Here is a 72,089-nt window from a genome sequence, read left to right on the forward strand (position 1 = left end):
ATGTTTGCCAATTTTACACGCATGACATAATAAACTAGGATCCTGTTTATTACAAAAAATAGACTTTCTAGAAGCTAGTAACTTAAGAGTTTGTTGACTGGGATGACCAAGACATTGATGCCACAAGGATAAGCCTACATTGAGAAAAGATCGAGTGGTTGGTTTGGTGATAGGATAAAGATCACCGTACTATCACATCGAAGGATGATTTGTTTGGTGAGAAAGTCCTTCACAGAAAAACCAAATTCATCATATTCAGTAGAACGTTTATTATCACGAGTAAAAGTACGCACATAAATGAGATTTTTTTATAATTTGAGGAGTAATAAGAATATTTTTAAAACTAACGTGCGAAATGGGTTGAGACCAAGAGTGAAATGACCAAATTTTGACACCGGAATGTGAGATCCGTCCCCGACTAAAAGCAATAAATTAGAATTTGTGCAATTATTGCTAAAAGACTTAAGAGTACCTGAGTTGGCATGAAGGTGTGCGGTTGCCCTAGTATCCATGTACAAATCCGCATTCCTCCGTGTCTTGAAGACTCATAGTGTTAAATGCTTGAGGAAGGGTGGTGGGCTTCGATTGATGCAGAAATTGAAATATTCCAAATTATTAGGTTGTTGAGAATAAGCAACAAATGCTTGTTGTTGGTCCATTTTGGAATTGGGCCATCTTTTTTGCTAAGAAGAATCTACACTGTGAGGAGTTAAAGTGGGCCAGGGCGACGATTAGGCTGACGTATAGGGCAGCAACCCACATTGTTGTTGTTGTAAATTGAATGACGTCGGTTGCCATGGAGCTCCCCAATTTTGCTGATAAGGTGCGTCAGTGCCCCCTTCTCCACCTTTGTCACTCCGTTGTTGATTCCGACCACCACCATAACGTCCACCTTGGCCACCACCGCGTGAAGTCCGACCACCCCCACAATTGCCAAAGCGATCACCAAAAAAGTTTCCACGAGAATTTTGATTTTGATTTTGGTGTTCAACATTAAGAACGGTTGGAGAAGATGCATTATCAGAATGAGAAGCATAAACGAGACAAAATTGTTCCTTTTACATGGAGCGTTCTTCAAGTAGGCATATATCTTATCTCAAGAAAAGTCGGGAATAGTTTTTTATGTCAGATTATGGTCATGATGTGAGCATACTTTTGAGACAAGGCATTGATGACATAGATGACCATATTTCGTTCAGGAATCGGGGCTCCAATATTGGGAAGGAGATCCAAGATACTTTTGATTCTTGTGCAGTATTCCATAATAGTTGAGTCACCAATGACAATATTTCGCAATCCCTCATCAAGTTCAATTGCTTTTGACTATTTATTTTCATGAAACAAAGCTTGAATAATTGCTCATACCTCCGCTGTAGTAGTGTCCGTTTTGATGATAGATTGAAGAACCTGTTGAGATAACGTTCCGTAAAAGCCATTGTTTCCCACTCGAGATCCATAATGACTGAGGGAACCACTTCAAGGTGATTGAAAACTTAGCCAACACAATGAGTTTTGAATAACTATTTCCACGCATCATAAATCAGGCGGTCCAAGTCGAGAATGACAAGAACATATGATTTGATGTTGGTAATGCCATAGATCTTGTCGTTGGGTTTCATATTAGATGAACCTTCTTGAGAACATGTCATGGTGAGTTATTGAAGAGAAGAAGAAGAAGACAACAGTAAAGGGAGAAGATGAGGAACAAAGATGGCGAGAAAACACATTGCAACAAGGAGAACACGGCTAGGGTTAAAGACTGTGGCCTGATACCATGTTACAAACCAATATTTTCCCTCAAACGTGGCATCAATCTTTTCATTCAATATATAACAATCGTACAATATAATGGGCTATAACTATAATGGGCTAAACTAATATTCCATCCGTCCCAATATTATTGTCCACAGACAAAAAACACACAGATTAAGAAAAACATTAATTACCACTAACTTTATATAATAAAATGACAGTTTTGTCCTTACTTTGCATTTAATGTTCAATTAAATGCTTAGTTGGTTAAGTAACAATGACAAGGTATTTTGTTAAAAATGTTATTTATTTTTAGAAGTTGTGACAACCCGAAATTTCTAGCTTGTATAAACGTTCAAATCTATCAAAGTTAGACTCGTGTTGCTATCTTTTAGCACTGTTTAGGGCCTATTCTGAGTATTCTGAGACTAGTGCATCAAAGGAATTAGTGTTTGGATTTGTCAGTTAAAGTTCCAAACCATCTAGCAAACCGTAAACCTCCTCAAAAGGAGTTTACGGTCAGGAAATTTAGAGCTTACGGTCATGGTGACCGTAAACTCCCTCCTATATATATTTCATGATCATTTTTGATCATTTCTTCCATTTCAAGCCTAGAATTCCGATTTTCTCTCAAGTATCAAAAGATTTTTGCTTCCAAATCTTCAAACAAGTAAGTGATTCCTTTATTTGGGTGTTAATCTTTCCTATATCCGTGATTCACTCTTGATTCATCCATGGATTTCATATTTTGAGTCTAGATCTTCAAGATCCTCAAGAACATCAAGAACCACTTAGTGTTTTGGACCGAAAACACACTCCTTTGCCTCCAAATCGTGAGTACCTTCCTCCTATACTTGTATCTAGTTAGGATTCTTGTTTATGGACTTGTAAACATTCATTTTTCATGAACAAAAGGTGTTTACGGTCTACGTGTATCTCCTTAGACCGTAAACCCTTATTAAGGGTGCAAATGAGACCTTAAACCCTCCTAAAGCCTAGAATGGAACTTAGAACCCTTCGAAATGCTTGGAAATCATCCTATGCACAAAAGAGTGTGAGTTTACGGTGGTAAACTCACCAGACCGTAAACCCTATGACCATAAGGTCATTGGACCGTAAACCATAGGACCGTGAACATATAGGACCGTGAACCATTTTGACCATAAACTCTTATGGTCATGCCATTTGGACCGTAAACTCTTTAGGGTGGCCATACACCCTAAGTGTGCAATCTTATGTGATTGTATCCCTTCAATCTAAGAGTTTGCTAGTCTATTAGGGTGTTATCCCTTATAATTAGTTGTTTATACACTAATCAAATACACATACATGTCATTATATGTTTATTAGGATCTTTGTGTGCTCAAGGTTTCACCTGACACTCTACATCTTTTTTCCAAACATACTTCCGTATCACTCACTAGAGGTGCGTTCATACCCCTTAATCTACATTTTAAATGATTTTAAATGCTTTTAGGGGGGGGGGGGGGAATACAAGTTGAAAAATTATAGTTATTATATCAATCAAATGTGATTAATAACTATCAAACAAACGGATTTGCTATACTTTTAAGTGTTTTATCAAACTGGTTCTTATATGCCAAACTGCTTTTAAATCCTTTTATAAAATGACATCAAGTCATCAATATTTTTTATTAAACTCTTCAAAATGTTTTACAAAACTTCTTTTTAAACTTATATATTGTCAAAACCATGTCTAATGCATATATAGTTATATAAGTAAGGTTTGAAGGACTTAGGACTGATAACTTACTTTATTTCATGTTCCTCGTTTGGTTGTGGACTTAGAGTACCCTGTTGTTTGTCCGAGTGTCGTTTGATACTTAGTTATATATTATGTATATATGTATAAGACATAAAAGCTTTTATCTCAGTTCAATACACTCAGTTATACAAACAGCTCTACTAGTAAACTATAATATGTATAGTTTAGGAAGATACTACTCATTACTTCTAGTACAATGAAACATACAAAGATTCAGTTCATACATGAGTCAATACTTACTATATGAGAAACAGAACAAACTTACTATATGAGAAATAGAACAAACCTACTATATGAGAAATAAAACGAATATACTATATGAGAAACAGAACAAACATACTATAACGAGAAACATATAGAGAATACTATAATGAAAAACAATACATATTATACATTATACAAGAGAACATACTATGATGAGAAACAAAGAGAACATACTACATACTAGACAAAGAGAACATACATTACACTAGTACATACAATACATATACAAGAATACTATAACATAAATGTGAACCACTGTTTCGGGGCATGACATCACTGCCATGGCTCGTATTGTATCTAGAGTCTCCTGGAGGGAGAGCGTGAATTTGTGTATAGATCTATATTGGATTGACTATCCTACACCTTGTTGTTCGCTACAGTGGGACTTGCAAGTCTACGGGTGCCAAATGTCATTTCTTCTGATGTCTTTCATCGTCGTGTTTTTAGTCGATAGTATGGTGCATTCATATCACATTATACCTTAAATAACAATTGGTTTAAGGTAGTTAGTACAACAGTAGTTACTATAATACAACACTACAGTACTTTATTATTTCCCCATTGCATTCACATTGTGATCTTCTCACATAAACAGTAATGTAAAAACTATATTTTTGGTTAATAATAGTCACACTTGGGAAAATACACACTCTTACAAGAAACAAACATACAGAGCATTTGATGCCTTGGTAGAAGGCTACGTTTTGTAGAAAATATATGATTTTCTAGGATATACAAACATTTACAAACTTATACATCAAACACTTACAAACATTTTCATACAAACGATGACACTAAAATGCTTATGAACTCACCAACTTTAAAGCTGATCAACTCTTTCAAAATAACTTGTATTCTTAGGTCATCAGTAGACAGGTGCCGATGCCAGGTTTTGAGAAGATGGAGCTCGTTCAAGACTCATCTCTTATTTTGATTTACATTTTTGGTGTCTTATAAACTTCACAGAACACACTTGTATTAATTATATTATTAATGCAATGGATGATGTTGTTGCTTGTTTAATACTACGCTTTGTTGTGATATTGTACATGATGTCCCCCACCCCCGAACGTTTCCGCCGTTCCGGTTTTGGGGTGTGACAGAAGTGGACTATTATTTTGGAACAAACCAGAAAGGAAATATGGACTATAATTTTGGGAATGAGGGAGTAATACAAATACAACACAATATATCCTAATAATAAATACACAGCTAACATGTTCCATTATGAAATGCGACATTCTTGAATTATTTTTTGGTTTTTTACCAACTTTTTTTTTTAAATATCATGATTTATGTTCGAAACGTCCATTTTGTAAGTGTTTAATATCAACGTTTTCAATAAAATGTCTGATTTTATGCACTGATATAGCATTACTATATTTGTTTAAACTTTTGTTAAATCTAAGGTAAATTTTTTTTTATTCCGAAGTCTTTTTTTCCTGAAATTTTAGTCTGGAATCTCGAATGTCGTTCTATAATCAATTAAAAAAAGTATTTTTTTTGTCCGGAATGTCAATTTCAAACAAAGTGATTATTTTTGTAATTTTTTTTGATTATTTAGTTAAATTAACATTAAAAAATAATTAGATTACTCAATTTCTTTAAACTATTTATAAAAATAACAATATTCCATATAGATGTCATGGCAGCACTATGTGGCAAACTCTTTTGACCAAAGTGTACCATGTGGCCAACCAGGTCACATGTGTTCTATATCAAAAAATATCAATTTGATAGGTAAGTTGATATAAAGAAAAATCGATGACCATTCCTAAACTTTGATGTGCTACAATATCATTTTTTTTAAATATTTATATATTAATAGGTAAAAGTTAAAAAAGATAATAGTTATTATTTATAACTTTGACTGGTTAATGGTGAGAGAGCTGCAATATCACCATCTATTTTTTTAAGCCCATTTTCTATACAGTTCACCTTAGTCACCTTTGTGGGTTTTTGGGTTTTATGAATGAGAGAATTCATGAAATAATCAAAATTGAGGGGGTGTTTTAAGCACTTAACCAAGAAAATTTGAGTTTTGAAAAATGACCACGAGATCCGCAAAGGAGCTCTACAGATCGCTTTAAACCTTTGAGAAACGATGAATAATACCGAGAAATTGACGTGACATCACTAAAAGATAAATGATATGGTGGGTATCATGGTTCCATAGAGGTGGCTCTGCGGATCCATTTAACTCTCTGCGGAAGTTTAAATTCTCTGAGGAAATGATAGTTGCTCCTCTCCGACAGATCTGCAGAGCCGTCTCTGCGGATCCCTGCAACACCTCTGCGGAATTGTTGATTTCTCTGCGGATTCCACCATATTTTTTTTGTCTTTTAGTGATGTCACGTCAATTCCTCGGTATTATTCATCGTTCCTTAAAGGTTTAAAACGATTCGTAGAGCTCCCTCTGCGTATCTCCTGATCATTTTCTAAAACTCAAAATTCCTTGGTTAAATGCTTAAAACACCCCCTCAATTTTGGTTATTTCATGAATTTTCTATTTATGAATTTGGATCCAAGTGTGGATTGAAAGGGGGTGGGTTTCGAGTAAAAGGTGTGCTGGTGGGTAGCCCTATTGAAAAATAAAAAGTAAATAAATAATATTAGTAAAAGATAAAAAAAAGACATATATTTGCCATTTTACTGAGAGTGAGGTAAAACGCCTAAGGTATCGTTTGTTTTTTGGAAACGGAAATGTCTGAAGTTTACGGACCACCTCTGCAACCCTCTGTAGTAGAAGAGGGAGGACAAACGGTTGCAGCATGTAATAAAAAGTTTGTTTGGTTTTTAACATTTGCAGATTGCTGCAATAAGTTAAAGTAAGGTGTGAAGAGGTTTGAATCAGAGGGTCAAGTGTTGTGCCACGCAGCACACGCGCAACAGTTTTTAAGTCAGAAGTCTTCTGAAAAACAAACAGCTGCGAATGACCAAGTGTTGCGTATGTGTTGCGCGACACAACAATAAGTGGTTAGAAGAGTTATTTTAGAAAAAACAAACACCACCTAAAAGTGATAGGAGCAAAAAAAAATTGTAATTTACCAGTGTTTTAAAATCGGTTCGAACCGGCCGGTTGAACTGGTCGGACCGGGAACCGGAGGTGAAGGCGGTTCGATTTGGACCGATTTTATAATGATTTCCTGACCGGATTGAACCGGTCGGTTTTGGTAAAAAACCGGTTCAACCGGCCGAACTGAACCGGATATTTTTGGATTTTTGTATTTGTTTTGAGCTTCTTTGTTTGATATTGACTTTTATAATGATTGTTTTTATATATTGCATTCTATTTATGTTTGTAATACTAAAAAAATGACAAGTTTTGTAATCACTGTATGCAAGATAATTAAAAACATATCAAAATATAGAACCGGTTTGACCATCCGGTTGAACCGGTTAAACCGGTTGAACCGGAAAACGTCACCCGACCGGTTCAATTAAAAAACTGGTTTTTAAAACATTGTAATTTAGTCTATAATTAATAACTACAATAATAGAAAGAGATGAATGTATCAACAAATACTGAAGTGGCATGTGTAAGAAAACAGTAACCGGAACTTGGTTGACCTTCATTGTTTTGCATGTCGAAAATAAAATAAATATTCTAGCAAGAAATTAGAAAAACAACAAATTACAAAGTTGTTATATTACTATACTATATTAATAGACATGGTCACTAGTAAAAGTATATTTGTTTTAAAATTTTGCAACACTATTTTTTATAGTTTGATAATTTTAGTCCATATTTTATATGTTTCAAGATTTGCCACAATACTTTGTATAGTTTGACGTCCCTAACATGTTGTAATTAGAGATTGACCAATGTCTTTTAATATTTGTCACTTTAAGTCCCGTTATTTTGTATGTTTCAACATCCACAATATTTTCTATAGTTTGACAATTTTAATTCCCGGTATGTTGTAATTAGAAATTGACCACATATCTATTAATATTTGTCACTTTAAGTCCATTTGACCATTTTGACATTCTTTTTGTCCTTTTTTTTCGTCTTATTACTTATATTTCATTACGAATTTGCCACACATGTTTTAATATTTCTCATTTAAGTCCATTTGACCAATTTTACCTTCATTTTGTCATTTTTCCGTCTATCGATTTGTGCTTCTGTTTTGGGCTTCGTTTTGTCATCTTTTTCTCATCGTCATCCTTTGTGAATAAAACAAAACGCATCTCATTGCCACAGAGATGACCCGTGGTTCACCACGGGCTCACCCACTAGTATTATATTAATAGACATGGTCACTAGTAATATTATATTTTATATGTTTTAAAATTTTGCCACAATACTTTTTATACATATTTTATATGTTTCAAGATTTTGTCACAATACTTTGTATAATTTGACAATTTAGTCTCTAATATGTTGTAATTAGAGATTGACCCATGTCTTTTAATATTTTCCACTTTAAGTTCCATTATTTTGTATGTTTCAACATTTGCCACGATATTTTCTATAGTTTGACAATTTTAATCTCTGGTATGTTGTAATTAGAAATTGGCTTCATATCTATTAATATTTGTAACTTTAAGTCACTTTGGCCTTATTTTTGTCCATTTTTTCGTCTTACTACTTATATTTCATTACGAATTTGGCACATGTGTTTTAATATTTCTCACTTTCAGTCCCTTTGACCATTTTTATCTTCATTTTGTCCATTTTTCATTTATCGATTTGTGCTTCTGTTTTGGGCATCATTTTGTCATCTTTTTCTCATCGGCATCATTTCTGAATAAAACAAAACACATCTCATTACCACAAAGATGACCTGTGAATAAAACAAAATGCATCTCATTGGCACAAAGGTGACTCGTGGTTTACCAGAGGCTCACCCACTAGTTTGGATTATATAACTACCGATCCCAAAGTATTTTACATCTTTTACCGCATATTAAAAATCCAAAAAAAAAATTAGAAACTATAATTCCACACGATCCAAAATGTCGTGATGACCATTGCAATCCGCATCAGACATCTTTTTATTAGACTGCGGCAACGAGCTCCTTTCAGCTTATTATTATTATTATTATTATTATTATTATTATTATTATTATTATTATTATTATTATTATTATTATTATTTGTCTTATTACTGTTATGATTGAATTGGATTTTGAATGAACAATTACAGCATTAATACGAATTATGTAGTTGACTATATATTTGAAGCAAATGCTTTGATGTATCAGATTGCACGTAGTTTCACGCATCAATATAAATGTTTCTGGTCATACAAGTTATTCGTATCTATTCATTTTATCTAATTTTAGAATTAGATGGTCAAATTATTGTCAGGGGCGGACGCAAGATTACACAGTAGAGATTGTACGGGAAAGACAGGGTTACACAATAATAGAAAAAATAAAAATATTGAAAAATTTCGAAATTTTTTTCATTGCAGCCGGAAAATCAGAAGTTGTCGGTGCCACCCGACTCCCTAAATCGGTCCCTGATTATTGTACTTGACTCTTTTGGTCATTGTTCATATTACAAGCAACTATTTTATAAATGCATGTTGTTAAAACTTCACTTTCTCATCGCTTGTCCACAAGTATCAATATACATTTTTAATTATAACAATTATCATTTTGTAAGTAACATTAGGTTATCTGCATTTGTGTAATTCTACTTTTTCTTTACGAAAGCCACACATATTATTTTCTTTAAATTTACCTTTTACATTTGTATCCTCTATTTTAGTTTGATTGGTCCAAAATTTGAACTCGACTCATATATAAACTTATGGTCCCAACTCCCAAGCAAACAAGATTAGGGAGGAAGACTTGAAATATAACGATGTGGAGGTTGAGAATCGGGCAAGGGGACAAAGATGATCCGTATTTATTCAGCACAAATAATTTCGTAGGAAGACAAATATGGGAGTTTGATGAAAACTATGTTGCGACTCCCGAAGAGTTGGAACAGGTTAAGCAAGCTCGTTGTTTTTTCTTCAACAACCGTCACAAGCAAAAACCATGCGGAGATTATCTTTGGCGCTTTCAGGTACTATGATGTTACACAGAAAAAAAAAATTAAAAAGTATTTACAGTTTTACATATTGTGATTTAAGGGTTTTTTATGACATGATTTTAACATATATTTCTGAATTCATTTCTTATTTGTGACCGTGAAATAATTAATATAATTATATAATATGATTAGACAGAAGCTATAGATGGGGTGATTTTAACAAGACTTCAAGTTTATAGCACTATGTTTTTAACAGCTTTGTAGCAATAACGAGTTCGATGTTTTGTTAAAATCGGTCCTTGATCTGTTACACATGGTACGGCATGAATCATGATAACACTCATGTGTTCATAGGGTGTCTATATATACACACACAGTGTTAATTTAACAACATAAAAATATACAAATACAAAACCATAAATATATACCTAATTAATTAACAAAATTTTAAATATTTAGTGATTATAATTTGAGAATTAAGCATCTCCTATATTATATATACTTGTCCTAAATTCAAATCACACAAACCACCTAAATTCAAATCCAACGAAATTCAACATTTGGCTGATCCACAAAGTATTGATATAGGATTATTATCTTCATGGTAGTTTTTTTAGAGTTCAAAATTGCTTCTTATGATTGAATATCACTGAATTGTTTTTTGATTCAATAGTAAAAAGTTACCACATTTTAACCCATTTTTTAATAATGTTTCTTTTTATTTCCTTATATTATTTAACCTTTTTATTATTTTTTAACTATTTGTTATATTTCATTTTAAATTCACTATTAACTGCTAAATCATAATGATGGTACATATTTTTATAATTATAAACATAATAACTTTATCATGTTTTTTAGATAAAATTTCACAAATGATCTTTATGATTTTGATTTTGTCATCGAAACAATCATTATGAAACATTTTTTTTGCATTAGTGGTCCATTTGGACATCCATCATAAAACACTTGCATTTCACTGGTCCTTATGATAGATGTTCGTTAAATGAATCCGTTAAGTCGAGAAAATTTTAGATAAGGATAATTTCTGATATTTTGTGAAGCTTCTTCAATGGACCATTTGTGAATAAAGATAATTTGTGAAATTCAAAATAAGTCTATTGAATCTTGTATTAATTATCATAAATCAAATAAAAAGTCAAAGAAACTAAAACATAGAAAAAATAATATTTATAATAAAAAAATAAAACTTACTAATTTTAATCGTAACGCAAATATATTTTATTTAATATATAAATATTTTTTGTGTCTAAACATTATCTAAAATATTCAAACTATAATACATCATTAAAAAAATTCGTTTTTATTATTTTTTATCTAAAAAAAATTGAAGTATAAAAACATCATTTTATCTATTTCTAATTTACGTGATATTATTTTCGAGATTTATCTTTATTTTTCTTAAACAAATATATTTATTTAAAAAAAATATGATATGTTATTATTTTAAAAACACAAACCTTTTAAACATATAACATATTTTTATTTTCTTTTAAAAAAATGAATTGAATGAAATTAATGTCATATTATTCATATGGTTAATTATTTTAGTATATGTAGTAGTATCATAGTTAAAAAAAAAGGATAAAGTAAATATTAAATATTTTATTATTTTATTATTAACTGACAAAAGTTTTTTTATTTTTTTGTTTTTTAATTTTTTTTAGTTTTCCTTTGAAAAATTCATGTATTTATTAAGGAATATATATTCAAATTTTGATAAAATAAAATAATATTTTTTAAATTAAATATCAAAAGTTTATATCGAACCAATATAAAATTTACCATATTTATATTTTGAAACTAAAATCGAAACATATTTTTACCTTTTGACTCAAAACCAAATACTTATATTTTTAAAATAAAATAGCATCATACTATTATTTTTATAATAATATATTTTTTTTTATAATAACACATCCTATTTTTTTTTTGATAAAAATAAGTATATTTGTATAAGAAAAATAAAGATAAATCTCGAAATATAATATCACATAAAAATTAAAAATAGATAAAATGATATTTTTACACTTCAACACTTTTAGATAAAAAATAAAAATGAAAATATTTAATGATGTATTGTAATTTAAATATTTATATAAAGTTTAGACAACAAAAATTAATTATATATTAAATAAAATATATTTGCACTATGATTAAAATTAGTAAGTATATGTTTTTATTTATATTTTATGTGTTCTAGGTTTTTTTTGCCATATTTGATTTATGATAATCAATACAAGGTTTAATCAACTTATTTTAAATTTCACAAATGGTGCTTAGGCAAAATTTTACAAATGTTCTTTAGTCAAAGTTTCAAAAGCTGTAGAAATAGTCATTATGGAAAATTCTTTAAACTTAACAAATACATCTAATGGACATCTTTTATAGCGACCAATGGAATGCAATTTTTTCCAAAAGAACCATTCATGCAAAAAAAGATTTCACAAGGACTGTTTTAGGGACAAAATCAAAACCATAATGACTATTTGTGAAATTTTGTCTTTTTCTTATTTAAAAAAGGACTTGATATTATAATATATTGTTTTAATTTTATGTATTTTAATATATTGTTTTTATTTAATAATAATATGAAATATTGTTTATTTTTATAAATATTATATATGTTAATATGAAAAAATTAGATGAGGCGTTTTGATAAAATATTTCATTAGATAGGGTAAATTAGTTAATTTAATTAAAAAAATATTTAATGATTAGAGATGAATTAATTTAATAATACTGTTGTTTAATACAATTAGTGAAAATATAATTTATAAAAAAACTATACAAGAGATCTATTACTATAGTTGCTCCCATAAAAATATTGAATAAGGTTATTTTATTATGTTGTTATATGTGTAATGGCATAGCATATACACACATATTTACATGCATGTGTGTATATGTGTATGTGTGTGTATTTAAATAAAATAGATAAATATAATTAGCATATACACACATATTTACATGCATGTGTGTATATGTGTATGTGTGTGTATTTAAATAAAATAGATAAATATAATGAGAACGTGAAAATATTATTTTTATATTATTATTCTGCTATGAATTTTCTATATGTGTAGTATTGTAGTAATTTTAATATAAATATTAAAATATGATTATTCATATATTCATTTTTATATTATTATTCTACTATAAATTTATGTATGTATAGTATTATAGTAAATTACAATGTTAATATTAACGTATGATTATATATATATATATATATATATATATATATATATATATATATATATATATATATATATTACATGTTAGACCTAGAAATTTGATACACCACGTGATTGACATGATACGAGTTTTTCATATATATGTTTTAAAATTTTGTTTTTCGTGTCTATTTGTGTCGATATGAATTCTAAATTTATATTTTTTTTTGTCTTTACACATGTCAAACACGAATTTACATGTTTAAACACGTACAAGAGACGAATTAAATTTGTATGACATGCGACACGATATACATGAGATGTGACATGTATACGCACGAATTTAAAGCATGTTTTCCTAGCTTAAAAATGTTATTAGACAATGCATGTATAAATTCTTTTAAATGTGTGTTTTCGTATAACATAGTTAAAAACATGTGGATTCATGTCCTATCACGTGTCACATAGATTAATTACGTATCATTTTTGTGTTTAATAACAAAAACATTTTATAATTCTTGTCATGTAAATTCATGTTTCACATGTATACACGACACAGAAGTAAGAATCGTCAGGTCTATATTTAGGTATTTCTAATTGATATTTTAAAATATAACTTAACATTATAGATTGTAAACAAGTTTTATAAACATATATAATATTGTTAACTCACCGATCATGATGGACAATTTAGTAATTTTAAACTTTAGTGGGGTCGTGTACCAGTGCTACTAAACGGACAATTTGGTTATAAACACATGCAACCTAAATAACTCATTAACTTGTATAATATGCAACTTTAGTCTTGTTTGGTAGCGTTTCTATGTTTGTTGATTGCTTGTTTACGTTTAATAATAAAACCAAAATCTTGTTACAGTTTAATAGGATTCAACTCCCTATTCAACTTTCTATTCAACTCCCATTGAAGATGACCTAATGTCATATCATAATGTATAAGTAGATCTTTCATTTTATTTGTTTATTCAAACTTTATTTTTCATGTAAAATCATAAACCTAAAGCAAAAGAATTTTATCTTTTACAATGGCTAAAAAATCTTGAATAAAATATAAATTTGGTCCATGTGGTTTGTAAAAAAAAAAAAAAAAAAAACACAAAACACAAAAAAAACAAAACCTAAAAAGCAAAAAAAAAAAAAAAAAATCTAGATAGGGTACAAAACTATCACCCCACCATTCTCTCTCTCTCTCTCTCTCTCTCTCTCTCTCTCTCTCTCTTGTTTCTTACATGACCCCATCCAGTATACCCTCCAAGCACCACCACCCAATTCATCTTCTTCAGTCTTTAACAATCTTCTAACTTACACACATAAAGACATGAACTTGTAGGAACTGCCGTTCTCAGTGCAGACACTTGCAAACATTTGCAAATTAACAACCTGAAAATCAAGCACGCATACATTGAGAAAAAGATAAAAAAAAGACAACTACAATCACAATGAAAATTTGAAACTCCAACACACACACACACAACCAAAATGAAAATCAAACAACAAAAATCGAATTTTAATTCCTATCAACATTCCTCTAAATATGTTTAAAATCAACTAATATTTGAAAAACCACGTTTAAAATCAAGTATAAAGAACAAGGGACATGAATCTCAATTAACTTTAAAACTAATTTACAAAATCTATTTACAATCTTTAAATGAAAACATAAATGGATTACACTTTAACACCATAAATTTGATTATCCAAAACAAAATAAATGATTATCCTTCAACACTATTGAGTCATCTTCCTATGGATGCAAAAAATACCTCAAAGTATGTTTGTAGGAATTTGGTGAGAGAGGAAGTTGAAACTTTCATGTGTATTGGCAAAATAAAGCTTCCAATTGATGCCTTAACCAATCGAGTCGGTCTTATGTAGAAGCTCATAATCCTACATGAAAGGGAAAAACTCACCCTCTAAAACCGATCAAGTATTTTCTAGATAGAAGTTGAAAGGGCGGAATGGTCGTGAGAGAGAGATAGAGAGAGAGAGAGAGAGGTAGAGAGAGAGAGAGAGAGTAGGTGTATTTATCAAAATCTAAATAGCATATTTATCATTATTATCTTAATTTTCAAAATATTGTATTTATCAAAATCTAATTATTATATTCAAGAAAAATTATAATAAAAAAATTGCCATATTGCCCATAAATATAACTTTAACCCCTAAATATCCCTGATAATGTATATGCAAAATAGTTACAAAAAATTCATGGTTTTGCTTTCATATAGCCCAAGATGTATCGGGAAGAGTTTCAGGTCAAAGTCGAAAGGGTCAAAAGTTTACCTTAGAACTCAAACGCAAGTAATATATCAACTTCATGATAGCAATTTAACACCTAAATATACCAACCTTCTTATCATGTATATGCAGAACAATCATAATTCGTGGGTTTGCATTTTCTGTAGCCCAAAATGTATTAGGAGTGCGACGTCAAAGTCATAATGGTCAAAATTCACCTCGAACTTAAACTCTAGTAATATATCACCTTTCTGGTAACACTTTAGTCCTTACACATCCCAACCTTCTTATCACGTATATGCAGAATAGTCAAAAATAATTCATGGATTTACATTTTTTGTATCCCAAGATGCATCAGGAGTGCAGAGTCAAAGTCAAAATGGTCAAAATTCACATTTAAACTCAAACTCCAGTAATATACTTGTTGGGTTTTGTACGCATGAATACACTCTAACAATGCAGCGGAAACAATAAAAATTCACCTAAGTATACATGCACCATAGGATCTAGGTTTACTAATTATAGCAGCTTACTTTATTAAATTGTAAATCTAATAAGAAAGACGAAATTACTAAACTCTTGTGCAACTTAATATTGATCTTTTTGACCCATTCTTGAAGCTTCATAATCAATCCAACCATGTTTCTTGGATGAGAGGACCCAAAGTAGAGTCACTCTAATGGAATCACACTTAATAACTCCAAAGAGAGAACCAATAGAAAAGATAAGAGATGGTCAAATTTCTACAAACCCTAGGAAGGGTTAAGAAATTCATCCCATAGAGAGATATAGAAGAAATTAACAAAAATTCAAGACAAGGTGCAAGGAGGAATGAAACCCCTAACATCCTATATATAGCCTTAAATCCCTTTCCAAGTTTATCTCTATCCCATGTGGGATAGAGATATAATTTGAAATATTCTCTCATCTAATATGGGATGTAGAATTTCAAATTCTTTCCTTATTCCTCAAGGATTCCAAAATATTCCAATTAGTCAATCTTTTAAATGATTAGTATTCAACCCCTTTGAATTAATTAGTTCATAATTATTTCCAAAATAGTTTTAGATTAATTTATTAAATATAACAAATTAATAAACTTATTTTCTCCTTATGTCTATTTCTTTTAATTCGTCATTTTTGTCTTGAATACAACCTAAAAGACCTTGTAATTATTTAGAAATATTACCAATAGTTAATGACTTTAGACACTATTTCCAATAATATCACCTACCTAATAGTATTCACTACTCACTGTGAAAAAAATAATAAAGAAAATAAGTTAAAAAGTGTGATATGAAGTCAAATTTACCAACTAAAAACTTACCTAGGATTAGTGGTTATTTGAGCATCAACAAGTTTATATAGGAAGAAAACCAAGAAACAAAAGCTTAATATCCCCATAATTAAGAAATGAAAAAGTCTTGCTTCATGTTTATATATTGTAAAGATGAGTAAAATGTTTAATGATCAAAGTACAAATGTGAGAAACATAAAAGTCGAGACTACAAAATTAGGTATGATATGAAAACAACAAGTGGTAAACACATGGAAATTAAGGAGTGTGAACCTTTTTTTTGAATCTTGAAATATAAAACTAAGTAAAGGGTAATTGAAGACAAATCGACAAAAAAGATAGCTTAGGGTAATATGGTCAAGTGTACATAGTAATTGTTTTTTCTTTAATAGGTATGATATGAAAACACCAAGTGGGAAACACATGGGGATTAAGGAATGTGAAACTTTTGTTTGAATCCTAAAATATAAAATTAGGTAAAGGGTAATTGAAGACAAATTGACAAAAAAGATAAGGGTATGGTCAATCTATTTTATTTTATTTTTTTATAATGATTCTAAAATATAAAGTTGATTATAAATTATTATTTTTTAAAATAAAATTGGACAAATATGATATTTTAAAAGTTACAAAAGATAAATATGATTTTAGATTTTAAATTAAACAAATATGATATTACGAACCTTAACAAGGCATATATGAAATTCACCTAATCATCCTTCTTATAAAATAAAATACTTTATAATATTTTCTTATATACTTTGTTATTGACTAAATATATGTAATACTTATAAAAATAAATAGTAATTAACATTAATATGAAAAATCAATTTATTATGATATCAAAATTTTAATAAATACTATTAAATCTAAAATAAAAAAAATTAAATTTTCAAAGTTAAATATAAATAGGGGTTAAACTCAAAATTATCTATTTAATATCTATTTGACATTCCATTATCGTTTTGTTCACTACATTATGAGCGTGTTTGACAAAAATAGCTGGTAGTGTTTTGTTAAATGCTACATGAAGTAACATTTGGATTTAGAACGTTTTGTTTAAAGTAACGTTAGAAGCTTGTAGTGCCAAACAAGACTTTCTGTTTAAAACGGAGCGTTTTGTCAAACACTAGAAGTTAGAAGCTTTCAAACGCTCCCAAACGCTCAATGTCAAACACGTCCTATATGTCATCTAGACATGATTCAACTATTCAATTCTATCATGCATGATTTTAGTAGAGGAGACCGCATTTTGGAAATTGGATGCATGACCCCATTTAAAAGTGGGTCCCAACTCAATCTTTAGGCAAAAAATGATTTTTTTTTTAAAGTATATAATTGGTCCTTATTTAATTATTTTTGGCACCTATATATATATACTAAAGGAGCCCATAAAAACTTAAAATTCAGAACTTTAATATATGATGGACACTTGTTTGTTGTTGTTGTTATGATGGTTTCGGATCCACCATTGATTGCATTATGGATGTTATAAGGACAAAATGAGTTCACAAAGTTTCAAAATTTTGAATTCGTAAGCTTTACTTGAAGTAATTAATGTTCTAAAACTAAACTGTATGATGATTGTTTATTTGTCTAATTTCAAATATAGTTTTTGAGGGAGAAAAACTTCAAACAAACGATACCACGAGAGATAGTTGTGGAGGAGAACGAGATAAGTTATGGCATTGTAACCAATACATTAAAAAGGTCCGTTCGTTACTGGGCAGCTCTACAAGCAAGCGACGGCCACTGGCCATCGGCAAACAACGGCTGCCATTATTTTATGCCACCCATCGTTAGTAATAATTTCTGTTTCCGCATTACGTTTTGCTATTTGGATGCATTCTTATATTAATCGATATTTTGTTTTTGTAGATCATGTGTTTGTATATAACAGGCCATCTTGATACATTCTTCTTAGCAGAAGATCGAAAAGAAATCCTACGGTATATATATTATCACCAGGTATCTTATGTGCCAACTTAAGCTTTCTTTAGTGAGCAGTTTCATAAAATTCCAAGAGATTGAACATAACCAAATTATACCATATGTGCATGTAGAATGAAGACGGGGGATGGGGATTTCACATAGAAGGTCACAGTATCATGTTTTGCACGACACTCAATTATATATGTATGCGAATGCTCGGAGAAGGACCTGATGGTGGCCATGAGAATGCATGTTCTAGAGCTCGTAAATGGATTATTGATCATGGCAGTGTCACTGCCATCCCCTCATGGGGAAAGACTTGGTTATCGGTGTGTTCCTCGTGAAACTAATTTGTCCAACATATTATACTTTTTTGGCATGATCATCTCTTCTATTGTTGATAAATTGATGATTTAACTTAATTTAGATACTTGGGCTATATGAGTGGTCAGGAAGCAATCCAATGCCTCCGGAGTTTTGGCTTCTCCCATCATTTCTTCCCTTCTCTCCAGGTTTCCCTTTTTTCCAGTTTTCATGACTTTGATTGTTCATGGTTCAATCCATCTATAACTGTTGGACTCTTTTTACTACTGAGAGTTTTACTTCTTAATTTGGCGATATATATTTCCAGGAAACATATGGTGTTATTGTCGGATGGTTTATATGCCAATGTCTTATTTATATGGGAAGAGATTCATTGGTCCGATCACTCCTTTAATTCTGCAGTTGAGAAAAGAGCTTTATTCTATACCATATCATGAAGTCAAATGGACAAAAGTAAGACATGCTTGTGCAAAGGTATACATTTGATATATTGTTCTTATTAGGTGGCTCGATAATAAATCAACACATGCATTGATATCCAATAAAAAGTGATAATGTATATTGTATTTATCCTTTGAATAATGAACATATACTGCACATATATACATACCAAGATGGACCTGGGTGGAGAACTAATACAATTGGCTAAGCTAATATGGACCTGGGTGGAGAACTAATACAATTGGCTAAGCTAATATACATACCAAGATCTAACACCCCTTCATAATTTTAACATGAGTAGAAAAATGAACATTCGCTTGTGGCGACCTAATTTTTGGCGAACTGAATGTTTATCTAGATCTTCGATATTTGATGAAAAAATGGATTTGAGGACATGTACATGCCATGATATTCACATTAGACTAAAGTCACCTTGCTTGGTAGAGGACAAAGCTCACATAGTATATTACAGACCCAACATGTTTTAGCAACAACATTAGTTAGAACCTGATATTTGTCCTCACCACTCAAACAAGAAATAACACCTTGGCATTTAGACGACCAAGATACAAGTTTTTCCTTAAAATTATATAGTAGCCTTATGTAGATCATCGGGTAAACATAAGCCCCCCACTTGGCATTCGAATAAGCAATAAGGCAAGTAGATGGTGAAGCATGTAAACATAACATGTGATCCATTGGTACCCCATATGCGTCAAGAATATGTTTGAGATCATGTAAGTATGGCCCCATGGACCGTGCATAAATAGATAGGTTTGTAGACAGCAAAAGATATGTAAGGTCTCATGAATGTTAAGTACTTTAATGCCCGACTAGATTGAAATAGTGTAGGATAGGCTACTAGAGTACTATATGCATCAATTTTATGAATAACCTTAATGGCATTATGAATGGGTTGAAATTCATCAAGTTAGCACATTCCAAAAAATTCAGTGGCATATTTCGGTTGAGATAAGAAAAGGCCACATGGTAAGTGAACAATGTAGATACCCAAAATATAGCCCATATCCTCGATATCTATCATCTATAATTTTTGACCAAGCTATGTGTTAAAGTAGATCAACGGAGGAAAAAAAATAAGAATAATGACATACATGCATAAGAGCATGTAATTTGTAGCTTGAGGGTAGTGATAGATGAAGAGATATGAGTTATTACGACTATGTTGAAACTCAAGTCGTACATCATGCTCATCAAATTGTGGTTATTGGAATGCGGGCCATGTTTAAGGCTATACAAGGAATGTTGAAGGTGACACACATGATTGGGAAATTATATGTCTAGATGTAAGGGGTTGATGCATGTAAACCTTTTTTTGATTGTGATAGTCAGAAAGGAATTCATCACACAAATTTGATGGATAGACGAATGTTGGGATACCACAAGAGTGAGGAGCATGCAAATGGTAACTAGTTTAACTATTTTACCGAAGGTCTCATCATAGTCAATGCCTTGTTAAATTTGGATGTTCACAACAAGCCTTACTTTGTAGAGGGTAAGTGAACCATCTCTATTGATTATTATTTTTGAAAAACCACATTTATCTCACCATATCAACTACATGGGGTTGGGCAACAATCACCCATGTAGCATTAGAAATACGAGCATAGAATTATCCAGTTATGGTTTTATGTTAGTGTAGGTCTTATAAGTCCTATAAGTACGAACATGTGATGGGTAAGAGAGAGTAGGTGTTGATATTGAAATAATTTTGAGGTTTGGTAAAAACGCTTTTGGATTAGGAATATATATGGTGGGTGATTGTAGCGTGATGTGTTATTTTTGGTGGATGATGGAAGGAGCAGAATGGGCATGGTGGTGTTCGATGTTAACCGATAGTGGGAATATGGATTATTTAAGTGAGAGAAATGGAAGGAGTGATCGGTTGTTGTTGAGCATCAACAACGAGTGGTAGAAAACAATGAAGGGTCAAGGAGTTGTTAGTTATTGTCACATGATAGTTGACTAATCATGGATATCATCCTAGAAGTCCTGGGATTGGGGGTTTATTATGAATATGGAGTCATACAGGAATATTGGCTCGTCGAAAAAGACATGAAGAGATACAATGACTTTTAGGTGGATAGGTCAAGACATTGGTAGTTGTGGTGAAGGGTGGATATCCTAGGAATTTGTAGGGCATTGACCATGGTTGAAATTAGTGAGAGGTGGTGAGGTGAGAGAAACATAGAAAGCTAAATACTCGTACATAAGAGTAAGTTGGATGGTTTTTCATTAATCAGAAGTAAGGTGTGTTGTTGTTTATCACAAATGAAGGAAGGATAATGAGAAAATGGGTTGCCTTGTTGAATCCTTCATTCCAAAAAGTTGTTGGGAGATAAGAGTGAAAGAGAAGGTTTGAAGTTTGAACCATATCGTTTAATGTTTGAAGCATGCATTTGGATCTTCCATTTTGTTGGAAAGTGTAGGTGATGCCCAGACAATCGATTGAATGACCAATTACAAACAACATGAACACAAAGAACAAAGATGACTCCAAAGCTGAATTTTTTTTATTAGTTATTAATACAAAAAATGTCCTTAAACAATGAATAAGGAGATCCTTATAAGGAGGATCAGATAAACATAAATTCTTAACCCTAAAAGATTGTAATTAATGAGGAAAAAATCTGCAATCAATCATCTAAACCAAAACTCAAAATAAAAAGTTTTCGTAATTAAAATAAATAGAAAAAACGCGTTTTGAGGCCCTAAACGATCCCGGATGGCCAGAAGACACCACACGTCATGTCGAAGCGATGAGTTTTCTTAATCGGCCCGTTTTACATGTCGTGTGCGAATTTCGTCTAGCTGTTGGATCACTTTGACAAATTTAGTGCTGATGTTATCTTTCTTCCATTTCTACTAGTGTTGACATCATCAAGCCATGCATCAACACTTGTACCACTTGCATCAGTAGGGACACTAGAATTGAAATTGGATTCCATGAGATCGAAAATAACCATGAAATAGTTTGCTATTGTACTCCCCCTTTGTCACTTTGGGAAGATTGAATTGAACATCTGAGTTGGATATGTGAAAAAGAGTTGGACAAGTGAGGAAGATAGGTGGGGTGGTCATTGTTATTGGCATAGATATGATTAGGCCACTGGCGATGTTTGGGCCATAGGATTGGATTGTGTGATAGCAATCATGTGGGCCTGATAACCAATATTGAAGGTGGTTAGTGGCTAGATTGGAGTTGGGCCAACATGCCAGCAATAGGTCGAGGCGACCACTAAGATAATAACTATTGAAGGCTATAGTCATTAGTCAGGAAGTGGACGATCCCACACCGCTGATGTATTAATTATTGTCGCTAGTTTAAAGAATATTACTATTGAAGAGAAAGATGGATACGAGGCATGAGTAACGTGAAAAGTAGGAGGGGAGATTTGTGTCTAATTCTTCTAGCACAGCATAATCAAACCTTGAGGAGAGAACATTGAACATTGATTGCGTAGATCACTAGATTTTTGTTCAGCATCGACGATTTGATGTTTTCAAGTAGGTCGCAATGGTTTTGATCTTGGTGAAGTGGTCGGTGATAGATTGATCTCCATTGACTTCACATATTTGTTCACTGGGAAGAGGTTTTTAAGACTAGCCCACACATTACGAGCCAACAAATCCTTCTTAGAAATTTTTTAAAATTAAAATTGGGAGATGGTCCCGTTAAGATCAAGAAGGCTCTTTGTAGTTGTTATTTTTAAGTGATTTGTAACGTCAAATTCAATATAGTGAATGGAGAAAAGTTCCCTCACACACATCATAGTTGATCCAGTTAAGATCAAGAAGGAGAGAGATATAATATTTGACATCCCTAATGTTAAATACCTTGTTTGGTTGAGGAGGGCTTCGGCCATGGTGGTGGTTTTAGGTGGACAAACGATGGCATGGGATTGAGTTGAGGAGAGAGTGAAGGGTCAAATAGGGTAAGAATAGGTTTTATGAGTGGAAAAAAGAAGATATATCATATTTGCTACGATACCATCATAATTTTTTTCTTCTCATTCCCTTGAATAATGATCAAACATAACACATATATACATACCGAGATGGGCATGGGTCGAGAAGTAATATAATGGGCTAAGCTAATATATAGTCTGACAAAAGAACAAAGTTATCGGCACAATCATATTGATTTGCTCAGACTCTCGTACTCTACATGATAAAAAATTTCACCTCTCAACATTAGATCTTGATATATACGTTATATCAAAAGAAACACATATTCCAATCATTTGAATTTGTGAAACTAAAACTCACGATTAAATTGATAGATCTGTAGGCTATATATAGCCAATACAAAAAACATAAGGTACTGGAAAGAAGGAACTTACAACTAACTAATTGTAACTTACTAGCTAGAAATCATCCTGAGGACTAGGAAGTCTATTATAAATGGTAACAAGGTAACACTCAAAGAAACCTACACGTGCAATAATTAACAACTCCCCCCTTAAATAAAACATGCTTATGGCATTTGATGTACTCAGCACATTGAACTCCAAGTAGACTCATTAGCTTCACAATTAATCTAATTTTAGTTGCTTAGTCATTATATCTGCAAGCTGATCCTATTTAAATGCTCTATAATAAAAACTTCACTATTTGTAAGATCTCTCAAGAAATTAAATCACATCAATATGCTTGCTTCTTCCATGGAGAATAGGATTTTGTAAGCTTTATAGTAGAAATATTATCATTTGATACGTTGGTTCCTTTGGCTTATGAACTTCCAATATTCTTGATAACTTATTGCATCCAAACACATTGGTTTGCATAAAAGGCTATAGCCACGTATTATGCCTCTATAGTAGACAGACTTGTTAGGATTAAGGATTTGAAAAATGCAAGCGTTATAATAAAAATGCGAAGAATAAAAACAAAAGGATTTAAAATGGTTAAATTAAATATAGTAACCAATCTACATCCATAAATAAACTATATAAAAAAATTATTGATAATCTTGAGGATACATTTTCTGCATTATAGTTACAATCAATATAAAGAGATTTACTTATAATAGACATTTGACCTAATTTATTATGAATCAGGCCCACATCACATACATATATTGGTTCATGATGGAATAATTAGTTCCCACCTTATAGGCCAAATTGAAGTCCAAATAGTATGATTGATTCTCATCACCAAAAGTGAAGTTGTGCTTTGGTGTTTAGGTTCACTACCAAGTCTTCATACTTTGGTTGCAAGCTAAAGCTCCACTTCATGGTTGTGATTCACATCTTTCTCATATCCTTGATCCTGAAGCTTTATTTAGGAGAAACATTCAACAACCTTTTCCAATCAGCTTCTCTCTAACTATCTTCATCTTACACCTTCGTTCTTAGTCGAAGATTGTATTGACAACTTCTCCTTGATACTTAGCTCTTGGTTGAAGCCTTTGTTCCAAAAAAAATTCTCAAGAAGCCTTGGATTATGGTATACGATCTTAACCCTATGCTTGATCTTTGTAGAGTTAATAAGGTCAAAGAGAATCAAACTCCACAACTTAACAATCATCCACTTGGAGGACAATCAACCAATATGGTGTTGTGACAAACGTAATCAAAACATGAAATCTAATAAACAATCACAATTAAATCAAATTTATATACAAGAATCATAATCAGAAAACATATTTGAATTTTGATGTTTACAACAGAAATACAAATACGAAATTATATAGATTGAGGCCTGCAAATTGCAATGTCCTAAGACAGAAATTTCACTGGTAGGGATCTGTCTAGAGGATACAACAATCAATCCAAGAATTGATACCCCACATTTGAATAGAAAACAAGAGAACTTTGATATTCAAATAAGGGAAGTAAGATATGACATACATCTGAATAGGTGTTGTAAAAATTGAACCTTTCATAAAGAGTACTACTTGGATCTACTTTGTGGGTAGTGAACTAGAGTCTTGAACTCATCACTTTTTATAGTAGAATCAAAACAAGAAATATCACACATAGCGTATCTAGACATAGATCATTTCTTACCATTGTGTTCATTTCGGTCGTGAACAATCCTTTCTTCATGAGACTTTTAGAAAGTTTACCCATATCAGCTCCCAAAGATACGACCTCACATCCATCTCACATAGGTAATAAATATCATATGAGTGAGCATACCTTTATGTCAGTGCTTCTTTGAGTATTCCCCAACTAGTTGTCCTATTGAACCTAGACCATGGGATCTCTAATGTTGCTAGGTTAGGTTTCCGCAAGGTGGTGACTCATTGTGTTGGCTTTAAGCTCATTCCCGTAGATGTGAATAGAACTTGCTCTATATTAAGGCATTTTGTCAAGGGATCAACTATTTTTCCTTTGACTTTATGTAACTAATGGAAATTATTCCATTCTTTAGCAAGCCTCTTATTGTAATGTGTATGCACCTAATGTGTCTTGACTTTCCATTGTATATCTTACTTTGTGCTCTGGTGAGAGCAGCCATGCTATCACAATGTATACTAATGGCAGTAACAGGTTTAGGCCACACGAGAATACCTTCTAGGAAGATTTTAAGCCATTTATCTTCTTCAACAACTTTATCTAAAGCAACAAACTCTGCTTCCACTGTAGAACGAGTATTCACAGTTTGCTTAGATGATTTCCAAGAGATAGCGGCTCCACCAAGAGTGAACATATATCCACTTGTGGATTTTTCCTCAAAAGTATTGGAAATCCAATTTGCATCACAATATCCTTCAAGAATAGGAGGATATCTCATGTAATGCAATCCATAATTCATTGTATATAAAGTATCTAAGCACTCTCACTAATGCATACCAATGATCTTTCCCATGATTGTGGGAGTAACGGTTCAATCTACTTACACTGTTTTCCAGGTCTGGTTTACTACAATTCATAATATACATTAAGCTACCAAGAACTTGAGTATATTCTAACTGAGCTACACTATCACCTTTATTCTTCTTAAGATGACTTGAAGGATCGAAAGGGTGACTACTGGCTTGTCATCATAGTGTCCAAACTTCTTGAGTACACTTTCAATATAATGGGACTGAGTAAAAGTATATCCATCTGGTATTATTTGAACTCTTACACCAAGGATCACATCTAGTACTCCTAAGTCCTTCATGGAAAAGGAGGAGTGTAGCATTTTCTTGGTTTGATTGATCACATCCAAACTAGTACTTATTATAAGTATATCATCCACATACAAGCATATGATGACACAAGCATTCTTGTATAGTTTGAAATAAACACATTTATCACATTCATTAATTCTAAATCCATTAGAGAGTAATGTGTTATCAAACTTCTCATGCCATTGCTTTAGAGCCTGTTTTAGTTCATAAACTAATCTAACTAACTGTCTACTTTATTTTCTTGACCTTTAACCACAAACCCTTCAGGCTGATTCATATATATCTCTTCATCTTGTTCACCATACAAGAAAGCAGTTTTCACATCCATTTGGTGTATATCCAAATTATGAATGGCTGCAATTGCCACTAATGTACAAATTGATGTAATTCTTGTAACAGGTGAGTATGTGTCAAAGAAGTCTTGACCTTCCTTTTGACGATACCCTTTAGCTACTAACTGAGCTTTATACTTCTCTATAGTACCATCATGTCTAAACTTATTCTTGAATATCCATTTGTGCCCAAATGGTTTTTGCCCAGGTGGCAAATCTACCAATTTCCAAGTGTTATTCTGCATAATGGAGTAAATCTCACTTTTGATTGCCTCTTTCCAAAAAGGAGCTTCAGAAGAATCCATAACATCCTTATAAGTTTGTGGTTCTTTATTCACTACATAGGTTATTTAATCATGTCCAAAATCTTTGACTATTTTTCCCCGTTTGCTTCTTCTAGGTGCTATGTTCTCTTCTTGAACCTTTAAAGAACTCTCTTCATTTGCTTATAAACTTTTGTCAAGAATAGTTTCATTCAGTCCATCATCTAGAGGTCTTTTCCTAGAGCAGGTAACCTCTTTCCCTTTATCTTGAAAAGGAAAAATATTTTCAAAGAATTCAGCCTCTTTTGATTCCATGATGGTTTGATTATGGATATCATCAACATGTGATTTATACACAACAAACCTATAGGCTGCACTATTCATGACAGGGCCAAGATAGATGCAATCTATGGTTTTTGGTCCAAGTTTAGTCCTCATGGGAAGAGGTACTTGTACCTTAGCAAGGCAACCCCACACTTTCATCCTTTTATAAGGGGGTAACCTCCCTTTCCAGAGATGATAGGGTGATTTATCACTCTTTTTATGAGTAATTCTATTAAGTATTGAATTTGCTGCAACACATGCTTCTCCCCAAAGGTTATGTGGTGCTCCAGAAGTAATTAACATTGAATTAATCATGTTTTTCAATGTTGTATTCTTTCTTTCTGCCACTCCATTTTGTCGAGGAGTATATGGAGTAGTTGTTTGATGTATAATACCATTTAAAGAACAAAATTTAGCAAAGTCTTTGGATTCATATTCTCCTCCTCGACCAGACCTTAGAATTTTGATCTTTTTGTCAAGTTGAGTTTCAACTTCAGCCTTGTAATTCTTAAAAGAATTCAAGGCTTCATGTTCTCCTCCTCGACCAGACCTTAGAATTTTAATCTTTTTGTCAAGTTGAGTTTCAACTTCAGCCTTGTAATTCTTAAAAGAATTCAAGGCTTCATCCTTGGTATTTAACAAATAAATATAACAATACTTGCTGCAATCATCAATAAAAGATATATAATAATTTATCCTCTTCTTGTAGGTGTTGCTCTAAAATCACATAAATCAGAGTAGATTAAGCCAAGTATTTCATTAGATTTTTCAACTGATTTGTGAGGATGTTGTGAAAATTTTGATTCTACACAAAGCTCACATTTCATATTTTTATCTAATGAACATTTTGGTAACATGCCAAGTTTTTCCATTCTTTGAATATAACGAAAGTTGACATGTCCCAATCGAGAATGAAACAAAAATGAAGGATCATTCATGTACATAAAAGAGGGGCTAGTAGTGCCCATTATTGCATTAGCATTAACATTGGTTACATCATTGTTTTGTGTTTCAACACCATAGTACAAAGGTAAGACATTGACTTTGAAGAGACCCCCACTAAGGTATCCCTTCCAACATACATCCCATCCTTGGCGAGAACAAACTTATCAAACTCAAATATAAGTTTGAATCCCTTGTTGCTAAGAATAGGACCATAAATCATATTCTTAGTAATTTCAGGAACATGCAATACATTACATAAAACAAGTTCTTTTTTAGAAGTCAGTTGTAGCTTCACTTTTCCCTTTCCTTCAATTTTTATAGTAGAGCCATTCCCCATAAATATTGGTTCAGAATTAGAGATTTTCTGGTATGTAGAGAACATGGTTCGAGAGTTGCAAATGTGCCTTATGGCTCCAGTATCAATCCACCAATCCACACAATTGCTAACCATGTTGGTTTGAATCACAACAACAAACTGATTTGGTGATTCAACCATGTTGGTTTGACCAGAAGTGCCTCCACCAGAATTACTACCATTGTTTCCTCCTTGACCCCTCCTGAATCTGCAATCCTTGGCCTTGTGTCCGGTTTTTCCACAAACATAGCATGGACCCGAACTCTTCTTGAAATTCTTCTTTTCTGGGCCATGATTTTTGCTATCTTTGGATGAGTTTTTATAGCCTTGCTTCCCTTTATTGTTGTTGTGATTTGTCCTTGAAGTACTTGCTTCTCTAACAAATATTGCACTTGGTTCCAAGGAATTTGCATCTTCCTTCTCATTCAATCTATTATCTTCTTCCACACGAATTCTCAACACAAGTTGCTCAAAACTCATGTCATCAGTTAAGTGCTTAAGATATAGTTTTGAATTCTTCCAAGAAGGAGGAAGTTTTTCAATGATTGAACCAATAAGAAAATTAGATTTAATTCCCATACCTTCAACTTCAAGATCATGTGCAATGACCTGAAGTTCCTACACCTGTTTGAGGACAGGTTTGGTATCCACCATCTTGAAATTCATGAACTTTCCAATTACGAACTTCTTGGAACATGTCACTTCTGTTTTTTCCTTTTTTTCCAATGATTCCCATATCTCTCTTGCAGTGGTCATGGTAGATTAGATATCATAGAGGGAATCATCCAGGACATTTAGAATATAATTTCTGCAATTATACTCATTTGTTTTCCAAGTTTCCACAGCCCTTTGATGTTCTGCCAATTAGGCTGCAGTGGGTGGTGTTGTTCCTTCTGCAGTGGTTACACCAGTAGGAGGAGAGGGATAATCATCAGTGAGAACATTGGAAACATGAAGAGTTGTTAGATAAAACAACATCTTTTGTTGCCATCTTCAAAAATTCGAGCCTTTGAATTTCTCAGGCTTTTCCACATGTGTTTTGATGATGGAATTTTGATCCATTCTTCACTTTTTGATTTCTGTCTTAGATTGTTGTGACAAAAGTAATCAAAACACAAAATCTAACAAAAAGACACAATTAAATCAAATTTATATACAAGAATCATAATCAGACAGCATACTTGAATGTTGATGTTTACAGTAGAAACACAAATACGAAATTATGTAGATTGAGGCCTGCGAATTGTAGTGTCCTAAGATAGAAATTTCTCTGGTAGGGATCTGTCTAGAGGATTCAACAATCAATCCAAGAAGTGATATTAAATATGCCAAAAATTTCTATGTTCCCTTCATCTTCAGAATAAACGAATTTGCAAGAGAATTTGTGGTGTGATATGATTTCTGTAACCTTCCACAAATGACTAAAAATAGGTACTTATATGTATTGATTATGACATTTGGAAATTGTCAAAAATCGAAAATAGTTGCCATAATACCTGTCATTCAAAAATTACGAATGTAATTAAAAATAAAACTTAATTTCATAATTAAAAAAAATATTTCATTAATCAAGGAGACCTCAAGATCCCCAAGTCCCAAGGCCCATCTTTTGACCATTAAATATTCTCTTGATATTATCCTATTTTGAGTCCAATTAGGCTAGTCCAACACCACAAACCAAGCCCATCAATCTTAACCCAATGCTTTATTCATATTGATAAACTAATGAGGCTTAGACTTATAAGGAGGAGCTTTTCCTTTCTTTCTTCCAATGTGGGACAAGTCCCAAAAAGTAAATTAGTAAACAAAGTTCCAACACATGTTTCCTTCCAATTTATGTAACCTACATCTATCTTGTACTTACCTTTGCTTTAAGTTTTTAGTGTGCCAGTTGAATCCATGCTTAACTTTAAGTGTTATGTTGTAGTAACGGCAAAGAGTTCAAAGGGAAAGGGAAAATTAAACATCATAACTCAACAAGAGTTACCACATGTTGCTTCTTAGAGGCATAGGAGACAGTTCCTCCATTTAGCATAAATACATAACATGAAGTGCTTTTACAGGCATTAATATTTCATCATGTGTGATTCCTTTCGACTATGCATCAATCTGCTTATAAGGCATAAATTATACATCAAATCAAGTATATGGATATCATATACATCAAACTCCCTAATATTTGTTGATAAATGGTTTTATGCACTTTCTCAAGTGTTTTTTATTTGATAGCTTGATAATATCAAGAACCATTAGCTTTTAAACTCTAACCATTGGATTTTAAACTCCATTGCAATCACCTAAACCAAATATTTCAATAATTTCTCCAACATATTTCTTTTGACTTATCTAAATTCCGTTATCAGATTGATGAACTTCAACTCCCAAAAAAAATACTTCATTTATCCCAAATTCGACATTTCAAACTACTTTTTCATAGAATTTTTATAAGTCTGCAACATTAATAAATCGTTGATAAACACAAGATCGTCAACAAAAATATTTACATATAGTAGTTTGTTCTTCTTTTTTATTAATAGGGTGTGCTCAAACTGACTTATTTCAAATCCCTTTGTAAGGAAATAGTGTTCTATTCTACTAAATCGGGTTTTGGGAAATGATTTAGCACCATATGGTGGTTAAACTAGCTGCCATGTTTCATTTTTTTTTCTATGGCTTCTAATTCTATTTTCATGGCATCTATCCATTTATGTAGAAATATTCCATCTTTATAACAAACTAGATAATCATTTGTTATAAACATTAAGCAATTTTGTACTTCTTCAACTGAAAGACCTTTCTTGCTCTCTTAATCCTTAGGATAAACATGTGCTCTTCTTTCTCTTTCGTTGGATAGTTGACATGTTGTTTCTTTATTGGATGGTGGATTTCCATCTTCTTTATATTCTTTTTTGAGATTTACCTCTAACATTAGTGTTGTTTTCAAGGATTTCATTCTGCTAATCATCATTAATTTCACCAATTGCTAGATCATCATCATCTATTTCTTTTTACACCTATCCCCAATCAAGAGTAACATCTATCATTTTGTTTGTTGTCCTTTCTCAATTCCATATTTTTTTCAAATACAAAATCATGACTTAATTATGATATTCATGTTTATTGTGTTTATCTTTTCCTATCATTTAGATTATTCAATTTATCCAATCATCACTAATATTTGACTTTTGGCTTTTAGTTTAAGTATGTTTTCTGCAAAAATATGCATATTTCCCAAACAACCAAAAACCAAAAAAAAAACACTCAACATTGGATTTTATACCACTCAAACTCCCTTATGGACATTTATCTTTCAATATTGTTATAGGGATTCTAATGATAACATGGTAGGTCCACATTGCTACTTTTGGTCATAATACTTTGGGCATCCTTTTTCTTCAAGGATGTTGTGTATAGTATCATAACTGTACTATTTTTTTTTGTTTCTTTACCTCATTTTGTTGTGAGAAATATTTATGTCATACGTAGTGCGTAAATCTAAAAGTTCTTACGAATTAAATTCTCCCATGTCAGCTCTTAAACAATATAATTAAGACCTATATTTATTTTCTACCATAGCTTTAAAGACTTTAAAGTTGAAAATGCTTTACTATTTTCTGTATCAAAGTAAACACATACTTATTGACTAAATCATCTATAATGTCAATATGTATATTTTGTTTCCATGAGATTCTAGAAAAATTAAGCCACATAGATTCTAATTTACAAACGTAGTGGTCTTTTTTTACCCATATGATCTTGTTTGGAATTTGTGCTCAAATTTACTTTACTACTAAGTAAGCAGAACATAAGTTTGTAGTTTGTTTGATTTCTAGCACTCTATAAACAATATTTCTAAATACATAAGTGAGAAATTCTTGTAACTTAGATGCTTAAGCGCTATATACCAGAGATCACTTGCTTCCTCATCATTAGCATTGAAACATGATGCTTCGTTTGTGAGAATGATTGTATTCAAAATAAACATCTTGTTGTCTGCCATTTGACTTTCTATAATGCAGTATCATCTTGGATGAAATACCTTGCAAACCCTTCTCTTAATAAGAATGGTTATGTATTTGTCTTGAATTTGATACATATTAAGTAAATTGTTATGTAAATCAAGAACAAAGAATACATTAGAGACAGTTTGAAACCTTGTACTTATGCTTTATACACTCACATATATACTTTATTTGAGGTCTAATCATTAAAAAATGTTTTCATTATTTCTTTATCAATGGCTTGATAAATATAACTCTTGAACTTCTTATCCTTCCACTATTTATTTGTAATTACTTTTGTCTTTTATTTTTTCATCTCCCTTCCTTGTGGAACAATAGCGACTCTGTCTTCAACTAATCCCAACATTATTTATTAATCCATAGATAATTCTCCATCCACTTTTTGCAATGCTTATGCAATCCATCAAATATTGGGATGGAAAGTTGAACAAACGTACCACTATTACTATTCTCACCCATACTCACTTTTATGTTTTGATATTACTGTTCCTACCTCTTTCTCTTATTTTTAGTTTTAGGACTTACAATCATCTAAAACTAAAACTCATGATTGAATTGATAAATTTAGGGGCTATATATAATTAATCCAAGCAACAGAAAGTACTAAAAAGAAGGAACAAACAACCGACTAATTCTATTTTATGGGAAAGATTTCATAGGACTATGAAGTCTGTCATTAATGTTTACAAAGAAACATTGTACTCAATGTGAATACCTTCAAACCACAATAAATTTAGTTAACAAGTGATAGCATGATAAGTTAACCAAGATAAAAAAAAACTTGAAATTCGCTAACAAATTGTATATATTTTTTTTGTTGATACATGTAGGAGGACATTTATTATCCTCACCCCTGGCTACAAGATCTAGCTTGGGACGCTATATATGTAGCAGTGGAACCTATCCTAACTCGTTGGCCATTTAAGAACTTGATTCGAGAAAAAGCACTTACAACAACAATGAAACACATCCATTATGAAGATGAGAATAGTCGTTACATTACTATTGGTTGTGTTGAAAAGGTATTGAATATTATATATATATATATATATATATATATATATATATATATATATATATATATATATATATATATATATATATATATATGGAAAACAAAATTAAACCTACGTAGGCATATCCTCTTAATTCTCAATCTATGTAGGCATTATGTATGCTTGCTTGTTGGGTGGAGGATCCTAATGGGGACTATTTCAAGAAGCATCTAACCAGAATCCGTGATATGATATGGGTACAAGAAGATGGCATGACAGTTCAAAGTTTTGGTAGCCAACATTGGGATTCCGTTTTGAGTATCCATGCATTAATAGATTGCAATATGGTTGATGAAACTGGACCAACACTAGAGAAAGGACATGAATTCATAAAACATTCTCAGGTCTTTTTTCTACTCATTCTTCATTGATTTTTGGGTACAAGTTAAAAAACATTGCTATGATCTAACGATTCATCATTAAATTAATTTTAAGATTAAAGACAACCCATCTGGCGACTTCAGAAGCATGTATCGTCACATTTCCAAAGGAGGTTGGACTTATTCTGACCAAGATCACGGATGGCAACTTTCAGATTGCACAGCTCATGGGTTAATGGTAAACTTTAATGTTTTAAAGATATCTCTGCTTATGAACAATATTGTTCAAAAAATTAATCTATCTACCACATTAAAAAGAATAATATTAGATATCTCAACTTTTTAATTTAAAAAATTGGTGGAATTTTTGAAATAATCATGCTCGTATTTTGTTATTAACATATGAATAACCTCTTTCCTATTTCAGTGTTGCCTCCTTTTGGCAAAGATGCCTCGAGAAATTGTTGGAGAGAAGATAAAAACCAAGCATTTATTTGACTCCATAAATTTACTACTTTCACTACAGGTCGTCTATATAGCCCTCTTAAAATTTCTAAGTATTACTCCTTACCGGAAACAAAGGAATAATAAGATATATATTAAATAACTACTTAGTTAAATTTAAAAGTGTTGATATGCTTATATAAATAAAACGTATCCAATTAAAAATTAATTTTCTTTTTCATGTACAGTATAAAAATGGAGGTTTTTCAGGTTGGGAACCTGCAGGCTCTCCAAAATGGTTGGAGGTACTAAGTTATTTTACAAATTTAGAGCTTTTATGTTTTAGTTTTGAGAGTGTCATACAAGACTTATATCTTGCTCTCTTCTGTGGTAAATAGATGCTCAATCCTTCTGAAATGTTTGCAGACATTATGATAGAATATCAGTAAGACCTCATTATATTAATTATTTAATCTTGATTACTATTTTTTTCTAACATTGATTCCTTATTATCTTTACTACACACTAACAAAATATTTTGAATTAGATACGTTGAGTGTACATCGTCGGTGTTACAGGCAATGATATTGTTTCAAAAGTTATATCCTGATCATAGGACTCAAGAAGTTGCAAAATGTATTTCTAATGCTGTTCGATTTCTTGAAGATACACAATGGCCGGATGGATCATGGTACATTTGCTTTTGTGTGTGTGTGTATCTCTCTCTCTCTCTCTATCTCTCTCTCTATATATATATATATATATATAAAGAGAGAGAGAGAGAGAGAGAAAGAGGAAAATTGAAAATACTTATAACAATATATAAACTTAGGTACCTAACCCATCATATAACGTTGTTTTATATGATATTTTCATTTTAATTATCCAAGATTCTTAAACTACAACACGTAACTTGATTTACTCCCAAGATTTTTAGAATTTCAACAGTATCATACTCATATACCACATGTTTTTCTCGAACACATGGTTGTTTATATATACTATAGTTTCAAACAAAAATGATGTATAGAGGAAGATAATGGTGAAAGTATAAAAATTTTGGAGTGTATATCAAGTTACGGGTTAAAGTAAATTTGGGTAATTACAATGCGAATATGATACAAAATTATTTAGTATGTTGGGTTGGGTACCTTAACTTATATATTTTAATAAGGTGTATTCATTCCCCCTCCCCCCACCCCACCATATATATATATATATATATATATATATATATATATATATATATATATATATATATATATATATATATATATATATATATATATATATGGTAGAATGGTCCTTATGGTTTAGGATAATCTGTATGCTTGGTCCCTAACAACTTTTTTTAAATCAGACCATCTTTATTATTTGGTTTTGTTTCGGGTTTAGTCCTTATCATACATAAAATGATTGTTATACCCTTATGTATATGTTTTTTTTATTGTTTTATTCATTAATAATATAAGTTTAAGTGGGCCCGCAGTATATCAAAAACTATCATCTCAGTTCACACACATTATCTTTGGATCTCTCTATTCTCACACCGACGGTACATCTGTCTCTTCTCTTATCTCATCTCATCGGAGACACCACAATTACCTCTAGCAGTTGGTCATCCGCCACCATCTGCAATCTCATGGAACCACCTCAGTGATAGATCTTTAACCTTTGTTGTCGTACCTACAACCCATTGATGCCCGATCAGTAAGAAAAAAATGGCAGTCGACTAGGGTTCTGTGTCTAGAGCTTCACTAACATCTATTTTGTCACTAGATAACGTTTCACCTTGGTGGGAGTTTGTTTCCGACGGTGTACACTACACAAGCGCTGATTTGCAAATCCCCAACATCATCGATTAGCAGATCTGGCCACCGATTCACGCCCATGGATGAACTTCACCACTACCATGTAACGACGTAAAAATTTGAAACAAATTTTCATTTAAATAAATCAACCATAACTAATAGTTCTCAAAATCTCATAATGTCAAATGTCAATAATAATAACAAATCCCAGAATCTTAAACAACTCTTCTTCCAGTGTGTACAGATCATGCCGACACCTTCCCGCGATCCCCGCTGGTAACTAAAACACATATCACACAAACGGTAAGCATAAATGCTTAATGAGTTCCCCAAAATACCACATACAACACATACGCCACTCAAGGCCATAGCTCCATTTGACCTTCCGATCCATGTGTCTCAGGGGACTTCCATCCTAACCCTGGTAGACCTTACGGCCCTACCTGTATAACCTTTCGGTCCTCATCATCTTGATCTTCCGGTCCATACACTGTTGACCTTCTAGTCCATATCATACTACTCATAACATACATAGCACATACATATCATATAACAACATACATCGCATTCTACTCGTAGCACATAAGACCTACCGGTCACGCATAATTACCACTCTAGGTAAAGTATAGTGAGAAGACTCACCTCGTACGATGTCGGATAACCTCTCACGCTCGATAACCCGACCTAGCCTCCTCCTATTAACATAATAACATCTCTAATCAATACTTTCTTAGGTCCTCACTTCTTAAGGATGGGTAGAAGACCATTCTACCCCTCCCTGACCTCTTTTAAACCATCTTGACAAAACCCTAAGGTCAACTAAAGTCAACGGTCAAACTTTGACCAAACTCGTCGAGTGCACATGGGTGACTCGGCGAGTCCAAGCGTGACCTTTGAATCCTTCTAAGGCCTCACTTGATTCGTCGGGTGAACCTTCCACTCGACAGGTTACCACTGGTCATGAATCGCGGGGCAACCCCGACTCGACTCATGGAGTTCTGTTATGGACTCGGCGAGTTTCTACTATAGCCATGCTCAAATGACCTTCTGAGGTCAGATCTGTTTCTTTAACCTATAGATCCGACTTCCCAATGCTCAATAATCACGTAAAGGTCTAATCTTGGCACTCATGCAACGTCCATAATGCTTCTTTTGGTGAAATAGCTTCTAAAATGGCACCCTAGGTTCATATCTCCAAGGGAATAGCATAAAGCAGGATGGTTGGGATTCTTTGGACCTCTTAAGGTCAAGATCTAAGAGTTATTCCACCTTGGGACCTCAAAAGCTTCGAATCCAAGCTAAAGAAGGGGAAAGAAAACCCTAGATTTAAGTAGATCACCATAAACATGAGATTGAGCATAGATCCATACCTCTAGAAGCCTCCTCTGATAAAATGGTAGTAGATCTGAGCTCCGTAAGCCGTTTAGCTTGCCCTCCTTCCTTCTTCCTGGAAAAATCACACTAGAATTGAAGAAAATGGCTTCCTCTCTCACTCTCCACACTCTCTGGTTCTCTGGCGCTCTCAAGGGTGAAGACGGCCGCAAATGAGAGCTGTAAGATCCCTTAAATAGGGCATAGGCCCGAGGATTTAGGGTTTCTGCCTACAGCGCGGACTCGTCGAGTCCCTTCATTAAATCCAGTCAGCAAATCGCGATCCTACTCGACGAATCTAGGCGTCAACTCGTCGAGTCCCCCCCCCCCTCCTCGACAAAAATAAATAATTAAAATACGATACCTGGAATTCCATATGTTACAATTCTACCCCACTAGAATCAGACTTCGCCCTCGAAGTCTCACTCTACAAACAACTCTGGATGCTACTCCCGCATCTCCAACTCCGGCTCCCAAGTCAGCTCGGACCCTATCTGATGTTGCCACTAAACCTGAACCAGGGGCACCTCCTTGTTCCTCAGAACCTTGATCCTCCGATCCAGGATTGCGATCGGCTTCTCAACATAATTCAGGCTCGCATCCACCTGAATATCCTCTAGTGGCACTACTGACAACTCGTTGGCTATACACTTCCTCAATTGAGAAACGTGGAAGGTATCATGTATTTGGCTCAACTCCGCAGGTGGCTCTAAACAATACGCTACCCTGCCCACCCTCGCAGTCACCCTGAAAGGACCAATGTACCGGGGGCCCATCTTGCCACTCTCCCTGAATCAGATCACTCCTTTCCAAGGAGATACCTTCAGGAGGACGAAGTCACCAACCTGAAACTCGAGCTCGGATCGTCGCCTATCCGCATAACTTTTCTGGCGACTTTGAGCTATCAGCAACCTTTTCCTGACCTGCTGTATCCGCTTAGTCGTCTGAAGCACTATCTTAGTGCTACCCATCACTCGTTGCCCTACCTCTCCCCAACAGATGGGAGTCCGACACCTCCTCCCATACAACAACTCGTAGGGAGGCATACCAATACTCGAATGGTGGCTGTTGTTATAGGAAAAATCAACCAATGGTAGGTACGTGTCCCAACTTCCTCCGAAGTCTAACACACATGCTCGAAGCATGTCCTCGAGCGTCTGAATCGTCCTCTCAGTCTGTCCGTCCGTCTGTGGGTGGTAAGCGGTGCTGAAATGCAACCTCGTACCCAACTCCTCATGGAATTTCTTCCAGAACCTGGAAGTGAAACGAACGTCTCGATCTGACACAATCGAGATTGGCACCCCGTGCTGCGACACCACCTCCGTCACGTATATCTCCGCCAGCCTCTCTGCGGAAGAGCTCTCACTGATAGCAAGGAAGTGAGCGCTCTTTGTCATCCGGTCAACGATCACCTAAATTGCATCGACACCCCTCGTGGTCCTCGACGATTTGGTGATGAAATCCATGGAAATTTGTTCCCACTTGCACTGGGGAACCTTAAGTGGCTGCAACTTGCCATGCGGACGTTGGTGCTCGGCCTTAACCCTGCGACAGGCCAAGCACCTCTCAACAAACCATGCCACATCCCTCTTCATACAGGGCCACCAATGCTCTCTCTTCAGGTACAAATACGTCTTAGTGGCCCCGAGATGGATCGAGAACCTCGATCTGTGCGCCTCCTCCATCAGGATGGTACATTCCCCGCCCGAAAACGACACCCAAATCTGACCCTAAAAGGTCCTAAGCCCTCAGTTATCGGTAACAAACTCAGATACCTGCCCAATCACCCGCTCTCTCTTGCGGTTCTCCGGTCTCACAGCCTCCGCCTGGGCCTCTCGGATGGTATCCAAAACCGGAGTCATCACCTTCATCCTCATACAAATATCTCGGTCTGCATACTCTGTTCATGAGATCCATGAATGTTGCCGGTGCATTGGTGAGCCCGAAAGGCATCACCATGAACTCGTAGTGCCCATAACGAGTCCTAAACGCTGTCTTCTGGATATCCTCATCACACACCCTCATCTGGTGATATCCAGACCTCAAGTCTATCTTGGAGAAACAAGATGCTCCCTGCAACTGATCGAACAGATCGTCGATCCTCGGTAATAGATAACGGTTCTTGACCGTTAACTTGTTCAACTCCCGGTAATCAATGCACATCCGGTGTGAACCATCCTTTTTCTTGACAAAAAGGATTGGCGCTCCCCACGGCAAGCTACTCGGTCGAATAAACCCCTTCCCCAGCAGCTCCTGAAGCTGCGAGGATAACTCATGCATCTCTAGCGGCGCAAGGCGATAAGGCGCCTTGGCGATAGGCGCTGCCCCCGGAACCAAATCGATGCGGAACTCCACCTGTCTCTCGGGAGGCACACCCGATAATTCCTTAGGAAAAACATCCGGGAACTCAAGCACTATCGGAACATCATCAACCGAACTCGGCCTCTCAGCGGCCACTCGTGTATCCATCATATAAACTACAAACCCGCTGCAGCCCTGTTGTAAACTCTGTCTCGCTCTGGCAGCCAAACAAAATGCTGACCCACATCGGGTACCCTCGCCATATATACAGTCAACATTCGCCCACTATGGTCTCGTATCATCACTGTCTGCCGCTCGCAGTCTATAACCGTCCCAAATCGGCTCAACCAATCCATGCCCACTATAACGCAAACGTCGCCCATCGCAATCGGGACCAAATCTATCGGAAACTCAACACCGAAGATCTCGAGTACACATCCTCGAATCACGTCAGTAGCATACACCGCTCGCTCGTCAGCTATGGAAACTCGTAGAGGTCGACTCAACGCCTTTCGTCGAATACTGATGTGCTGACTGAACGCTAACGACACAAATGATCGACTCACACCCGAGTCAAATAACACCAAAGCACGTATAGAACTTACAAGAAAAGTACCTACGCATATCATAATATAAGCACAATATCTCAACCCAGCATAAATAAATGAAAGAATACATACCAGCCATGACATCGGGTGCTGTGCGGACCTCCTCCGCTGTCAACTGGAAGGCTCTCCCACGAACCTTCGGTGCCTCGATCTTCACTGGCCGACACTCAGTAGCTCGTGCAGCAGCAGAGGCAGATCCCTGCACTGATCCTTGTAACAACTGTGGGCACTCGGCCTTCCGGTGACCCGTTTGGTTGCAATGAAAGCAAACCATAAATCCCTTGGGGTAGTGCTTGGCTATATGCCCCTCTTTGCCACATTTGTAGCAAGCACCCGCTCGACATACTATATCATGTCCCTTGCCGCAATTCCCACAAGTGCGGCCCTTCTGGCCTCCAGATCTTGTATCAACAAGCTTAGCCCGCTTGGCTGCCGATTGTACCTATACTGGTCGCCTGTCCCTCCCCTGAGACTCGGCCTCCTCCCTGGCTTGAGTCTCTCGCTCAATCTCCCTCTTCCGGGCATTTTCCTGGAGCTCAACAAATGTCTGGTATGACGTGTTCGCCACGAACTCATGAATGTCCCTCCTTAGTATGCTCAAGTATCGGCTCATGTGTGCCTGCTCAGACGACACGTGCTCAGGGCAAAACAACGCCCTCTCGTGAAACATCCGTGGGATCACCGTCATGGACTCTGTCCCCTGCTTGATGGACAAGAACTCCTGTGCCAACCGTTCCCTCTCCACTGGGGGAACATACTCGTCTATGAACATGGTGGTGAACCTCTCCCAGGTCACCTCTAAGGTCTCTGCAAGAGTGAAGTTTTCTATCACAAACTTCTACCAGTCCTTCGCTCCGAAGTGAAGCTGGTTCAGCACAAACCGAACCCTCAGATGCTCCGAACACGAACAGGTGTAGAAGCATCCCTCAATATCATAAATCCATCTCATCGCATAAATCAGATCATGCATCCCATCAAACTTCGGTGGCTTTGTGTTGCTGAACTCCCGGAACAGCAACGAGTCACCCCCTGAGGTCTAGCAGCAGCCATAGCTGCAGTAGCTGCAGCAGCTGTAGCCTCAGTAACCGTTGCGTATCTCTCATCAAATGTCTCAATCAGGGTAGTCTTGATAGACCCAAACATCTCCGGTATCTCTGCGCGGATAACCACAGCCACCTCATCGTGGATCATCTGACGAAGCTCCTCGTTACATACACCCCTGGTCTCTGGTCTGTGGCGTGTCCCAACCATGATGTATCTGAAATACAAGCATAAAATATCAGAGACTTGCTCGAGTATACTCACACTCGATAACTCAACCCTACTTGCTCCTCAGTACCCTAAGGATTCTTACTTGGACTGCGCACTAATCCGGTCTTTTCAGTAGTACGGGCCCTGTACTACCTTCCACACCGCCTCAGCATTCATTCCAAGTCCTCCTCTTAGGATCCCAGGTCACAAGTACTCTACATCTTGCTAAGCATAGGCTACCCTTTGGTAGACTTTTCATAAGCTCCTCACTGCTACCTACTTACTCTCGAAGCATCTCTTAGCAGCAGCAATCTCCTAGGCTAAGGCATCACAAATCAGGCCACTCTAGTCCTAATAGGAATACTTAGCCTACTCTTGCATGCATAACACATCGTATCATATCTCATAACACATAATGTAATGGTATTTTGGGAAATCACCGTTCGGGTGCTAGTTGATCGTACACACTGCTTCTTTTCGCTTTCCTCCAATTACTTTTTAGAAAAATTGTTTCTTTTATGAAAAGCTTTCTCAAATCCTCAGTTTGAGTTAAAATACACTCGAAGGTGCATCCGAATACCTCAAACCAAGGCTTTGATACCAATTTGTAACGACGTAAAAATTTGAAACAAATTTTCATTTAAATAAATCAACCATAACTAATAGTTCTCAAAATCTCATAATGTCAAATGTCAATAATAATAACAAATCCCAGAATCTCAAACAACTCTTCTTCCAGTGTGTACAGATCATGCCGACACCTTCCCGCGATCCCCGCTGGTAACTAAAACACATATCACACAAACGGTAAGCATAAATGCTTAATGGGTTCCCCAAAATACCACATACAACACATACGCCACTCAAGGCCATAGCTCCATTTGACCTTCCGATCCATGTGTCTCAGGGGACTTCCATCCTAACCCTGGTAGACCTTACGGCCCTACCCGTATGACCTTCCGGTCCTCATCATCTTGACCTTTCGGTCCATACACTGTTGACCTTCCGGTCCATATCATACTACTCATAACATACATAGCACATACATATCATATAACAACATACATCGCATTCTACTCGTACCCAACCCATCACATAATGTTGTTTTATATGATATTTTCATTTTAATTATCCAAGATTCTTAAACTACAACATGTAACTTGATTTACTTCCAAGATTTTTAGAATTTCAACAGTATCATACTCATATACCACATGTTTTTCTCGAACAGATGGTTGTCTATATATATTATAGTTTCAAACAAAAATTATGTATAGAGGAAGATAATGGTGAAAGTATGAAAATTTTGGAGTGTATATCAAGTTACGGGTTGAAGTAAACTTGGATAATTTCAATGCGAATATGATACAAAATTATTTAGTATGTTGCGTTGGGTACCTTAACTTATATATTTTAATAAGGTGTATTCATTCCGCCCCCCCCCCCCCCCCACCATATATATATATATATATATATATATATATATATATATATATATATATATATATATATATATATATATATATATATATATATATATATATATATATATATGGTAGAATGGTCCTTATGGTTTAGGATAATCTGTATGTTTGGTCCCTAACAACTTTTTTTAAATCAGACCATCTTTATTATTTCGTTTTGTTTCGGGTTTAGACCTTATCATACATAAAATGATTGTTATACCCTTATGTATATGTTTTTTTTTTATTGTTTTATTCATTAATAATATAAGTTTAAGTGGGACCGTAGTATATCAAAAACTATCATCTCAGTTCACACACATTATCTTTGGATCTCTCTATTCTCAGACCGACGGTACATCTGTCTCTTCTCTTATCTCATCCCATCGAAGACACCACAATTACCTCTAGCAGGTGGTCATCCGCCACCATCTGCAATCTCATGGAACCACCTCAGTGATAGATCTTTAACCTTCGTTGTCGTACCTACAACCCATTGATGCCCAATCAGTAAGAAAAAAATGGCAGTCGACTAGGGTTCTGTGTCTAGAGCTTCACTAACATCTATTTTGTCGCTAGATAACGTTTCACGTCGGTGGGAGTTTGTTTCCGATGGCGTACACTACACAAGCGCTGATTTGCAGATCCCCAACATCATTGATTAGCAGATCTGGCCACCGATTCACGCCCATGGATGAACTTCACCACTAACATGTAACGACGTAAAAATTTGAAACAAATTTTCATTTAATTAAAACAACCATAACTCATATAATAGTTCTCAAAATCTCATAATGTCAAATGTCATAATAATAACAAATCCCAGAATCTCAAACAACTCTTCTTCCAGTGTGTACAGATCATGCCGGCACCTTCCCGCGATCCCCGTTGGTACCTGAAACACATATCACACAAACGGTAAGCATACATGCTTAGTGAGTTCCCCAAAATACCACATACAACACATATGCCACTCAAGGCCATAGCTCCATGGGACCTTCCGATCCATGTGTCTCAGGGGACTTCCATCCCAACCCTGGTAGACCTTCCGGCCCTACCCGTATGACCTTCTGATCCTCATCATCTTGACCTTCCGGTCCATACACTGTTGACCTTCTAGTCCATATCATACTACTCATAACATACATAGCACATACATATCATATAACAACATACATCGCATTCTACTCGTAGCACATAAGACCTACCGGTCACGCATAATTACCACTCTAGGTAAAGTATAGTGAGAAGACTCACCTCGTACGATGTCGGATAACCTCTCACGCTCGATAACCCAACCTAGTCTCCTCCTATTAACTTAATAACATCTCTAATCAATACTTTCTTAGGTCCTCACTTCTAAAGGATGGGTAGAAGACCATTCTACCCCTCCCTGACCTCTATTGAACCAACTTGACCAAAACCCTAAGGTCAACTAAAGTCAACGCTAGTCAACATTCAAACTTTGACCAAACTCGTCGAGTGCACATGGGTGACTCGGCGAGTACAAGCTTGTCCTCTGAATCCTTTTAAGGCCTCATGGCGTGGCCATCTATGGCCTCACATCGGCCATCTATGGCCTCATATCGTGATCTACTACAAGACAAATTATTCGGGTCTTATAAACCTCTTAATCCATTAAGCCATTAGTCCATCTTTTCCAAGAGGCTTCCTAATACTTATAGGATCATAAAAATTGATGCTTTACAGTCTTGTATGTCCAATACAATACTTGAGGTTAAACTAGGTCATTCATGAATAAAAAGGAGGTAATTTCTGAAGCATGGACTCAAACATCCACCAAACTTCTGATCCATGACATATAAGCACCAAAGGACCCTAAGGATCCATAAAGTTGCCAACTTTGTGGAGTCCCAATACTCTAACTCTTAAGATCTTGGATAAATATGCATAAAACCTTATCTCTAGCAACAACAAAACGTAAAGCTTAGATCTTGATTACTCACATTGGTCCAGAAGTGTAGCTAAGGGTTGCAAATGAAACTTCGAAGCTGAAACTATGCTTCCATGGTGATCTCTTCCTCTTCAAACCACCAGAACTTCACCAAAAGCTCAATAATCACAAATAGAGGCTAGGGTTAGGGTTTTACTGAGTTTAGGGACGAACTAGGTTGTTTAGAAACCCTAAAATGAGGTTCATAGGGCTTAAATACGAAGGAAACCTTAAAAGATCATGGGCTTGGGTTGTAGCGTATCTCACGTCGTGAGCTTCTTACTGCTCACGTCGTGAACTCAACATGATTTAACTTCTTTGTTTAATTACTCCTCACGTCGTGACCCTACTATGAATCATGTTGCGAGCCTTGGTTTTTACCCAAAAACCATGCCTTGACTCCTTGAAACCCTAAATTGATCCGATCTAGAAACTGGGTCTTACATGTTGCTTATCAATTACTAGATTGGTTAAGTCTCTTGGTGTGATTTTATTTGTATTGATTCAAATGACACTTAACATAATGGTTATGTAATTAACTATCGTTATTACTAGTACTTTGTTAATATTGTGAATGACTTGATCTAGTAATTAATCTTAATGGTCATGACAATTAATTGGTGCATAGAATGGACAATTATTTCAATCTTACACTTTAAAGTTTGGTTACTTTATAACTTAACCTTAGGATTTGGTCCATTACTAGTCATACAGTCTTATAAGTCATAAAGCAAGTATGATTCAAGTCAACATAGTTAGAATTACCAAAACAAAAACCATGTAAAACTAGGCAATCAGCAATAAAGACATAAACTTAAACACATTAGGATCTTTGATCAAGCAAATATAATATTATATCTAACTAATAAATCCAAATATTTTGAAATAAAACCATAATATAGTGGTTTATCTACTCTAAACGAGAGCTAAGGGGATTAGCCCACGTCATCCCAGATAGAAAAAACAGCAAGAAATCATAATAAAGTTGCTAGACATGATAACTAAAAGCAAACCAAATGATTTACACTTGATTTCACTCTTAGATCTTTAAAATCATGCTCCAATGTTGATCTCCAGCTTTGATTGAAAAAAAATGGAGGGTTATGATCAACAATGGTATTATGGTAATTAAACGATAATTTGTTTAAATAATTTTAATTTGGAAACGACAAGAAGTATAAATTAAAATTTTTGGTTTAATAAAAATTAAAAACGGTGGATTTTAAGAGGAAATAAAAACAATTTACGATAACATTCCTCAGAAACTCGGGATATAGGATGCATTTTATCATAATATGAGAATAATTTAGAGAGCGAAGTCTATAAGAATTGAATTGTATTATGTAATTAAATTTTTTTTATAAACGGATACAATTTATATTTCTTGAAGAATTCATGCATTCTTCAAGAGTGCTTGAATAAAAAATAAACAAAAACACCAATGCATTCTGAAAGTATATGGTTGCTGATGTGTTTTGAAAGAGTATGGTTATTGAGGCATTCTAAATGAAAAAAATCATTCTAAAAGAATATGTATTCTAAACGAATGAGCAAATTGCAGTCTATTTGAAATCTAATTTATTGGTCTGATCAAGAAAGAAAGATGAGCATGGTCGAGAGCTCTTGTTATATATGTGTTCTAGTTAGATATCAACATGATGATGGTGACAATGTGTGAATTTGGTGGTGTTTGATGGTTTGTGATAGTGATATGTTGGTCAGGTGATGACAATGGCTATTATGAAGGGCTAATGGTGACATTGGTTGTTAATGATGGTGGTTGTTTAGATGATGATGATAATGGTAGTTGCATAAAGATGGTTTTGTGATTGTGTACGCTTGTTTGAAAATGACGAGATGGTGTGGAAATGGTGATGTAATGTGTATCTTCATATGATAGATAGATTATAGTGTATGAAGGACAAATGTGTGGTGGGTGTGGTGATTGTGAAAAGATGGTGTTGGTGGTGATTGCGAGATAGTTTCAATCCATAAATGTAATGATTTAACTTAGATAATAATTAATTTAATTAACCAAATTACTATAACACCATATTAGATGAATGTACTAAATTGGTTCATACATTCATACAATAAATATAACTCATATATATATAACTCATATATATATATATATATATATATATATATATATATATATATATATATATATATATATATATATATATATAGCCAAGTAAAACATAAAACTGAATTATACGACTTAACATTAAAACCAAATGAAAATGACCTATTTTCATAAATTCACATGGCTCATTTACATCTTCAAACATGAACATGTAGGTTCAATTATGAACTTGGGTCTTGGTCTTTATGGTTACATGGTATGTATGTATGCATGTGTGTGTGTGTGCATGTGTGTGTCTATATATATATATATATATATATATATATATATATATATATATATACATATATATATATATATAATAGGATTATAATCTTTTGAGATCTCAAAGATTTCCGACGGTTCTTTTATTGATGACATTTTTTTATTCAAATATACATAGTGATGCAATATTCACCAACAAACCAGTTGATTGTCAACAAGGTTCATCGCTGATATTTTAGTAAAGTATAATGCTTATACTAATCCTAGTGATTCACATAAGAGTGTTGAGATTTGGGTGGAGCACACGATCAATCGGGGAAATATCCAAATCTAGACAATCAACACTTTTGTGCGTGTTGAATGTGTAGATTGTCTAGATTTGGATATGACTCGGAAGGTTATTATAATTTTTGGTAGGCATCTTAATGCATACAGTGTGTTTTCTTATGCTTTTTAGGTTGCCAAGGAAACTTAAAATTATCACGAGTCATTATTTTATACTAAGGAAATTTCCACTTCTGATTTTGAAAAGTGGATGACTTCAATAGAAGAAGATATAGGATCTTTAGAAAACGAATTGGACCTGGGAGCTTGTCCTGATATCTAAGGAAAATAAGTTAGTTGTGTGCAAAATGTTGTACAAAAAATTAGGATGTTATATTCGGATCATGATACATTGGAAAAGGAAGTAGTCAAATAATTGGGATATATTTTTATTGTCATGTTGTCTGGCATAAGTTTATCCATACATTATTTAGAATTGTTGTGATGCAAGATGTGGAGCTTTAACAACTTGATGTGAATAATGTTTTTACATGGTAATTCGGAATAAAATAATTACATGGATTGATCAACTCTGAGGGGTTTTCTATTCCTAAGAAATAAGGTATCATTTTTCTGTTGAGGAATCACTTTATTACTTAAAGCAATCATTCATCAACAATTGTCCAAGAATTTAATAACTTTTGATGTCTTATTATTTCAAGAGATGTATTTTGATTCATGTATTGACCTAAATTCAATCAACACCATCCTACTTACTACTTTATGTTGATGATCTACTCATAGCTGCAAAAGACAAGAATGCAATCACCAAACTAAAAAAAACAACATATTTAGGAGTTCTGTATGAAAGATTTGGGTGATGCAAATGAAATAAGTGGTATAGAATTTTCAAGGAATCAAGCCACATGCAAGTTATACCTCAGCTAAAGCTGCTACATCAACAAAGTTCTACACATTCAACACGCAAAATGCTAAACATGTAAGTACACTACTAGTCAACCATTTAAAACATTCTTCCCAACTTTCTCCGTAAAGAAATGGTGAAATTGACCATATGTCAAAGGTTCTTTATTCAAGTGTGGTTAGATCATTAATGTATGATATGGTGTGTTCTGAAGACAACTTATCACATACTTTAAGTGTTGTAAGTCATTTTATGGCTAACCCGAGAAATGAACATTGGAAACTACGTTGAATGGATCTTCATGTACCATAAAGGTATTTCTTAGGCTCGTTTGGAGTTTGGAATAAACATATGGATTATATGTATATGTTGATTCTGATTATATATAAGGTTTTGACAAAAGAAGATCACACAAGGGTTATGTCTTTACTATTACTGGTGGTGGTGTGAGTTGGAAATCTACATTTTAACCTATCGTTGTTTTATATAACATGGAAGTTAAGTACATTGTTGTTTTGTAAGTGTGTAAAGAGGCTATGTGTGATGGTTGCAGCGAGATATATGGTGCTTTATCATGCACATGATTTACAACGATAGTCAAAGGGCGATACACCTCAAGTATGATTTAATTTTCCACGAGTGAATGAAGCATATTAGAATATGACACCACTACATCATAGATGGAATTTCTCAAAACAATATCAAGATAAGAAAGATTTACACCACTGAAAACCACAAGTTAAAAGATGACAAACTCGGTTCCTGCCACCAAATTGAACTTTGGCGGATTTTTTTTTGGTATTCTAAATTAATTCCTTAGAAGCTTTTTGGACATATATGTTTTCATATTTTTATGTTGGTTAGAGGTTTCTTTTTAGAAAATTGGTTTTATCCCATTTTAGATTTTGTTATATATATATATATATATATATATATATATATATATATATATATATATATATATATATATATATATATATATATATATATATATATATATATATATATGCTCCAAAAAATCTACACACATGGGATTTCTACAGCTATTACATTCTATTTCTTGATGTTGCATTGTTTTTCCTAACTATTAAGAGTTTTTTTTCGTTCCTTAAAATCATATATATATATATATATATATATATATATATATATATATATATATATATATATATATATATATATATATATATATATATATATATATATATATATATATATATATATAAGCTTAGGTAGCCTAATCGTAACATACTACGTCGTTGTGTAACATATATGCATTGTAACAAGGTTCTTAAAATTCAACTCGTAACTTTATTTACTTCGAATATTTTCAGGAATTTCACTATTATCCTCTTACAAAATTTGCATTTACAACTAATATATATATATATATATATATATATATATATATATATATATATATATATATATATATATATATATATATATATATATATATATATATATATATATATATATATATATATATATATATATATATAGACACACACACATTATCTCTTCCTTCTCTATTATCCAACATAAAGCTTTTGCAACTTATACATTATGAGTTCTAATATAGTCGTTCTTTATGGTGGTTTTCTCTTTTATTGGGTTTCCACTCTACACTTGACATCTGGTGTTTGTATGTCTATTATTTGTCTCTTTATTGTCTACCAGTACTAGTGATTCATTAACATCTAAACCTAAAACATCCTGTTGTGATAATGTGTAACTCATGTATGACAAGTTTACCATACTTTGGTTTTTACCAGTCAATCATCAATAAATTGCTAAGATATTTTCACGGTAGTAAAAGTTGAGACGTTATATATGAATTGTGTAATTTTTGTAAAAACCATTATTGTAAAATACATATCAAATAAATATTCATATGTTATCTCTTAGATACAATCATGAATGTTTTGTTAGGTATGGAGAGTGGGGTGTGTGCTTCACATATGCTACATGGTTTGCTACCAAAGGGTTATTTGCAGCCGGAAAGACATTTGACGAATCTCCGACTATCCGTAAGGCCACTGAGTTTTTACTAAAAATTCAGCAAGAAGATGGTGGCTGGGGAGAAAGTTACCGTTCTTGCCCTAACTTGGTTAGTTCACGTGTGCTATTTTACAGTATCTAGAATAATTTACATCAATGTTTTGATTTATGGTGAACTGTACCACATTGGTACAACACGATCATATACGTCTCTATATATGTTGGAGTCACATTTCTCCCCGTAATGGCTCTTTCGGATAGAAAACTATGGACTACATGTATATTTTACTTCGTATCAGAGACGGTGTCTAACACCTTTGTTGCTTAACACACATCCATGTATATCCTCATCGGGACTCTCTCTTTAAGAGGGGTGTTATGTGTCTCACTAAGAAATAATAGTTTATCGTAAAACTTAACTTACAGTTCAACCAAATAATATGCATGAGATGTATCTAAGTTCAAAATATCATTTTCTTCGGAAGAAATAATAGTTTAATACTTTATTAGTGTAACTATTACAAAATAATTGTTTATATTGATATAGATATGCAATATGTTTCTATTTTGTTATAGATTAATAATGCTTTAAATATCGGATGAATAGTACCAAACGATATAAATTCGAGGTGTTGATCATTTTGTGGTAATATTATTGATATGTGTAGTAAATTCAAGCATCTGATAATCATCATTTTGTAATAGGAATTTACACCTTTAGAAGGAAATCGGTCGCATTCGGTGCAAACATCATGGTGCTTGATGAGTTTAATCTACTGTGGACAGGTTCCTAAATTTTTATTCCTTATGTTTACTTGAAAAACATAAGAATTGTCTTTAACATTTAGTGTATTTTTTTCAAGTAAAATTAATCAAATTTGAATTGTGAATTGATGTAATGTGTTGGGTTTTTGTAGGCAGAGAGGGACCCAACACCGATTCATCGTGGAGCAAAATTTCTTATTAACTCCCAAATGGAAGATGGTGATTATCCCCAAGAGGTATATTAAAATTTTCCAAAAAAATTACGCATTTTGACATTTATAGCATCTAATGTTTTTTTTATTGTTGGTAATAATTATAGGAAATCACGGGGTCTTTCCGCAAGAATTGTATGTTACACTATGCGTCTCACAGAAATGTATTTCCAATATGGGCTTTAACAGAATATCGAAATCGGGTGTCATTGTCTTCTAGAAGTATCTAATAATGGGTATGTGCTAAAGCATATGCATATCTATGTATGTATGTATGCGTGCTTTACCAACTGTGTTGTGGGAAAAGTAGTCATACATAATATAACCATATATAAATTCATGTATCTTCAACAAGTGTTCGTCATTATATATAACATTAATTTTGGATGATCTTCTGAATAGCAAACTTTTGATACTTAAGAATTTGGCCACATTATTTTGAGCGGTTGACAAGTTTAGTCACTTGAAGCTGGTTGGTAAATGGCTTGGTGCGTGTATTTCCCTCTATTTTTGCCACTTACCCATCCGGATCCTTCATGTATAATTTTGGTCCTTATGTTTGTCAGAGTTACCCATGTCCGTTCGCTTGTTTTCTTCCTACAACCTTCCCGATTCTTTCACCGCTATATGATCTCCTCCTAAGAGGGTCTTTCTTCCATACCCACCAACATGGCCCTTCCAAAACCGTGTAATTTAGCTTTTCATTAGCTAGAGCTCTTCATCAACGTCTGGTTCAGGTAAATATTGAAACCCTTTATTCCTCTTTCATCTCCGTCCACTGCCATTATTTTACTTCCACAACTTCTCCTCCTAAACGGTTAGGGTTACCGAAGAGACATGTATTGATATTTCGATGACATATTGCACAAAGCTTAATCACTTTCCACCAACGCCTCCTTAAATCAACATGGTTCCAATGGTGTTTCTTAGTCGTCGGTTTTAGATCACTATGACCACCGGGAGGAGCAACAACCACCGTTAGAGTTTTTTGTACTTGAGAATTTTGATTTTACCTAGGGTTTGTAGTAGTTTCGATAGTATGTTGCTATAATGTGTAAATACATAGATCCATAGGTTGTATGTCCCCATAATTAGATTATGTATTAATTCCGTTGTGCAAACATGTATAATGTAACATATAAAACTCATCAAACATGACAGGTTGGATTAGATTGATTTGGCAAGAATCGACGAATCAATCTCATGTATAATCCTTAGTGCCCTAGGAGGATAGAGGATATGATCTTATTATTGAAAGGATCAATGTAGATGTTACATTGATTCTAAGTTCCACACTAATAAAGACGATTATATTCGTAGTCGGGATTCGTGCTTTTTCAAAATGATGAAGTATTAGCTTGGAAGAGTACCAAGTAATACATCATAGTGGATTTGAGAATAAACTTAGAGTATATTGCAACCAGTTAGAATGCAAAGAAAGTTGTGTGACTAAAAAAGATTCATTAGTGACATCATTAGTGAAATTCAATCATTGATGGGCCTTTTGAAGGTTCTTGTGATTGTAAATGTGAACTTACCTCGTGTATGGATCCCAAAGTCATGCAAGCTCACATGACATATACTCAATAAGTAGCATCACATTTGATTGAAGAAATCATAGTCAACATCGGAAGAAAATCTTTTCAATTTATTCGCTAAGTGACTATCACTAAACAAGTCTAGCAGTGAGACTTAGTCGTGAGGCATTTGATTTACAAATGATATGGCTTATGCATACTTGGAATAATTTGTTTTAAATCTAAGAACTTAAGCAATATAATACTTTATCTAATGTTGTAATTATTAAGTGGAGAACTTAATATATGATAGAGATAAGTCATTTCATTAGCTTATCATTGTGTTCTCCTTTTGTATGTTTTGAACCCACTTCCCAAATATTAATTTATTCAAAACTCCACAGTCGATCGTACTCTTGGGAGTGAGTATAGGAATTAAGACTGTCATAAGGTTGGTGGATTGTCCATAGAGATTGGACATAGCATATAGATTATGCTAACTATAATGTCCCAAAATTTAAGACTAAAAATTTTGATTTTTAAATTAATAAAACCAGTATCCAAAACAACATCATCAAAACCATAGTGAGTCAAAGTGTATCAATAACATCCAAATACATCAGAGTAATATAAAATGCAGAGCGATGCGGTGTGTGTATTTCAATCATCCCTGGCTCTTCCCTTTCGAACAAGAAGTACCTGAAACATAAAGTGAAAACTGTAAGCATAAAGCTTACTGAGTTCCCAAAAATACTACATACCATACATATCAAACATATAATGGGCCTCGTACGACATCGAGCCCTGCTAGGACAGATCTATCAGTCATCAGGTCCCGCTTGGCATCGGGCCCCGCTCGGCATACATACAAACACATAAACATATGCATAAAATCGCAAAGATAAATAGCATACAATGTAATCATTACCCCCCCCCCCCCCCGGGTAACCATATAAACACATAACACATGCAAGAGTCACACATACAACTAGCATACTACACATAATAAACTATGGGCCGGCATTGGTGCATTCGACCCACTAAACATAGTGAGGAAACTAACCTCAAGCAGAAGAATTGCTCAGATAAAATCTCAATCTACTGGTCCGGAAAATCTCCACACTAACATCATCAAATAAATATGCAATTAATAATTGGATCTCGACCTATAATCAAGAATCTAAGTTACCTGTCGAATATCCAAGGTAAAAGACCATTTTATCCTTTCTCTTACTTGGCTCATAACCAAGGCCCAACCCATTTGCTCAAAAGGCCCAATTCCTAAATGGCATCCCAAGGCCCAATAAGGCCCAACTTCCCAATTAGGCCCAAAAATCATCATGTACCTAAACCCAAGAAACTCCATAGTGTATCCATGGCCCAAAGTCAGAAGCCCAATGACCCAAGAAGGCCCAAAACCTAGAAGCCCAAAATATGGCCCAAACCCATAAAAGTTAAACTGAAAGTTAATCTGTTGAGTACCCGGGGTATACTTTGATCGTACGCTTAGAAGACTCCTTTTGGGGCCAGTACATGCAACGTTCTAGCTTGGTACGCCCCATGTACTCCCCAGATTACCAACCCAACTCATTAAGCACTTAATCGGTTAAGCCAACATGCCAAACTCTCAGATCTGATTCTAGAAGGTAACTTAACAGGTAAAGTTGGCAACTTTACTCTCATGCATGACTTAATAAGGCCCAAAACTCAAAAAGAAGCTTAATAAGAATCTTAACACTTGCATGGACCCATATCTCTCTCAAAGATTACATTTTTATGCACAAGAACCTCCATGGAGCTAAGATCTAACATCCATGGCTTTTGGAGTAGATCATAAACTCAACTATAGATGAGAAGACCCAAAAATACATAAATAACACCCTAAGTTGGATCTAGCGTAAAGAATCATCTAGATGGGAGCTTTTTACCTCAAATGACTTGCTAAGATGAAGATGACCCTGGATCTACAAGCTCAAGCTACTCCCAAGAAACCTCAAAGTGGTCTTCTTCTTATTTCTATAAAACACCACCAAATCTCACGTTCAAGATCAAACTTCCCCAAAAGGCACTTAGGGTTTCATTCTTAGGGTATAGGGTGATGGAGGCTGATCAATAAAATGTCTAAAGGTGATATAAGTTGTTTAAATAGGGTGTAAACCCTAAAAATTAGGGTTTTCCCCTGCCATGCGTACGTCGTGCGTACTCCCACGTACGCCCAACATACGTGGGTGCATGAGTGATCCAAAAACGGGCTAGTATGCTAAGGGTACTCAATGAGTACTCCCCCGCGTACTAGCTAGCGACTATAATGAGATGATTTTTGAATTAAGTGGGCTAAAGGAAACATAACAAATTCTTAAGTGTTATAACTCTCCCACACTTGAATCAGACTTCATCCTCGAAGTCCACTGCCCCAAATAACTTCGGGTAGCGCTGATTCATATCCTCCTGTGGTTCCCATGTCCATTCCGACCCCTTTCGGTGCTGCCACTGAACTTTCACCAACTCAACAACCTTGTTCCTCAAGGTTTTCATCTTCCTGTCAAGAATCGCAACCGGTCTATCGACATAATTCAGACGATCATCCACCTGAATATCCTCCAATGAAACCACCATGTAATCATATACTAAACATTTCTGCAACTGAGAGTCGTGTAACGTGCTGTGGATCGGACTAAGCTCCTTGGGAAGATCGAAACGATAAGTGACCCGACCCACCTGGGCCAAAACCCTGAAAGGTCTGATGTACCTGGGGCCCGAATTGCCCTTCTTCCTGAATCGGATGACACCTTTCCAAGGTGACACCTTCAGGAGAACCATATCCCTAACTTGGAACTCTAGATCTGATCGACGCTTGTCGGCATAGCTCTTTTACCGACTCTGAGCTATCTGGAGTCTACTCCGAACATGTTGGATCAACTCGGTAGTCTTGTATACCACTTCGGTACTCACCATGACTCTCTGACCAACCTCACCCCAACAAATCGAAGTCCAACATTTCCTACCATAGAACATCTCAAAAGGAGGTCGATCAATGATCGCGTGATAACTGTTATTATACGAAAATTACTCTAACAGAAGATATGTATCCCAACTCCCATCGAAATCCAATACATAGACCCAAAGCATATCCTCCAAGGTCTGGATAGTCTGCTCACTCTGACCGCCAGTATACGGGTGGAAGGTCGTGCTGAAATGCAGATGAGTACCCAAATCGTCGTGGAACCTATTCCAAAATCTGGAAGTAAATCGGACGTCCCTGACTGAAACCACAGAAACAGACACCCCATGTTGTGCCACAACCTCCCTGATGTATACCTCGGTCAACTTCTCTACAAAGATACTCTCCTGAATCTGGATAAAATGTGCGCTCTTGGTCAATCGATCCACAATGAACCAAATGAAATCCACTCCGCGCGTAGTCCGAGGAAACTTTGTAATGAAAACCATGGTAATCTCTTCCTATTTCCAAACGAGGATGTGTAACGGTTGTATCTTTTTGTGAGGCCGTTGATGCCTGTCCTTGACTTTCCTACATGTCAAGCACCTCTCCACATACCAAGCTACATCCCACTTCATGCAGGGCTACCAATAATCAAGACGAAGATCTCTATACATCTTCTTCGCCTTAGGATAAAAAGAGAATCTTGATTTATGCGCCTACTCCATTAGAACCTGATGCACACTAGCCCAATACAGAACCCACACTCTCCAATGGAGAGTCAATAACCCTCGACTATCATAATCTAAGGAAGCCACTTAACCCACTATGCCCTCACTCTTACTGTGCTCTACCTTCAGAGCCTCAACCTGAGCCTCTCAAATCTGCTCTAAGAGTGGAGTAATCACTGTCATCCTCATGAAAATATCCCTGAATAGAGTCATGACCGCCTTGCGGGTAAGAGCATCGGCCACCACATTAGCCTTCCACGGATGGTAAAGGATCTCACAATCATAATCCTTCACCACATCCCAACATCGGCGCTGTCTCATGTTCAGATTCGGCTGATCCATCAGATACCTCAGGTTCTTGTGATCCGTATAAATAGTACAGCGGACCCCATAGAGGTGATGTCAATCTTGAGGGAAAAAACCACTACCCCTACTCTAAATCGTGCATCGGATAATTCATCTCATGAGGCTTTAGCTGCCTCGAAGCGTAAACAATCATGTAACCCCTCTAGATCATAATTGCACCCAAACCTATGATCGATGCATCACAATAAACCATGAAATCCTCAACACCCTTTGGCTGGGTCAAAATCAGCGCCTCACACAGTCTCTGTCTCAGGCTCTCAAAAGTTGCCTACTGCTCAGGCCTCCAGCGAAAAGTGACAGTCTTCTTCATGAACCGAGTCAGAGGGACTGCTGCACTGTAGAAATCATGAATGAACCTCTGATAGTAACCCGCCAACCCATGGAAACTCCAAATCTCAGATGGAGACCTCTGAAACTCCCATCCCATCACGACCTCAACCTTGGTCGGATCGACCACAATACCGTTTTGGTTGACAAGGTGCCCCGGGAACTACACCTCATGCAACTAGAACTCACACTTGAAGAACTTTACATAAAGTCTCTTTCCTCAGAGTCTCCGTTACCTCCCTCAAGTGCTCCTCATGTAGCTCCCAGGTCTTTGAATAAACCAGGATATCATCAATGAATACAATCACAGACCAATCTAGCATCAACCTGTATACGCGGTTCATGAGGTCCATAAACACGGCTGGAGCATTGGTGAGCCCGAAGAGCATCACCACGAACTCGTGATGACCATAAAAGTCTGAAAGGTCGTCTTCTGCATATCCCCCTCTCTGGCATTCATCTGAAGATAACCCGATCGAATATTAATCTTGGAAAACCATGATGCACCCTGAAGCAGGTGAAACAAGTCATCAATCCTCATGAGTTGATAACGGTTCTTCAATGTTATCTTATTCAGCTCCTGGTAGTCAATACATATCCGATGAGACCCTTCTCTCTTCTTCACAAACAGGATCGATGCTCCCCTTGGCGAACTGCTCAGTCAAATGAACCTCTTGTCTAACAGCTCCTACAATTGTGTAGACAACTCCTGCATCTCTGGAGGAGCTAATTGATATGGTGCTTTGGCTATCGGAGCAGCACCCAGAACCAAGTCAATACTAAACTCCACATGCCTCTCCAAAGGCACCCCAGGCAAGTCCTCTGGGAACACATCTGAGTATTCCCGAACAACCGATATATCATCCACAATCGCCTTACCCTTTTACCAAGTATCCACAACATAGGCGACATACCCAGAACATCCTTGATGAAGATAGCTCTTGGAACTAGCTTTTCAACAGAGGATCGGCCCACGCTGAGCTCTTTCTCTCTCTCTGAACCACTAACTCTCTCCCACTCAGGTTTCGAATACGTACCAACTGATGCTCATAATCAATCACTGCCCCATTGGGGCTCAACCTTTCCATCCCTACAATAACATTGTTCCCGTGCAAAGGAATGGGAACCAAATCAATTAGATATTGCTCGCTGAACATATCAAGAACACAACTCTTACGTAACCTCGATACCCGGACAGATCGATCGTCCACAATCTCAACCTCTAAAGGAAAATTCATCTCCCGAGAAGCTCCAGAAAACCTCTTGCTAAGCGCAAGTGATACAAAAGATTGGATAGCCCCCGAATCAAACGATACCAACACGGAGATATCGTTCACAAGGAACGATCCTAAAATAAAACACTTAATTATAAGTAGGCAACTAAATATAAATAAAGAGATAAAGAGAAAGTACACACCCGTCACCACATCAGGTGCTGCGTGAGCCTCCTCATCCGTCAGTTGAAAAGCCTTACTCCTCACCACATGAGCATCTGCCTTGCCCTGACAGCCATCAGTAATTCGTAAAGTCGATGGAGCAGGGGCTACCATTGGTCCGGTTGCAACCAAACTCATAAATTGGCCTTCTTGTGGCCCCTTTGATTGCAATGGAAGCAAATCAGATCAAGTACTAGGGCAGTGGTGGTAGTAGTTGTACAATCCCTGCTAATATGACCCGTTCGGCCTCACTTGAAGCAACCAAAACCACCCACCTTGCATGCCTCATTGTACGTCTTTCCGCACTTGCCACAGCGACTCCGGCCCTGCTGGCCTCTCGATATCGAATCAAAAACCTTAGGCCTCTTGCCCGAACCCTCTGAACTTTGAACCTGATTTGACTTCCTCTCCATCTCCATCTTCAAATCAATCTCTTTCTCTCTCTCTCTCTCTGGACCTTCTTATCATATCATCCAGTGTCTTGCAACTGGATTAGCTTACAAACTGTCGGATATCACTCCTTAACATATCATGGTGTCTCTCCTTCTTCATATCCTCATCCACCACATATTGTGGTACCAACAACAGACTCTCTCAAAACAAAATGGTGAGCTCAGCCACCATCTCAGTAGTCTAGCGGTGATCCTGAAACTCTCGCGCCAACTGTTGGACCTCAATCACAGGTGAGAACTCGGCCTGAAATATCGTCACAAAATCCTCCCAGCTCATGGACTCAATCAGCTCGCCTCCCAAGGCATGTCCTACCTCCTCCCAATAGTCTCAGGCTCTATTTTTCAGAAGATAAGAAGCAAGTCTAACCTTTGCCCCATAGAGGTAACTACTAGTGTGGAAGGCATAAGCAACATCCGCTAACCAACGTCTGCTCATGATCGGTTCCTTCTTCCTGAAGAACTTCAGGGCTCCACTTGTTCGGAACTCATGGAAAGTCAAAGTGTAAACTCCCATCATCGCTACGATCTCATAACGAAACGAGCCCAAATGATCCTCTAAACCCTCCATAATACCCTCTTTAATCGTACCAAAGATCATAGGTGTCTGCTCAAGTATGATGGGGGGTAATCTCAGACGAAATGAACTCCTACATCTACTCGTCGAACTATCCGGCTCCAGAGCCCGAACCTAAACCACTACCATATCCTCCTTGTGTGGTCACCATACTGAAAATAGACCACATAAACCATCAGAACACACACATACACACACACACACACACATATATATATATATATATATATATATATATATATAGACACACACACACACATCGAGGATTCCTATAATCTACAAGCTTCCTGGTATTATCACAGCTTTCCTTGACTAGAGTATGGATCTCTGCTTCCAGTAGTACGAGCCCATACTACCTTCCACTTCTATTCATACTTTCCTCAAGGATCACTTTAAATCCTCCAGGTCACTCCTTATCCACTTATACAACCTCAACAAGACAAGGCTCCCAACACTAAATCTATTCCTAGGTTTTCCTAGGGCAACCACTACACTACTCCCCACCATCAGCTGTAGAAGGAAATCCCTCTAACATCCTCTAACTAGATCACGGATACAATTACATATCTCTAACGCCATATTATTCTTCGAATGAAAGGTCTCACACTACAACGGTTGGACTCAAACAAGAGTTACGCAATAGAGTTAAAACCTAACATTTTAAAATTATTTAGCCTCGACAATATGTAACTTAGTATATTCACTTACTAATTAGCTGAAGCTAATAGGAACTCCTAAAAGTACAAAGCTAGCAACATTCCAGCATCGAGTAATTGGAACCAGCATAACCTAAACATGTCATCCTATCACTGACTGATCAATACTAGCAGTCTACAAGCTCATACTATAGGCATATAAAGGCATCTCTCCTAGAATTCTATCATGCAAATCCTGAGTAGATCTTTAGCTCTAACTAGCATGTGATTCACAGATTCACAAATTAGAGCATATAATAAAACATGTATGGGTATTTTGGGAAATTACTTGAGCTCGGTTGATTGCATGCACCATACCATTTTTATTTTATGAAAAAACCCCTTTTAGTCATGGGCACATCCTTGGGGTCTATTTCAACCTAAACATACAAACATACAAGGATCACATAACATCTATCAATCCACATAAAAATTTGGTGGATCGGCATTGGTGCCTTCGAACCACAAGTACAGTGAGAAAACTCACCTCTGACAGAAGATAACCGAATCGTACACTTGAGCTGTTGCTAACATGGCTCCTCACACTAAACATAACCCATAACAACCCTAACTAATAATCAAGGTTTAACCCACGAATAAAGGTTTGGGACATAATTTAGCCTACCAAGGGCAAAAGACCATTTTTCCCTTCCACATATGGCCCAACAACCAAAGCCCAAAACTCCCAGCGACCGAAGGCCCAAAATGGCCCAAAGAGGTTTTCTGCGCATACACCATGTTACGCTCAATGTACAGATCGATCTCGGAAGACTTATACATATAGTTGTTGGATTAATGTCTAAGTCCATAACTGTAATTGGTAAGACTTGACCCGACCCGACATGGTCCATTTGGGTTGCATGGCATCATGTACTTGGATAGACTAAAATGAGAGAAATAACACTTAAGGATTATTAATATATTATAAGTTCTAATATATTAATAAGATTATTTAATTAGTATTGATCAAGAATTAATCTAGAATTAATTAAGTGATCAAAAGAAGACTAATTAAATATATGGGTTGATTGTGTAAATCATCCATACTTGTATAATGGGCTAATGCTCCATGGATTATCAAGTTGAGCTAAAACCCATAGGATGCTCCATGGTGTATTTGAACCCATGGATCCAAGGAAATGGAAGGCCATGACCATTAGGGTTTACCCTAATTGTGACACTATATAAAGATCATATCATTGGGAAAATCGGCACTAATGTGTGAGAAATAAGGGCTAACCGATTTTATGAAGTGTTCCATTTCTCTCAAGTCATTCCATGTGCATTTGGTGTTGTGTGAACCATTTGAGGTGTCACACTTGGGGCACTAGGCACTCAAGCTTCATGAATACATTCTACATCAAAGAGATATGTAATTCTAACTTGATATATTCATATGAATTAGTGTTATTATGCTAGTTAGGATGAATACCTTGGAAAGTTCATATTTGCATGTATAATAGAGAAAACATAGATCCAAGTTATTTAGGGTTGCATGTACACTTAGGAGTGTTAGAATGCTCAAAACCCAACAGTGGTATCAGAGCCTAGGCTTGCTCTCTCTTATACTTGATGCAAATACATTTTTCGAAGCCAAGAAGCTGTCTAGACAGAAAACTCGACGAGTTTCTTCAATAAAATCAACGAGTTCATGGTTTATTGCATGAACTCGATGAGTTCTCTATAGAACTCGATGAGTTTTGGCCCCTGACAGCTTGGTTTCGTGTTTTTTGGCTGGAATGGGACTAGGAACATTACCATAAGCTGTTTTTTATAAACTTGTTTTTGATGTGGTAATGTTCATTCTAATCCAATTTCAAAGATAATTGTCAATAGATTCATGTTTTGTATTAGTTTAAAAGTTATGCTAATTACATGAAAAAGTTTGATGTGAATTATCTTTGTTCATATGAGTTGCTTAGATTAATAGATAAGTTAATTGATTATGTGTTTTCAATCCATTTTAATCTAAGAGATGATTCTAAAATGTGTTTGTGTAACTTGTCCTCAAGTTACATGAAAGGTCACATTTAAGTTTCTTAAAATTCATAAAAGTTGGCAAAGGTTACAAAAATGAAGAGTCTTGTCCTCAAGTTATGGAGGTTCAAGAGTCACTTCATTAAGTAATAAAATATGTAACCTTTAATTAATTCCATAAGTTACAAAATAAAGGAAAAGTTACATTCTTGTATTAGTTTAAAGTCTTCTATAACTTGTCCTCAAGTTATGGAACTTGAAGAGTCTTTTAATTAAAACTACTTTAAACTCATAAGTTATGGAATTAATTAGTTTTGAATAGTTTCAAAACTTGCCCTCAAGTTTTGGAATTTGAAAAGTTTTCACTTATGAATACTTTAATTCCAAGTTAGTCGTTAGAATTTTAAAAGTTAAAATTCAACCCTTATACTTTATAATATTATAAGTTAATATATATATATATATATATATATATATATATATATATATATATATATATATATATATATATAAGAGTAAAGTCAGTCTTATCGTTAATAGGTCTCATTCACGAAGCCGGTCTATAAGGGGGGTATAAGCTTACTGCCTATAAAATGGCAGTTTAATGGGTGTCCACTCTCACCCACCGCTTCCTTGACTGGTGGAGGGTCGTTAGCCGAATGGGTAGGACAAGGAGTAGAATCCTCCCTTCATTAAAAGTATTAATGATAAATACTAAGTAACTAAACTTTTATAAATACCCAATCTTAGTTACTTAGGAAAAAGTGAATAAGGTGCTAATCCATGAAATTACACTTTGCACTTTGTTTAAGTCGGTTGGTGGAGCGTGTGTGGTTAACCGGCACATCGATTAAGGGGTAAATATTAAGGGTACCCAGTATATTTGCATGGTTACTTCACACCTTGTTTTGTGATCCTCGGCATCCCAGTCACAAAACTTGAAGGGCACACTCGAGATTGAAACATGCCATTGAAAATTTCAATGAATCTCAAAAGATCTAGGAGTTTCAAATCCAATTAAAACCTAATTATACATTTCGTATATCTTGGTGGAAATTGGTGAATCTCCATTCACCTACCTTCAAATATTTTATAGCTTGGATTACGGCATCCCTCTTCCAAGTTATAAAAGTATTGTGTTGGGCCCTATCCTTAATATTTCATATTGGGTGTTATATTAAGGACTTTAAGTCAACTATCTTGAATATCTCCCAAAAACGATGCCTGGTTTAGACATTTATGATCTTCCTAAATCTCTTGAAACAAGCTTTCCTAAATGAAGATGATGTCCCATGGAAATCATACTTCTTTCACCTTCCCCAATAATTCTCCCTAAACCACAATTTCTTGAAAAGTTTAAGGTCACTCAAGCCCTATTGGCAAGTAAAGGTCTATGTGTGATCACATCTTGGAGATGTAGTCACATACTGACAAGTCGGGAGATTTGGGTGTCAAAGTCTTGAGAAAGTTGGTGGTTCAATCACCTTCTAAGTCACATAGTGAGTTCCTTTGGGACTCCTATGAAACAGACTATGACAAGACCCTTAATGATCTTATCTAGTTGCTAAGATCAACTTCCTAAAACTTGTGGACATTGACAATAATGACATTGGATATCCAGTAAAGCTCTCTCTTCCCAATGGAAAGGGATTGGCCTTAGTCAACTCGGTTGACCAAATGGTAAAGAGAAAGGCTAAGTCTGTGATAGTCCCATGTTCCATTACCAAAGCTTCCATATGTTAAATTGCCAAAGGAAGGGGCATTGGTTGCGAAGTTCCCAATTTAGCTAAGGGTGTTAAAGTCAATAAGTTTGACTCTAGTTCAGGTAAAGTCCACTATCTAACTCTGCTAAGTTTCTATTATGAGATTCTTGATACATGATGTGACTGGGTCACATGGTGATGTTTTAAGAATCAAAGAAAACTGAAGGAACTTAAAGAAAGAATATGCTGAATCTGATCGCGTAGATGGATTTCTATCGCATAGTTTGAAGATTGGATTCTTGAGCTACTTCTTAGGAGTTATGAGATATCGCTTAGGAATAGATAACAACAAGTTTTCATATGGATTGTAAGGATAAGTTTTTCCGCAAAGTTTTAAAATAAAAGGAAATTTTTGATTTTGTTTATTTTATGTATCCTTACAATGGCGTTTGTGGAAAATTGTTGCTTATAAGATTCCACTGATAGCAATATTGGAAAGTGAATTTGATTCTTTCATTTGTGGTAATGTCTAAATTTACCAAATAAGGAAAGATCCTCATCACCCAAGTTTCAATTGGACCGAAACTTGGAATCATGCAAGTTCTATAGCATATTGAATGAAAATTTTTCATCTTTGGAAAATTAAGACTAGTTCCTTGTTCACATGTATATGTGAATCAAGTGAAGGACTAAGGGATCGAGTACACATTCTTGTGCACTGGTCAAGTCCACCACAAAAGATCGATAAGATTATTCGTTATAATTTACTAAAGCTCAGTAAATATGGTTATACTTACAAGCTTAAGTGTAATTCTGAGACATTGGAAAAGGTTCCAATGTATGGCAGAGCGAATAAGAAGAATCAAACTAGGCAGAAGGATAAAATTTTCTCAAATCTGAAAAGATGGGAGAGTACTTTAGTATCATGTTATATGATCATCTTAATGAGTTAGAGACCTTATCACAATTCATCCTCTACGTGCATTCTGATAGCTAAAAAGAGGAGCTATGAATTGTTGAAGTGGTTAAATCAAGAAGATGATTCACACTTCGTTTCAAAAATAATTCTTAGAGTTATACTCTAAGAATGTAACTTGAGTGACATGTCTTAAAGAAGGTTTAAAACACTTGTCAAATGTAAGAGTAAAAGTTTTCTACTCTTGTACATTTGAAATTGGTAAGTTGTGATGTTTTGGATAAAACAAAGACCAACTAAGGCCAATTGTGTGAAGTGTTTGTCTTGATTAGAATCCACACTATCTCTTGAATATCTGACAAGAAAGTCTTATATGTCAAGAGGACAGTGGGAGTCTTAAAGTTCTTGAAAGTCTCAAGAACTAATCAAGAATAAAACATGAAGTTCTTCACTAGCACACGACTTAAGGTTTATAACCTATCGTGTTGACATATTTTGTTCCCATTCCAATTAAAGTTGGCTTTGTATTTGAGTTCTTAGAGTTCTCAATTGGTTGCATAACAACTTGGAAGCAATGGCAGACCCTTGAGTTGCCAGATGGCAAGAAATTAAGATTGAGTTCAGTCCATATGAGTTTGGATTTGTCATTATCCTTTTCTTGTGGCTATGGTTTTGACAATTCACATGGATACATACACCATTAAATCTAAGTGTCATAAGGTTTCTCTCTGATTCGTGAATATGATGGTGAGGAAACACTTTCACTAAGTAGATTTTAGCTAGATAGCAATTGTGATATTTGCATTCTCAAAGTCGTTAGTGGAGCGTGTGTGGTCTACCGGCACACTAACATGGACTTGTGAGAAGTGGGAAAGGTCTAATCAATCAAGACTATGATTAAGACATCCCTTTTCATAGTTCTTAAAATTATTTAGACACTCCTATGAGCTATCTAAGATAAGGTGTATGATTATGATAAAGTTTTATCAAAGCAACCTAGTATCAGAAATCTGAACTTTGGTAAGAAAGTCAATAAAGTATTGATTTCTAGAAGTCTAGTCGATTTCTAAGTACATGTCAAAGCTAGTGGGAGCATAAGTGTTATGCTAATAATAATCATGTTAGTGGGAGCATGATAATTATGATAAAGGTTGCAAGTTAGCAATGTTAATTATAGAAAACAAAAGGTTTCAATTGGGAAAGAGTTGTTTTGCTATAATTAAGGGAGAGGAAATTATACGTCATCTCATATCTAAAAGCTTAGATTGAGGTTTTAATCGTATTTAGTCAAGGATATATATATATATATATATATATATATATATATATATATATATATATATATATATATGAATTTCATGTTGGAATGGCTCAACATAAGGAAATTCTGTATATGGGTCCATTATTTGTGTTCTAAAATTCGATTATGATTACGGCATCCCTTTTCATAATTTGAATTATGAGAACTTGGCAAATAGAAATGGAAATGTTATAACAAAAGACTGGTTTAGTCTTTATGTGAGACATCATGAATCGTGTCCCCTATGCTTCGGATATAGGATCGATTACATGTGTTATATTCATCCTTTCTAAAATTTTCCAAATGCCTGGGGCATTAAGAAGGGAAAAGATCTAGAATTGGATATGACTAAAAGGAGTAAACAATTGTCGAAGACAATTTAAGGTTCACCAAAGATTGGCTGCTCAAGGACAGTTGGAAGTATAGTGATAATTCTGGAAGGACCATATTGACATAATATGTAAGGAGGCAACTCTTGTTCAGAAGTGATAGTCAAAATGGAATATGTAAATGTTTCAAAGTTAGAAATTATTGAATCTGTGTAAGATTAGGAAACTTAATGCAAGAAGGATGGTTCCAAGGAGCTGATCTCTTTGGAATGCTCTGTAATGGTTGTTGTCAAGTCTTTATGACTTTGTGCATAATCAATACAAGAGGATCAATGCATATAAGTTTAAAATCTAACCGATTTCAGTAAAGGGCATGAATTTGGAATTCTTGCATTTGCAGTAAGGGTTTGGGACTGTGAAAAGAGGATCATTGGAGTTATGTTTAATTGATATATTTCACAAAGTAAAGATCATAGACAAACATAGTATGCATACTTGGTGTATGGCATGACTAGTGTTTAGAAAACATAGTGTATATGCTTGGAGCATGGGACAACTATTGTTTTAAATTCAAGAATAAAGTTGATAGTTGAAACAGTATACAATGAATAATGTGTAATCATATGGTGATAAATAAAATGTGTTTTATTTATGTTCATAGGTTTTGATACCATATTGGATTCAATTATTATTGTGTTTCACTTTGCATGTTTTAACTTCTAGAATAACTAGGTCATTGTTCTGGATGACTAAGTTATTCAAACCATCCACAGTCGTTCATATGTTGGAAGTATATATGATTTAAGACTGTCATGGGTTGGCTTGTAGAGGTCTAAGATGTTGGACAAAGGGCTACAACACTCATGAGTGATCATAAGTTCTGAGTATTGGATTCAACCCGCACTCATTGGAATCACTTCATGGATTTTATCACACGTGATCATGAGACGATAATATCTTATATTCTTCAAACCTAGAGATATGAGTTGTTACTATGAGCTGGTTGTACATTGATTGCACGAAAACGCATTCGGTAACTCGATGTTATAAAACGTGCTTTTGTGTATGATTCAACAAGTAGTAGAACAAGCCATATGAGTCGAAGTTTATCCATTCCTTTTACCTTTGGGATAAAAGCGATATATGTGGGCCCCTCGATGATTTGGTGATGACAAATGTAAGTGCTCGGCCGGGCCAGGACTAATTTGATTTGTTCAATTAGTCAGTTGTCATAAATCGGAAATCGGGAAACAACAAATGGACAGAGAGAATGATTATAATCCATGTCTCAGTCCATATGATATCTATAATGGAGGAATATATGATCCCTTATCTAATGGACAAGTCATTGACAAATGTCAGAGATCATCGACAAGGTCAGAGTTCGACAGAAGCTTTTGAGAGCTACGATTTCCAGTCGGTTCTTGAAGTCATACGCAATAATAGTTTTAGACTTATCCAGGTGGGAGATTGTTGGATTAATGTCTAAGTCCATAACTGTAATTGGTAAGACTTGACCCGACCCGACATGGTCGATTTGGGTTGCATGGCATCAGACACTTGGATAGACTAAAATGAGAGAAATAACACTTAAGGATTATTAATATATTATAAGTTCTAATATATTAATAAGATTATTTAATTAGTATTGATCAAGAATTAATCTAGAATTAATTAAGTGATCAAAAGAAGACTAATTAAATATATGGGTTGATTGTGTAAATCATCCATACTTGTATAATGGGCTAATGCTCCATGGATTATCAAGTTGGGCTAAAACACATAGGATGCTCCATAGTGTATTTTAACCCATGGATCCAAGGAAATGGAAGGCCATGACCATTAGGGTTTACCCTAATTGTGACACTATATAAAGATCATATCATTGGGAAAATCAGCACTAATGTGTGAGAAATAAGGGCTAACCGATTTTATGAAGTGTTCCATTTCTCTCAAGTCATTCCATGTGCATTTGGTGTTGTGTGAACCATTTGAGGTGTCACACTTGGGGCACTAGGAACTCAAGCTTCATGAAGACATTCTACATCAAAGAGGTATGTAATTTTAACTTGATATATTCATATGAATCAGTGTTATTATGCTAGTTAGGATGAATACCTTGGAAAGTTCATATTTGCATGTACAATAGAGAAAACATAGATCCAAGGTATTTAGGGTTGCATGTACACTTAGGAGTGTTATAATGCTCAAAACCCAACAATAGTATATATTGAACTTTTAACTATAACTATATGTATATATTGTCGTTCATAAAAGTGGGATCTTGGAAGACTTATACATACAACGTACAACGTACGACGATTTGACTTACTTTGTCTTATACATATAGTATATATTAAATGTTTAATTATATATATATATATATATATATATATATATATATATATATATATAGTATAAGGTGTATTTTAAAACTTTTTCAAAATACTAGGTTTATATTAAATTTTTGAAATTAAAATTTAAATCTTATAAGGATTAAATAATTATTTACTTTTAACAATTAATTAAATAATTTAAGTTTAATCCTAAACCTTTCCCATCTAGGTTTCTTGAAAATTCAAGGGATAAGGGTTATCCAATTTTTATTTAATTAACCTATTTTAAACAATTTAAAAGCAATAATTATCAAATTAGGAAACCCTAGAAATTTTGAAAATTAGGGTGGAGGCTAGGGTTTCAAGAACCCTATCTCAAGTCCAAATTTTAATCCCTTAGAGTTTAATTTCTATAAACCCTAATCTTGATCTATTCAACTATTATGCAAATCAATTGAATACATACATTCTGATACCACTGATGGGTTTTATGTGTAACAAAAAATTATTTTGTGGAGGAAAAACACAAAAACTAAATTTGCATACACCCTAAGGATCTAAGTTTTCACTATTTAATGCAATAACCTATTGAATATCAAGAACCCTATTTTAACCCTAGTAGTTTCAAAAATAATAAAAGGGTACAGAAAACATATCTTTTGATTATGCTGGTAGATAATGAAAACAAAAAAACTTCTTGAAATTGCTTGGAAGCTAGTACCAGAAATCTCGTGCCTCTGATGGTTCACTCCTAACCCTAGGAACAAGGAGGCTTAAAGAGAAAAGCAAGGAGAGAGTAAAATTTCGGCCATGGCTTGGAGGAAAGGAGTGGATGAAATAATGAGGCCATGTAGGATTTTATATAGCTGAAGGAAATTTGGCGCAAAGCTAGGGTTTTTGGGATAAGGACTAAATTAATTAATATAATAATCAAGCTATCTTATCTCCTTATCCCAAGCCCCATGGACGAAATTTCTAGTCTATTCCTCGCCAATTTTCATCCACCCCATCCCATGAGGTTCTAGAGCCTTCCTGGTTCAACTTTCAATAATAACCAAACCATCCTTGCACCTTTAATTAACCCAATTAATCCCAAAATTAATTCTAATTAATTTTTGACTAATTATTAATTAAACAAACAATACTCATTTTTAATTAATATATTATTTTCATAACATATTAATTAATTCATTTATTGTTATTTATTAATCATGTAACAAATCAATAAATCAATTTCTCTCTTTAAGTCATTTTTTTAATTACTATGTTTGAGGGAAACCCAAAAGGAGTTTGATAATAATTCAAGATTATACTAATTTACTTAATAGCTTAGACACAGAATCGGACAGTCTGCCACTTGGATAAGTCTAAAACTAAATTACTGGTATAACTTTTAAATTAAACAAAAAAGAGTGCTTCTGTAGCAATTGCCAAACTACAAACTAAACCGACATTGGTCCTAAGATAAGTGATCTAGTATTCCTCTGTTCTACTAGATATCATATAGACATGAGACGTGGATTAGAATCAATCTCCTTGTCCAAATTTTGTTTCCTAATTTCCTGATTTGTGATGACGGCATAAGACTTCAAGTGGAACACATCAACTAAGTCCTGGTTAGGCCCAACACTATAAGTCAACACCAAATCACCGAGGGGCCTAAAGATATCGCTGTTACCGTTAGGGAAATGGAACGAATAAGCTTTGACTTATATACTTGTATCCTTTACTCACCAAATCATACATCATACTACGTTTTATAACATCATGTTACTGATGCTTTACACAACACCAATGCACAACAGAGTTGCAAATTACAACTCATATATCTCCTTTTCAAGAATATAAGATATTATCATCTCAAAATTACTCGTGATATAATCCATGAAGTAATTCTCTGAGTGTGGGTTAATTTAATACTTAAATCTCCTTTTTTAAGTACTCATGAATGTTGTAGCAATATAGTTGCTATGTCCAATGTATTTAGACAATCTACAATCCAATTCATGACAATCTTAATTCACTACTTACTTCCCAAAGTATGAGTGACTATGGAATTTGAATAATTAAATTAACTGGGAGGTAAAACATGAAAAATGAAACAAAAGAATAATAATTGACAAAGGCAATAAACAAACTCATAAATAATCTCTATTATTTAATGACCAAAAGTCAATTACCTTTATTTTTTTACAAGTTTCAAACTAATCATCTAACTTCTAAAACTAATGTCATCTCTCAAACCAATGCTTCTAGCACGCTGACTATGCTTAATCCTACTCAGAGTATTTGTGAGAAAATCTATAGGATTATCTTCTGACGAAACTCTCTTCACTTTGAGATGACCTTCTTCAACTCTACGTCTGATATAATGGTACTTTCTGTCCATATGTCTTGATTTACCATAATCTCTCGGTTATTTGGTTAAAGTAACCACTCCTTCATTATCCAAGAAAAGTTCCATTAGTTCCTGAATGGTTGGAACTAATCCAAGATCTCCAATGAAGTTCTTCAACCAAGCTGCTTCCTTTGATGCTTCACTTGCCACTATGTACTATGATTCACAAGTAGAACTAACCACTGTGTCTTTCTTGGAACTTTTCCAAGTAACCACTCCACCATTTAATGTAAACAAGCAACCAGATTGAGAACGAAATTTGTCTCTATCTGTTTGAAAGTTGACATCACTATATCCAATCACTCTCAATGTATCATTGCCACCAAGGACTAGAACCATGAAATTTATCCTTCACAAATACTTAGAA

The 72,089-nt window shown here is 34.7% G+C and overlaps 1 protein-coding gene across 4 annotated transcripts; it reads left to right on the plus strand.

The window, feature by feature from the left end:
• The first annotated feature begins 9,469 nt into the window (after positions 1–9,469).
• LOC145102446 (beta-amyrin synthase 1-like) lies at positions 9,470–52,114 on the plus strand. Of its 4 annotated transcripts, XM_079039841.1 has the most exons (17): positions 9,474–9,827; positions 18,157–18,342; positions 18,423–18,512; positions 18,608–18,805; positions 18,904–18,988; positions 19,108–19,274; positions 33,457–33,648; positions 33,792–34,025; positions 34,117–34,239; positions 34,429–34,527; positions 34,694–34,750; positions 34,844–34,890; positions 34,993–35,136; positions 50,679–50,856; positions 51,453–51,533; positions 51,665–51,748; positions 51,832–52,114. In XM_079039841.1, the coding sequence occupies exons 1-17, from the start codon at positions 9,621–9,623 to the stop codon at positions 51,952–51,954; spliced, it is 2,295 nt and encodes a 764-aa protein (XP_078895967.1). In that variant the 5' UTR covers positions 9,474–9,620; the 3' UTR covers positions 51,955–52,114. The 4 variants fall into 4 exon arrangements, 3 of the variants coding, with proteins under 3 accessions (XP_078895968.1, XP_078895967.1, XP_078895969.1); XM_079039842.1 differs by lacking the exon at positions 33,457–33,648 and having other exon boundaries at positions 9,473–9,827; XM_079039843.1 differs by lacking the exon at positions 9,474–9,827 and having other exon boundaries at positions 18,208–18,346.
• The last annotated feature ends 19,975 nt before the right edge of the window (positions 52,115–72,089 follow it).

This window comes from Lactuca serriola, chromosome 4 (genome assembly GCF_051521515.1).
Source record: "Lactuca serriola cultivar US96UC23 chromosome 4, Lser_US96UC23_V15, whole genome shotgun sequence".
Lineage (NCBI taxonomy): Eukaryota > Viridiplantae > Streptophyta > Magnoliopsida > Asterales > Asteraceae > Lactuca > Lactuca serriola.

Excerpts from the sequence above, each read along its gene's own strand:
- LOC145102446 (XM_079039841.1), top strand. The coding sequence starts at position 9,621 with ATGTGGAGGTTGAGAATCGGGCAAGGGGACAAAGATGATCCGTATTTA. Across the intron at positions 18,343-18,422 it reads ATTATTTTATGCCACCCATC|ATCATGTGTTTGTATATAAC; the intron begins GTTAGTAATAAT and ends TTGTTTTTGTAG. Across the intron at positions 19,275-33,456 it reads TAAGACATGCTTGTGCAAAG|GAGGACATTTATTATCCTCA; the intron begins GTATACATTTGA and ends TGATACATGTAG.